General features: G+C 44.3%; 2 protein-coding genes across 2 annotated transcripts in view; one reads left to right on the top strand and one right to left on the bottom strand.

Annotated features, from left to right (window-relative positions):
* The window catches only part of LOC137441474 (TGF-beta receptor type-2-like), a 35669-nt gene extending 25895 nt beyond the window's left edge, over positions 1–9774 (bottom strand). Inside the window, exon 1 of the mRNA XM_068139047.1 lies at positions 9606–9774. Coding sequence (XP_067995148.1) covers positions 9606–9657 — 52 coding nt within the window. The 5' untranslated portion in view covers positions 9658–9774. The remainder of the gene's footprint in view (positions 1–9605) is intronic.
* An 11085-nt stretch (positions 9775–20859) lies between these two features.
* SNX4 (sorting nexin 4) lies at positions 20860–63444 on the top strand. The gene is given in 15 exon segments (XM_068139043.1): positions 20860–21061; positions 21063–21179; positions 22134–22249; positions 35752–35890; positions 35967–36116; positions 37174–37221; positions 41602–41657; positions 46279–46351; positions 48152–48213; positions 49662–49727; positions 55091–55180; positions 57034–57133; positions 58892–59037; positions 60402–60516; positions 61495–63444. Coding segments are annotated over 15 exon segments (1374 nt in total). The 5' UTR covers positions 20860–21013; the 3' UTR covers positions 61543–63444.
* Positions 63445–71459: the final 8015 nt, after the last annotated feature.

Raw genomic sequence — 71459 nt, 5'->3', positions numbered from 1 at the left:
TGGTATCTCCAGAGCTGTTACCATGCCAGGCAAAAACTGCCCTGCCAGACAAAAGCAGTTGTGAGTTTGCCCAGTAATACCTGTACTTATCCCATTAGGTGTTCCGCAGCTGCTGGTTAAGCACTGGGTTATGAAAGTCAAGCAGGTGCAGCTGTGACACAAGCCAGATTTCAGCCATCCTGTGCCTGAAGGTGCAGTAATCCCTTTCATTGCACCTATTGCCCCTATTCCTCTGCCTTTTCTTTTGCTGTCCCTCCCATTCATGCATGACACTGGAGAGAGCAAGCCAAGCCAACAGCACAGCCTGAACATCAAGTGTGGGGGCTGAGAGGGAAAAGACACCCGCAACCAGGGGTCAGCCCAAGTCAAAACCATACATACATCCAGCCCTATCTGCTTATCTCCACCAGCATCACACCACCACAGCAACTCCCACCAGCCCAGGTGATGTATGAGGGGAATGTGGCATTTCTCTTTGTTATGTGGAAAGCAGAGCAATTTATTCAAGGCATAAGGAGAAGGCAAACTGCTGAATACAATGATCATAGGCAATTTTAGCAAAATCTCTGCTTATCTGGGGCTTTGCAGGGTAAGCAATGCATTAGCATATGCCATGGTGTGGTGTGTGTAGGCTGTGGTAGAGTTTGCAGAGGGCTAAGCTAGTGTGTCCTCTATGGAAAGTGCCTTCTGATGATTGAAGATTCACTTGCTGTGTTTCCAGAGGGCTCTGACATTCCAGCCCCTCTAAGAGCATTTTGCAGTAACAGCATTCTGACTAAATCCTGGTCTTACAAATGAGCCCACATCCAACACTGCCTGAAAAGTATAGTGATAGCCTGGCCATCCATGGGTGCTTTGAGCTCATCTTGTCTCAAATTGCTGCAGAAATTGCTAAGGATTTAGCAGCATTTGCAGGTTTGGGAGCTGAACAGCAGAAGGTTAAGAGTCAACCACTCCACAATGCTGTTGACATTGGTTATGATGCTCTTATTTCTTTGGATCTACTAACAGTCTATCCTTTATCCTATTTAAGTGCAGCTTTGGCATCTTATTCTCAGGAAGATGCAGCTGAGGTGAGTTCGCTTCTCTACATCAGCAGCGAACCTAACAGCAAAAGCAAGTGAGCTGCAAGTGAGTTGTTGACATTGGTCTGTCTTAACTACTGCAATTCAAGTAAAACTGCTGCACAGCAGGCCTTCTTTACCATTATCATCATTTTATGCTCTGAAATGCAGGTATGTGTATATTTTTCAGGCTCAACAGGAATCCTGGATCTCCATGAATAGATGGAATTGAAATTTCAAGATATCATTCAAGTAGGTAAACACATCAGAAACATTATCTGGGTCACATTTGGGCAACAGGGCTTGCTCCATTTTAAGTGCAAATGGTTTGCTGATGATTTAGATGAACTTCCTGAGGGGTGTTTGAAATTCCTGGCACACGTTCGATTTACCATCTGCTGGAAGGACTGTGGTGAGCTCACAAAGAGACATCACACTGAAGCTGCTCTTCATATCTAGGGTGGACTTTCCATCATTGTCTACTTTGTAATTTTTTGGGGGTGTTTGTATTATTTTGATTCCTGAGGAGAAGTGGGGCTTGCAAGGGACAGTACAACGAGCTGCCAGGGCAGAGGTTCTGTTAATTCTCTGTCAGTGTGCTGTCATCGAGTTGTTCCGGCACTGTCTGTTCCTTATGTCTGCTGAAGTTATTACATAGAGTCAAGTTTTGCCCTCATTTAGACTGGATTTAATGGTAATTAAATAATCTGCTGTCAGAGGGAACTTGAACTTGAGGCTAGCCTTTCTTGCTTCTCTTCAAGTGTCCCATATTTTGCACATAGATAGATGGTGTGTTCTTCTCTTTTATTTCTTTCTTGATCTCTTCTTTTAAGGAGCTTGTGTTGTGATCTACCAAAAAGTCTCACCTAAGCAGGTAGGATTTGACTTGAATACTTTCCATTTGTCTGAAGCAGAAGGAAGGTATGGAAGGAGGGAGGAGAGATCAGGGTTTTGAAAAGGAATTGTTGCAGGAATGGAACAAGGATTGCTGTTGACAATACCCAAAGTGCTTTCCCTCCATGCCTGAAAGCAACGGGAACTTGTGTGTCTGTGTGTCACCTTTCAAGAGGTCTCTCATTCACAAGAGAGTTCCTTCCGGTCCCAGTCCCAGGCAAAACTGCAGCACAGCTCCAGGGAGCCTCAGCAGCTGGCAGGGACAAAGTGCAGAGGACAAAATTGCTTCTCCATCATGGAGGAACAAAGAGGGGAATGTTCTCTGTTCACCATTTCCCACTCTGAGATCTCATCATTTTGCAGCAGCTGCCTCCTGAGCCACAGCCAGCCATAGAGGTAATAGCCCTGGCAAAGAGTGAAAGAAAAACTTGGCAATTTGTGTCACTATTTTACAGCCAGGTGAGCATAGGGCAAATACACAAAACCAGAGCAAACGTATGTTGAGGAGGTCTCACCCCTAAGCAAAGAGGCTCTGCCTCTGTTGGGAATGTCTGCGACCGTTTCTACCACCGAGTGCCTTTTGACATATTAAAGACATGGCAGGAACTGAGCTCCCAGGGGATCCATTGGTCTTATTTCTGTTGATGCTTGTACCCTGAGTCTATTTGAAGAAGGGTGATTCATTCAGATGCTCATTGCTTGTGGCTCTGAGTGCTGCTTTCCATTGTGAGAAGAAGGGTCTTGTTTGCTATCATGAACTGGTTGGGGCTAATTTTGGGATAGATCTAGCGTGGAAAAAAAGCTGTATGCAGCAAGATAAGACAGCAAGGCTGATTCAGTTTCTTCCATGCTGGATGCTGATGTTCAGAATCTCCCAGGCAGGAAGTTTTATCAAGCAACATCAGACAGATGGTACTCATCGTGCCCCAGCTGTGCTGACTGGGTGACCTGCTCTGTCAAACACTTCTCAGGGGACATGGGCATTCATTCTGCACAGATGGTGTTTTATTACACGATCCACCTGAAAACAGCAATGAATCCTTTTAAAGAAACACCTATACCAGTATTAATTGTAAAGGCCCTTGAAGCGCTTGGAGTCATGGCACACCCAAGAACTGTTCCTTGGAAGGGATCTGAGTTCCTGATTTAGCAGGGAAAAGGAAGAAGAAATTCATCTCTGGATTTTCAGTGCCAGGCACAGTATCAAATCACACTGGCAGTGTTGTCTTTCTGATGGGGTGCACAGTGCCCCAAGGCAATGCAGGACCCAGTCAAGCCTTCTGGTTTGGAATGGCTGAAGTGAGAAGGGACCAATATCAAAAGCTCAGGGTGCTGCATTGTTGATCTAAGGAAAAGGCCTCTCTTAGTGGTGCAGCAACCAGCAGACCTGGAGCTTTAGCAGATGTCTCTAGGCCTCCCAGAAGCAAAGACATAAGAAAAGTGTGTCATTCCCAGAGAGAGCATCTTTAACAGTGGTGTTGGGGAAAATGAGAAGATTCGGAGATGCTCAGATATTGGGGAAAGAAGATGCCTTACTAAGAGCCAGATCACATCAGTTGGTGTCACTTCAGGTGACTGCTTCAGAGCTCAGCACCAGGGCAATAAGCCAGCCCTCTTGCTGACTGCCATGGTTGTGCTGGGTCCAGTTGTTAGCACCAGCTCAACGCTGCTTTGCATGCAGGGCATGCAGTAAGGTGTGATAGTCCTGGAAGCACAGACTCTGCAGCTCCCAGACATGGTTAGAAGATTGCCATCATATGCTAAATGTGAGGACAATAGCTCTTTGCAGGCTGAACAAAGGCAGGCAAGTATTTCCTTCAGACACCATCAGGCTTCATCAGCACTGACTCTGGAGATAGAGTGGAAGCTGCTGGCAATGGCTTTCTTTGAATCTCTGTCTACCCAGAAGAGCTGGAATTTTGGACCTGGAGAAGAACAAATGGAGCTAAGGGAACACCTCCATCCACAGGCTAACAAGGTGAAAGGTCTTGCTGCAGGCGGAGTATATCCAGTACAATGCTGCTTCACCACTTTCTGAATCATGGCCAAGTTGTGGGTCAAACTGGAGTGTGGGACTCTGCACAGCAATCCAGCAGCTGCCACTACCAGAGCTGCTCATCAGCTCCCCATCACAGCTTGCTTCTACTGATAGCTCTAAATCACATATAGGAGATGCTGAATGTATATTTTATTTTCCTTTCCCTCCCTTCTTTTTTCTTTATTTTTAGTTCAATTTTATTTTCATCTTGAATCCAGGTGTAAATAATCCTGTCTAGTCAAGAGTAACACATGGGTTAAAGTATATCCTTGAAGCTTCTAGAATCCATGTAGGTGATAGCCCTCTTGCCAGTGCAGACTGACAGGCCACGGTGTCCAGCTGGAAACATTAATTGCCCCAATGCTGGGATGCATTTGCTGTAGTTTAAATCAGCTGTCATTTGTCAGGCTTATCATTGGGAAGCCAAACATTGCAGTGCAAGAGCTCCATGAGAGGGTAAGGCCTGGAGCAATCAGTGGGAGCATGGGCTGCAGAGGGGATTGCATGATAAGCAGGCTGCCCCTTCTTCTAGAAGCTTGACAGCTACCAGCAGCTGGCAGAAGAGCTTCAGTCCTACACAGGCTCTGAAAAAAATGATGAACTGACAAGCAAGAAATTTGTCTTTGGTGGACATTACAGATCCTTTCTGCAGGCAGGATCACAATGGTTGTCTCTTAATTCAGGGATGTACATGCAAGCAGGGCCAAGAGAGCTTTCAGACACCCCTTCATTTCCCCTTGAAGATCCCCAAGGAAACATTATCCCACAGTTGGGGTCCAGCATGGAGATAATGTAGCTGTAATCCACAGGTTTGATAAGGCAGGCAGCCATCAGTGGTGTTATCTCCCCTCCACATAGAGGCCCCTTCCAGTGCGAGGCTTTCTCTTGGCACACAGAGCTAAACACTGGATGTGAAAAGAGCAAAGTGTGTGGGAGCTGCTGATTTTGTCTCCTTGGTGGGACTGTTTTTTTTTAATAAAAAGATCAGATGTTGTGCTTCCTTCAAAACATGACAATCTATGGGAGAGTTCATTAGTTTATGGCAAGCTGCAGCACGGTGGAGCCCGGCTGAAAGCAAATGTTATTGCAAAGAGTTATCACTGAGGGGAGAGGAAAATAACGTCCTGAGGAAATAAACTCGACGGAGCAAAACATGGAACAACATAAAGCTGTGGAGGGCAGGCAGTGGAGCTGAATACTTTTTCAGAATAAAACACCCCAGTCACCTGTTTTTAATGCCAATGTTTGCTTTCTGCATATTCAGGGAGTATGTGGGATACATCTGTTCAGGACTCCATCTCTAATGGGAGCAACAAAGATCGTGATTGCAGCTGGCTGAAGTTTTTTTACTACTAGTACACAAAAATGTCTTTGTGGCCATCATGAAATAGTGACAACAGCAGTAAAAATCAGTTTGGGTTTTGTTTTGTTGGTGTTTTTTTTTTTGATTGGGGTTTGGTTTTGTGATGTTTTTCAACAGGCTGTATTTTCATTTCAAGTTCCATGCGATTATATTTAAAAAAGGATTTTCCTCCAGAAAGCCCCCCCACTAAAACATGGCTTTAATGATGACCAACTCTCTGAAGTCTGAGCAAAGTTGGAGATGCAAAGGGGAGAGGAAATGCCTGCTTTCAGAAATCTGACACAGCTGTACACTGCCAGCTTTCTTAGCCTTCAATTAGTCTAACTTACACCAAGGGCTGAAATTGTAGTACCAGATTTGGAGGAGAGTGAATTCAAAATAATCCATCACTTTTCCTTCCTGAGGCTCATGCTACTTGCAACACTGTAGAGAACTCCAGTTTTGCATTGTCAGGATTTTTCTCATGTTTCTCCCCTTTATTTCCTAACTGGAGTATTTCCTGCAACTTCATCTCACCTAGCCTTATGGCAGGATGCACGTTTCCCTTTCAGGCAGAGGGATGCTGCGCCTGCTGCCAACCCAGCTACCCACACCCAGTCAGCATGGGGACCTTGCTGCCTTTTGGTTTGTTTGGATGGTGATTATTTCTTCCTTGGTCTTTTGGCTGTTTTAAAACAACACCAAAGCAAAATATGGTGCTACTTGAGAAGGAGTGTCATGAACAACCCTGAAGCCATGTGTCCCGTGGGGAGGGGGTCAGCACCAACCTCCATATGTTGTGTAGGATGGGATAAGAGGTCTGCTTTGCTGCTCCAGCTCAGACTTGGACTTGTAAAACCCCTTTTGCAAATGGATGTATTTGCCTGTGAAACAGAGGGTGATTCTTCATCTTTTCCTTTCCTTGTCCTCTCACCAGTGCCAGTTTCACCTCATGTTCATGAATAGTTCGTGTGTTGGGATTCAGTCCCAACAGCTCCTCTGTTTGAGGAGCAGGCTGGCATTTTGGTGGCAGTATGACTCCTGCTTTTAGCCCTGGTGACCTTAGAAATAAGAATCTGTCTTCCTGAACAAATGGCCTGGGGAGCCTGGGATAGGTCAAAGATTTCTTGAGCAGATCAAAAGCCAGTGATGTTTTTCTGACAACCCCAGAGCTGCCTGTCATGATTTATGAATTATATATGCTCTATATAGTTAGTTGAAGAGGCTCACTGGGGAGTCAGAGGCTGATTTGTGCAAGTAGGGTAGAGCATGTGGCTTCAGAGAGCCACCATCTACCGAGAGATACCACCTTGAACACTCTATCTGTAGAGACTTCACAGTGTCTTGAGGAACTGTCACAAAGGGAGCCCAGGAGACTCACAGCAAAAATTGTCAGGATATTCTATGAATTCTATGAATTTTAGCAGGACAGCATTTTAAAGAAGCAGCAAGTTATGGGGAAGCAGACCCAAATCCCAGGAGCTGGGAGCTTTGGACTCAGAGCAGCAGACCTGCAACTCTCCCTTGCTTCACAAATTCTCTTTCTCTTTCTTTGGAACTTCAGCATATCCCACGAGTTACAGCTCTCACTTGGTTAAGTGCTGCGTGTCCTGGCAGATTTCTCTCTTGGAGAATGGATGCCCAAAGGCACTCTGCTGGGATCCTGGGGATCTTCACACCCTGAGAGCTGTCGTCACACTAGAGACACTTAGCTCATGTTCTTGAGGTTGTCTCAACAGCTCAGGGAGTTGCGTTGCTTCTCTCTTGTCTCCTCTCCATGGGATGAGATTTTGCTCAGCATACTTCATGGCCTGACCTGAGCCCTATTTCTGACAGAGCACAAGGGAGACTTTCCTGATTTTGATGTAAAACAGGGCAGGAAAACTTCTAATTATTAACTTGAAGGCCAGAATGTTTCCATGTGCACAATACAGTAACCCAAATATCAAGCCTGATGCTTCTGGATGGGTTATAGTCTGCCCAGCAGATAGTCCTGCAGTCTTGAAGGCTTTGAGCAACAAAACCCCACCACATCCTGAGTAATTACCTGCTGGAATAACTTCACTGTGTTGTGCTCTATCACAAAAGCACTTGGTTTCAGCTTCCAGTGTGTAAAGTTTGGTTTTCTTCTGTCCTGTAGAAGAGGAAGCCCTCTGCAAGAACGCACCTTTCTGGGACCTAGTTGTAAATGATGACTAGCTCATCTCCCAGCCTTCTCCTGGCCAAACTAAAGACACTGAAAGCTTTCACTCCTCCAGTGAAGACAAATTTTCCAAACCTGAATAATCTTTGTATGGGTTTTTTGGTTGTTTTTTTGTGTGTGTGTCCTGAGCTAGGTGAATCCAGAACTGTTTTGGTGTAAACTCTTAGGGAGGGTAGCAAAGTCTCTAAAGATGCTCAGCTGGAGTTATTCTGGGATAAAAAAAGATGCAATATGGGCCATGCTCTCTATGGCAAGCCTTAAATCTCTGTGCTAAGAGGAGTGACTTTGCTGCTGTCACCAAGCTAGCACTGTCACTCTTTGACAAGAGGCTGGATGAGTAGTGGAAATGTGTATTTTCTGTCATTTTGAGGCACTTCCTGTTCATTTCTCCTTTAATTTCAATGCAAATTGGGCTCCCAGAGTACTTTAACTGTCTCAAAATGACTGTAGGGTCGATCTTAACATGATACACCAGGAAAATTGATGTAGTCCCTGAAAACATAGATCATTGTTGAGCTGAATCAGAGAGAGCAAGCCCTGGCTTATTTTTTCTTTCCCCCCTCATACAGAGGCATATTTTGTCATCCTATCACTCATGTAACCTTTCGGCTGAACTTAGTAATCATGATATGTTTTGGTTTGGCTTCTTTCAGATTAAAACCCTGCCTTTCAGAAAAAGGAAACCATAAGTTAAATAACTCCAAAATTAGGTATTTCTGAAGGATAATTAGCGGTCGTCTTTCTTACCAAAACCAACCCAAGGCTGTGCTTTAAATAATACCTTGTAGTAATTTCTCCAGTTCTGCTCCAAATGTGATTAATTTAGCAGGATGTTATCGATACAGCATCCTCTATTTCAAGCCATACTTTAGAATCTTATCTACAATAACAGACACTATTTGTTCTCACAACTTTTGGAAAAATCATCCAAGCTTTATATCCCCAATCCCCCCATCTGTCTCTCTCTGCTTCAACTGTTGTACCAAGTCTTGTATTTGCCTACACCCAAATCATTGATCACATCCTTTCATTCCCTGTTCCTGTAGATAGAGGGACCCATGTAAAGTGGATGCAGATACAGATCCCTGCCCCCAGTTATTTCATTTGGATGCAAAAACCACTGGAATTACAATCCTCCTACTTCATCTTGCTGAGCAAAGGGCAATTTTAGTCGCATTGAAATGTCTAGAGCGAGGGCAGCAGGTCTACGTTTGTAGACCAGCTCACTGTAAAAAGTGCCACTCTCCATGCAACTAGATAAATATCTACTATATAGGGATAGATGAGAGTATACACATGCACAGGCACTGAATATACAGAAAGACACACACACACATACTTAGGAGATGTGCATATAACGCTCATTTATATACAAATCTCTTCCCTGTTATGAAACAATCATCAAGATATAAACAAGAGAAGTTAAACCACGGATGGGCATATTTTCAAGAGCTGGTGGAGGGTTTTATCTACAGTGCTGAAGAAGTGCTATCAAAACCTAAACAGGGCACTTTACAAAGAAATCTTTACGTAAGTGCTGGAAAGGTTTGCTGAATAACCAGATGTTGTTGCAAAGACACTTCTCCTCCCCCTCTCCCCACTTATTTCCTTCTTTAATAGTTCGATTAATTCTGAGCATTAACCAGGGCTGATAAAAGTTTTGAGCTGCAAACTTCACCACATCTGGACACTGTCGAAGCCAGATCGTTCAGTGCTGCACTTCAGTTGCTTTTAATCTCCCTCAATAAAATAAAAACTTCCAACAAGTAATGCTGACCTATATATATTTTTGCACTGTAAACACTGACATCTGCGAGCTGCTCCATGCAAGCACGCAGCGCTTTCCACCAAGGCAATCTCTCTCCCTTTGCCGTAAGAGAAATACACAGCTGATGCAGTCGCAGCAGCCCATTCTACTAAATTCTCAGCTATTTCCAATCCTCTGGCTAATTGCTGTCAGGGGAGAAATCAAAGATTAGCTGTTTTGCAGGAGGAAGAAAAAATAAACGACCTCTCGGAGTACGTTGCTTAACGTTGCCTAACCAGAGACATTTTTCTACTCACAGAAGGAGAGCAGCAGTAAGGAGAGCAGACCCAGTTTTCTCCAGTAACCCATTTTCTGGATCCCACAAGCGACCAGCTTCACAGCGTTGACCAATTCATCTTCCCTCGGTGCAGGCAGTCTACTGCGTTTCTGCTGTCAACCCAGAGCCCCGAGTTTGCGAGGCTCCCAGCCAGGCTTGCCAGGAAGGCGGATCCAGCCGCTAAAGCCCAGCTGTGTGTGGGGTCCGCCCAGGAACTGCAGTTTATGAACAAACTAAGCCCAACTCTCCTCCAGAAATATATACAAATATGGGAGGGGGGAGCTGAGAGAAGAAGCCTGGCTCTGAGAAAGAGAGTTTGATTTTTTTATTTCCCCCCCCCCACACCAATGACAACACAGAGCTGCTCCCAGCTTCGTTCGGCCCAAGGATCTTTGAAGGGGACCTAATGTCTGCTGCATGCATCTAATGAAAAAGGCATGGGTACTTCTGCATACTGCTTTCATCTGAATAAAACACGGAAGGTAATGCTTCAATATGCTGAGCTGCCATTAATTTGCTACTTCCCTCCCCCCCCCCTTTCAGAATTTATCTTTTAAGTAAGCTTCAATGGGCTGTATTTTCTTAATACAGATAATTGGAAGTTTTAGGGCAGCTTTTTCAGAAAGACCACATCAGTATAAGTTTAGCCTAAAGTAGGTGCTCTCAACCCATTAAAGCAGCAGGATTTAAATATATACTTATATGTTTTCCTGAATCAGGGCCTAGAATAATAACATTGAGCATTTAAATAGCTGCTTTCTCCACAAGATCTCAAACTGCTTTATAAAAACTTGTAAGAAATATTATCCCACTTAGAAAAGGGAAACTGTGAAATGTAGCAGAAATCTAACTTGCCTTGGCTGTTAACAAAATCAATCAGTGGCAAAGGAGGAGCAGAATGCTCAAACTCTTGCCATATGATCTACTCCAATCCTTCAGATTGTGTTAAAATAATGACCAATGTACTACAGTGTGGCAGAGGAAGAGATGTTTTTATTCAGGCTTCTTGTAGCCAAAATGCCTGCCCTAAGGTAAGGCAATATTTGTATAGTTATTGATGAATAACTCTGATTAGTTCTTAATGCAAACTCAGCATTTGAATTTAGTGAGTCTCCAGCTTTTTGTCTACCCATTTTGCAATTCATCTTTCAGTTCATTAATCAGTATGTGGTGGACATGTGGTATGTCTGTATATAGCTGTGTATATATGTGACCATTACTGGGGAGTGCTTTGCTCTGTTGGGCTTGAAGGTCCTTTCTTTGTATGAATCTTCCCCATGAACTACACCTTCTTGTTGTGTGAACTGTTTTTATCAATTATTCTGCTAGGGAGTTTAAGAATGGTATCTCTTTTTCCTTCTTCTGTATTTAAAAAGGAGAAAAATGGAAGGTGTTAGATGAAGTGGATAAAACGGGTCTCCTATGCCATGGCTACACAAGCACGCCTCTACAGAGAGTTGCTTGGTCTGCTCCAGCTTGCGTCATGGTGCCCAGACATAGGCCAGCTTAGCCTGCCCTCCATGGGGAAATGCTGTATCCCATATGTTCCTGGGGTAACAGAGCAGAAAGCTACATGAATGTCCTAAGAGAAGATACTACCTGAGATACACAGAATGTATTTGGAAGAACAAGCCGTGAAAGGCGAGGGGGGCTGACTCTAGCTCACCGCCCTGGAGAACATCGGCTTGAGTCTGACACAAGACGCAACATTGCTCTCCCTCACTTGGCTGTCTTTACATCAAACTGGACATCATTCTGTGTGCTATACAGTATTAATCAAGAAGAGATGTGGCTAGCCTGAGCTAAGGATGAGCAAATGTTCATCATGGTTTGGAAATAGATTATGTTCCAGTGAGTGCATTGAAGCTGCTGTGCGCCCAGGGCTTTCCTTGGGTGAGCTACCAGCTTCACTCTTTCTGATTCAGAGCACTTCCAAATGCCCACAGACGGCTCAGACTGCTGGTTGGATTTTCAGACATGAGCCTTTCTGTGTGTTACAAGATACACACAAACTGGATAAGGCTTTTGTTAGGAATGTCACAGGTTATTCATGATCCATGGGAGCCCTCTTTAAAATCAGGAAGAATCCCCTGCTGCCTATGAAACTTGGAGAGAAATAATGTCCCCAGCAGGAGCCTGGAGGGGCTTTAAACAACGGTGGACATTGACAAAACATGCTGTATGATTTGGAAGTGCAAGGGAAGCAAGGGATATTATTTTTTTAGCAGCAGAACCTAGGAAGGCAGCAGGAAGCCTGCACAATGTCCTTGCAGCCAGGGACCCTGAGCTGCAGGAGCTGAGTTTTCCAAAGACCCAGGCAATCCCAAACAACTTCTGGGCCAAACTGAAGCCTGTAAAATGCTTTGTCCTGTCTGCAGAATAATCTTAGGGAGAGATCTGGAGCTGGAGCTCACTGAAATGAGGAGAAAGGCAGTTGCTGTCCCATGCATGATGTTATTGTGCCATGGGCAAGGATTTGCTTCCACAAACTGGCTGCTGGGCTCTCCAAACGGCTTTCTGCAAAGCGAGAACCTGTCTGCTCAGCCTTGACTGCATGTAAGATTGTACAGAGCTAGATGTACCCTCCTGTAACCTGCATTTTTAGTCCACTGAGCTGAGGCTATTCTAAGCAAATATCATCTGCAAACTAGGAAGAACATGAGGCTTGGCAGCTTGTTTCTTTCCTAATGCTATTGTGTGAATCACCCAAAGGTTGAGCAGGGAGCCACACAGCACGTGCCTCACTAACTTGGGCTTTTCTCAGACCAACAGCTCTGTTCTGGAGCTCCTGCTTCTTTCTTAGACCTTGTCCAAGGGAAAAATGTAAACTAAAAATCTACCAAAGTTACTCAGGGAAAAGTGAGTGAAAACTCTAGGGTTTAGCTGCAAGTGTCTAAACTCACATTATAGAGCTTTGCTTCCACAAGAGGACACAGTGACCTTTCAAGTTAGGCACTGGGGAGGAAGAAGAGATAAATGGTTATTTTTATTGTTGGCTTGTTTATTCCTTTTGGTGTAAATTCCCCTGCTCCTTTATTAGTGGTCTGGACAACCTCATAACTCAAGACACACTGAAGGCTGGATTTAGGCTGAGGAACATAAGGTCTCTGCAGGGTGATTTTTAAGTTGCATTGTGGGAGCAGTTTTCCCAAAGTTCTCATTTAGGAGCTGGAAGATATTTACTAGAGAAATAAAATAAAACTTTGGACACCTGAAACAATATAGCCTACATTTAAAGGAAGGTTTCAAACAGCCTGGATTTTTACACTGTGGGAGGCAAAGCTCTGCAATCAATCAATAGATTTGAAGCTCCCAACACCAGCACTAAACACCCTTGTGCAGAGTAACATCACGATGGGCATGTACCAGACACAGGTGAGTCAAGCCTTTTATTCTCCCCAGGAACAAAGATCACCTTCATGTGACATGGGCTCATGAAGGGAGAGAAGGGGAAGAAGGGAACCACTAGATCATGCCCTTGGCAGTGCTAATGCAAGGGCCAACACTTCTGAGCTCCTCTGGAGCTCCTCCATGTCTGCTAGACCCCAGATGTCACAGCAGGGGCCTTAGGTTTAAAATGACTGACTACCACGAAAGATGTGGGGTTTACTTCTGCAATCAGAAGATGCTCCCTCATGATTGCTTGCATGGTACAGGACTGCTTTGTTCTTTTTTTTTAATGTTGACATCAATAATGATGTTTGGCTTCAGATAAGATCCATAAGTATCTGTTTTGTGAAGATTTGTTTTATACTACTTTGAAGTTTTGAAAGGTAGGTCTTTTACCTGCCAGGATCAGGACTTAGCTTCTATTAATGGGCACATATTCTGCAGTTGTATTGAGCTACCCTCAGGTGGTCCTTGCAGTTAATTAAACACCAAGAATTTCAGTAACATCACCATGTCATTAGCAACAGTTGCCTGAGAAAGATGTGCACCCTGAGCTGCAGATCAAACCCAGCTGCCATCTCCATCCTGCACTCACAAGGACACTGATTTCAGTCTTGGGAGGGCTGAATAAATTCAAACACCATTGCCTGGTCAGTGCTGAAAGTGACCATTGAGTGTTCTCTGGGAAAAGTTCTCAATAACTTTGTTCTGTCACAGTTTCATAGTGTCTTGGTGTTTGGTTGAGTTTGTGTATGTGGAACTATGGTTTGTGGTCCTTGCTGTCATCCAAGGGAAAATACCATGAGTTGACCTTTGCAATTTTCTGTTCTCTTGCTGCAGTTTATTCCAGTGATTGTGTGGGAGCCTTTGATGATCAGGTAGCACAAGAAGTGCAATCAAAGTCACTAGTGCATGTTGAAGGACACAGCTATACCTCCTTTGGGTGTAGCTGTCCTTGTCTGCATTGCCACAACCAAGTCTCCTTAGCTCTGTCAACTTCCCCATGATCCTGCCTCTCGGCTAATGCTCATTTTGGTAGTAATTTTCTAAGTGATATCTGACTTTTATTCCAGTTTTTCTGTAGTTCAGAAACACTGGTCCATCTTCTAACCTCTCTCATATTGTGTGCAACAGGCTCCTTGACCAAAGCAGCATCAAGATTAAGTAAAGGTCTGATTTTCCCATCTCTCCCATTTACAATGTTACTGAGTTGCTTGGGTTTTCTGTTCCTTTCTGCCCCAATCTTCTTGCCATGAAGATTCTCCCTGTGAACCTTTATTTATTCTTCTTCCTATGAATGGCTGAGGTTTTCTCATTACTTGTTTTATGCTGCTTTGAAGCTACTTTCAGTAACTTTTTATTCATGTGATTGATGTGCTTGTACAGACTCTTTCCAAAATATGGATTAGTTTTGTCCTTGTTTGTATTCATGGATGCAGATCTGCCATTGCTGATATGGATGGAAACCGCTACCAATCTCAGACTGAGTGGGACTGAATGATTTCCCCCATTCTAAAAGACACTCACATCTCTTTTTCTACTCTCCATTTAGCTTTTTGTGTGTTTTCCTTTCTCTGAATAATTTACAAAATGTTTACTTTTCTACTGTTCAGTGGTCATTTCACACTAGATCATAGAATAGAATAGAATAGAATAGAATAGAATAGAATAGAATAGAATAGAATAACCAGACCAGACCAGGTTGGAAAAGACCTTAGAGATCATCATGTCCAACCTATCATCCAACACCATCTAATCAACTAAACCATGGCACCAAGCACCCCATCAAGTCTCTTCCTAAACACTTCAAGTGATGGTGACTCCACCACCTCCCTGGGCAGCCCATTCCAATGGCAAATCACTCTTTCTGTGAAGAACTTCTTCCTAACATCCAGCCTAAACCTCCCCTGGCACAGCTTAAGACTGTGTCCTTTTGTTCTTGTGCTGGGTGCCTGGGAGAAGGGACCAGCCCCCACCTGGCTACAACCTCCCTTCAGGTATTTGTAGAGAGCAAGAAGGTCTCCCCTGAGCCTCCTCTTCTCCAGACTAAGCAACCCCAGCTCCCTCAGCCTCTCCTCATAGGGCTTGTCCTCCAAACCCCTCCCCAGCTTTGTTGCCCTTCTCTGGACATGTTCCAGCAAGTCAACATCTTTCTTAAACTGAGAGGCCCAGAACTGGACACAGTACTCAAGGTGTGGCCTGACCAGTGCTGAGTAGAGGGGCAGAATGACCTCCCTGCTCCTGCTGGCCACACTGTTCCTGATACAGGCCAGGATGCCATTGGCCTTCTTGGCCACCTGGGCACACAGATGACATCCCATCCCTCAGATGTGTCAATACTCAGCTGAGTGTCATCTGCAAACTTGCTGAGTGTACACTCAGTCCTACTGTCCATGTCATTGGTGAAGATACTAAACGGCAGTGATCTTTATATCATTGTTACTGTTTGTGCAATTATAGTAGGACCTAGAAGTTTGAACCATGAAGCAGGAATGTGCTTTTGAAGAGAAACTCGTGGCCATCCTGCTTTGGCTTGTGTTACAAAACAGCCTTAGGGCATGCACACACTTGATCTTTTTATTTTTTTTTTCAGTAGCAGTTCAGCTGGAAGGTGTGAACAGTGGCCAGTCCCTGGGAAATGAGCTAGAAGCACCCTAGAAACTATGCCCTAAAACACACGTGGGGGGGATGGTGGGTCCCCTGCTCCAGCTGTATTGTTCCACGAATCTATTCACACTGTAGCTCACTGCTTGTGAGCACAGGCACAGCCAGACACAGCACAGGCACACAGATACATGCCTCTTGCCAGCAGGAACACTAGCTGGTTAAGTCTCTCTTCCTGAGGTTATGGAAAGGCCAGCGGTGTTGTGGGACAGATGCAAAGCATAGCCGCTGCTTTAGGGGTTTTCAACAAAGTTTCATAGTTTCATAGTTTCATTCAGGGTTGGAAGGGACCACAAGGATCATCTAGTTCCAACCCCCCTGCCATGGGCAGGGACACCCCACACTAGAGCAGGCTGGACAGAGCCTCATCCAGCCTGCTCTTAAACACCCCCAGGGACGGGGCCTCGACCACCTCCCTGGACAACCCATTCCAGGGTTTCACCACTCTCATGGTGAAGAACCTCCTCCTCACATCTAGCCTGAATCTCCCCACCTCCAGCTTCATTCCATTCCCCCTAGTCCTATCACTACCTGATATCCTGAGAAGTCCTTCCCCAGCCCTCCTGTAGGCCCCCTTCAAATACTGGAAGGCGACAATTAGGTCTCCTCGGAGCCTTCTCTTCTGCAGACTGAACAGCCCCAACTCCTTCAGTCTGTCCTCATAGGAGAGGTGCTCCAGCCCTCTGATCATCCTCGTGGCCCTTCTCTGGACACCTTCCAGCACCTCCACATCCCTCTTGTAATAGGGGCTCCAGAACTGGACACAGTACTCCAGGTGGGGTCTCACCAGGGCTGAGTAGAGGGGGAGGATCACCTCCCTCGACCTGCTAGCCACACTTCTCCTGATGCAGCCCAGGATCTGATTGGCTTTGCGGGCTGCAAGTGCACACTGAGAGCTCATGTTGAGCTTTTTGTCCACCAGCACCCCCAAGTCTCTCTCCTCAGGGCTACCCTCCAGCCAGTCACTGCCCAGCCTGTACTTGTGCCTGGGATTGCCTCGACCCAGATGCAGGACCCTGCACTTGCTCTTATTGAACTTCATGAGGTTGGCCTGTGCCCACCTCTCCAGCCTGTCAAGGTCCCTCTGGATGGCCTCCCTTCCCTCCAGCGTGTCTGCTGCACCACACAGCTTGGTGTCATCAGCAAACTTGCTGAGGGTGCACTCAATGCCACTGTCCATGTCCCCCACAAAGATGTTGAATAAGACAGGTCCCAGGACTGATCCCTGAGGGACTCCACTTGTCACTGGCCTCCACTGGGACATGGAGCCATTGACAGCCACTCTTTGGGTGCGGCCATCAAGCCAGTTCCTTATCCATCTAGTGGTCCACCAATCAAACCCATGTGTCACCAGTTTGGAGACCAGGATGTGGTGTGGGACAGTGTCGAAGGCTTTGCTCAGGTCCAGGTAAACGACATCAGTTGCTCGCCCCTCGTCTATTAATTTTGTCACCTGCTCATAGAAGGCCACCAGGTTGGTCAGGCAGGATTTGCCCTTGGCAAAGCCATGCTGACTGTTCCCAATCACCTCTTCACTATTCTTTTGAGCGAGTAGTGACTCCAGGAGGATCTGTTCCATGATCTTTCCAGGCACAGAGGTGAGACTGACTGGCCTGTAGTTCCCTGGTTCCTCCTTCTTGCCCTTTTTGAAGATGGGGGCAATGTTTCCCCTTTTCCAGTCCGTGGGGACTTCACCAGACTGCCAGGACTTTTGAAATATAATAGAGAGGGGTTTAGCAACTTCATCTGCCAGTTCTCTCAGTACCCGTGGGTGTATCCCGTCGGGTCCCATGGACTTGAACACTTTCAGGTTCTTCAGATGATCACGAACCTGATCTGCACTTACAAAGTTACAAAGTTCTCAGTAGCAAAGTGATAGCTGTTGGTGCTGGCTGTATTAGCATTTATTTCAAACTACTAAGAAGTTGAAGGGATGAAGAGCTCTAAATGAAGCTACTGAAAATGAGGATTGTGACAAAGGGGAAATTAGGTGAAATATTTCCCAATAATATGGCACGTGGCTTTTGTTTCAGATGTGTTATTTGCTAGAACAAAACAGGCTGTCAAGGGATCCAAGCAGGAAAGGTGACACATATAACCTTACAAAAACCATCAGGGAGCTACTTGCAAGGCAATATATCTTGCTTAGCTTTCTTCAGTCTCAAAGCAGTTTACCCAGAGTACCAGGAGTATTAAAAAGAATGAGCTTACAGGCTAGAAAAGATGGGGTCCCTGTTTGCCAGAAACAGCTGAGAAGACAGCAGTGGGGCAGTCTGCCACTTTTGCACATGGTGTCCTGGCTTAGAGAAAGCTAACTAAAAGTTGCAAAAAAGAGCATCTGTGTTTGGTGAATGTTGTGTACTCCTTCCTTTCCTCTAAGTGTGTAACTTCCTGGTAAAGAAGTCAATAATGCTCTGATGTAAAAAAGTTTGGTTTTGAGAAAATCTACCTCTGCAATGACAGCTTCCTACTTGTAGGTAAGAAGTTGAGCTGCGCTTGCCTTATTGTTGAAGAGCGGATATGTTGCCTAGTGAAGATGCTGAAGAGTGTCCCAGTTTGTGGAACCTGCAGGAAATCAGACTCACCTCCTGAGAAGAGAGGGCTCAAAGACGGCCTGACTTCACAAAATGGTTGTGCCTAGTAGGGTGGAAGCACTAAAGCTTGCTTTGACCAAAGTCACGCAAGCCGTGGAAATACTCCTGAAAGCAGTACTGTGCTGGGACAGTTTCCTGGTGAGAAAATACTGTTAGCTTACTTTGCAGGCTGAGGTGGGGAAACTGTGATTCTGTGAAACATGGCTCAGGAAAAGCACTTGGTTGGAGATTTTGGTGTTTACTGAAGGCCTTTTCATTGCACACTAGATCATCAGGACATCTCACACTCCTCTAAAGCCTTCCCAGGCTGTAAAGTACGTGAGGGCTAAGGAGGCTGTTAGTCATTTTGATTTTAGCACTTCTATATCATTATCCTCCTCCTACACATGTAGTGTTTTAACTCATCTCCACAGCTTTTAGCACTATTAAGAAAGTTCAGATCTGAAAATGGTTTTTGAAATACCTGTTAGCCATGCAAGACATTACTGTACTTTATTGATAACGTTGTTTCCATAATAAAAGTATTTAATACAAAGTACGATATCCTGCATGAGCCTCACATAAATATTTCCATTAGATCACTGATAAAGATCAGGAAAAAAAAAATCAGCATGCACATCCTGCAAATGCAAGTGTAATTGATACAAGGTATGTATCTTAATGTACATCTTGAGTAAACATAGGAAAACCATGCCCTAATGGAAAACAGACTTCGTCTTACAATGTGCAATCATGCTTTTACATCTAAACTAGACTTTGGGTTTAGGAAACAAATCTTAAATCAGTTCTATTCAGAGGACAAATTACAGTTCACATACTTGTAGAGGACTTTTGTTCTAGGCCAGCCTTTTGTGGCAAAGCTTGGGAAACTCCATCCAGCTACAGTGGTGGAGGGGTGGGAAAGGAGGGATTGAGGTATCACTTCAAACAATCCGAGGGAAAAGTTGAATAAACACTGAAGACAACAGAATAGAAACCAGATGCCAAATATTAATTCGTGGGTTCTTCAAAGGGGATTTTGAGATTTATTTTAATTGTTGTTGAAAGAAAAAGATTAAATTTGGGATGAAAAATGTATGCAAATTCAGCTCTGGTCAACACTAAAAAAAAAATAATGTTTCCTACTCAAAGCAAAAAAAAAAGGCAAAGCAAAGAAACCTGTAATATCACCTCTTTAATCCACTGAGGTGGCCTTTAACCTGGGCTTGAAAAGGGCAGGAAAATAACAAAAACTACATGAGAGTAATCAAAAATGTAGTGCCTGAATCAAAGGCTATGAATCTGGTGGAAAAATGGCAAATCTCAAGGGAGTGATTTGATATGTAAAGCAGAGGGCGATGGAGCTACTCCTAAGTGTCTACAACAATGTTTGGAATGTGAGGAATAAATAGGAAGAACCTCTCCATTGAGTTTTCTTGCCCCACAAGGGCTGTGTGAGCACCACTGGGTCGTGAGGTAATAAATCCAAAGGCTGCAACAACAAAGGTGTGTATATATCACACATATATAGTATGTGATGTATTAACTGAAGTTCACTAGGAGGTGCAGCGCAGACTTGCTCAAGGTTTCTCCAAAAAGAAGAGGAATCACGGAGGAAACACAATAGCACTTGATGGTGCTCAATGAGAAGAGATGAGGCAGCAGGGGTGTTTATTAAATAAGTGACAGAGGCTTCCCCAGAGCTGACCTCGAGGCAGGTACCTCTTGGGGAAGTGTGACAGGACAGCTGGAGGTGGGGAGATTCAGGCTGGACGTGAGGAGGAAGTTCTTCCCCATGAGAGTGGTGAAGCACTGGAATGGGTTGTCCAGGGAGGTGGTTGAGGCCCCGTCCCTGGAGGTGTTTAAGCCCAGGCTGGATGAGGCTCTGTCCAGCCTGCTCTAGTGTGGGGTGTCCCTGCCCATGGCAGGGGGGTTGGAACTAGATGATCCTTGTGGTCCCTTCCAACCCTGACTGATACTATGATAGGACACACTTTGGTGTTAGCCAGCAGAGGTGGTGGGCAGGAGAGCGTTGTTCCACTGCTGGGAGGGAGCCAAGGCAGAAGGCAGGGCAGCCAGAAGGCTAAGTGAAAGCAAACAGCACGACTGAGTCCTTCGCTGTTTGTAAAGGGGTGAGAACGGGGAATTAACAGGCTGGTGGGCTTAAAAAAAAAAAAATAACCTGAACTGGCTAATGTTAACAAACATCCTGTGGGAAAGCTAATAGCCGCTGAAAGAGACTCCATAAAGAAAAATTACAAGTTGTCCTGCTACAGATGAAAGATAAGACATGAGTCAGGAACTCTATGGTGACCTGAGAACTGAGAAAGAAACAACAGCATAAGTAAATCTTAAACGTTTACAATTTTCTGTGTGAGGATGAGAGGCCAGGGGACGGCATGAGGTCTGTCCCTCTCCCGTTGGGAGGCTGACGCTGCCTGGCTTGGGGCAAGCGGAGCAGCGTGACAACGAGGGGACCCCGGCACCCACCCGAGTTCATGAAAAGAGCCCCACCGCCAGCTAACTAGCGGTGCCATTTTTGGCTCAAAGATGGGCAGGACGCCTAGAAAGGGCTTAGATCAAGTCGGTCGATGGGCATCGGCCCAGGCAGGCGGCAGTGGAGGGTCAGGGAAGGCCGAGGGCCGGCGGGGTGCACCGCCCTCAGCCCGCATCGCCTCAGCCCCTAGGCAGCGGCCGTGGGCAGCGCCGGCCCCCGGGCGGGCACACACCCCCGCCCCGGCCGCTCTCTCTAGGACCTGCGATGAGTTTGCCCGCCGGAGCCGGCCTCAGCGCCTGCGCGAAGGGAGGCGGCCGAGCCTCTTATCCCCATGGAGAGCGCCGAGACCGAACCGAGCGATAACCGCCCGGAGGAGGACGGCGCGGCGCCCAGCAGCGGCCTCCCGCCTCCGGAGCAGCCCATAGCCACGGTGAGGGTGTGGGGGGTGGCGGCGGCGGGGCGGCGACCCCCACAGGCTGGCCTCCGGCCTCGGTACGGCCTACTCTGCTGGGGCCGAGCACCGGGCTTTCCTAAGCGTGCTGCCCGTCCGCCGCGCCGCTGGCCCGGGGCGGGCAGGGAGGAGTGCGGGGAGGCCGGGATCGAGCGGTAGCCCAGCACTGCACGCCGCGGCGGGAGAGGGCTACAGGTGGGACGGACGTGCCTGTGGCCGAGCCCCTGCCCGGCGGAGTCCGAGCGGTGCAGCCCAATCCTCTGAGCTGTGGGGTTCTCCCAGCCCCATTCTGGACGGCGCCAGAGGGCTTTGTGCACCGTCTACCCTCATCACTAGTGCCAGATTGATTAGTTTAATATTTTTATTCTTAATTTGTTCCCCCTCCCTCCTAAATGTCACAAATCCCTCTCCCTGCTCAGTTCAGCTCTCCTTTTCTAGAGGGTGGGTCCTGACTGAGTTCTGGCCGTCAACGTGCAACAGATAACGCTTCTCCTCTGAGAGACTGAAAGAAAAACATCTCTCCGGATGTGTTGTGTTTCCTGTGAAAGGGGGAGAGCTGGTTACCTGTGTCCCAGGTGTCCTAAGTAGGAATTCGTCGGTAGTTGGGAAGCGTTTGAGTTCCGGGGTGGGTTGGTTGGTTTACAAACATTACTTTTCCCTGTTGGGAGAAATGCTTCTGCTTTCTGTATCTCTCAGCACATAATGGCTTTTGGTCTCTGAAATTGCCAATTTGCTGACTGCATTTACCCCCCTACAAAAGCAGGCTTTTCTGTTTTGATTTGCAAATGCGATACAGAACGTGGGTGTAAGATGAAGCCCTGCCAAAGCCTGTACCCTATAGAGACATGTCTTAGTGTGACATGGAAAGGCAGGGTTAGTAGTTTTTGGCTTGTGTGGCTAATGTTACATGAGTCTTTATTTTCCTCTAAAAAGATGGAAGACTGTTTGGCAAAAAAAATGGAGATCACTGTTTCAGAAGCTGAAAAACGGACTGGGAGGAATGCCATGAACATGCAAGAAACATACACAGCTTACCTCATTGAGACAAGGTGGGTGATGAGAGCTCACTCTTGAGTGTATGTGGATGTACCATTCTAAACAGATTATTCCTTCCACCCTTAAAAATATTCAGGTACAGTTGATGAGAGGATTTAGCTGGAGTATGATTTGTTACGAGATTATCAATCCACTCTGGAGGATCTTTTCCTGTGAAAGCTTGGCATCTGATCTCCCATTCAGTACAAATGTTGGTGTCCTGTAGCTGTGTACTGTGATTCTTCATTTGGAGCTTGATGGGAAAATGTATGCTTGAAAGGTGTTGCTCTAATACAGTGTCAGCACTTGCTTTGATTATTTCTTAGCCAAGGGTTGGATAAGTTTATGTATCTATATATGAGGTTTTATGTGCAGCTTGTATGGGAGAGAAGTTGTGCATTGCAGTCTGAAGCAACAGTTAGGCTGATTTAAAAGAAAATTAAGAAGTCTCATGACTTATGCCATGTGGTCAAAATGTACTGCTCCACTAATACTTGAAGTGCTGTGCTTGATCTGATCACCACTTCTTGTAGCTGCTTAAAGGGTTGGGGTTAATAAACTACATCCTTCCTTCACACTAGATTGAACTTTTACTGGAAAACTTACTGCTTTCAATTGCCTTGTGTTAACAAGCTCAATAATACAAGTATGGCAAACACAATTTGTACCAGAAGGACACCTTGCAATTTTAAGTACCAAGTAGTGAACAAAGCTTTAAAATCTCATCTGACTTACCATTACTTCCCAGACAGTCACAGATGACCTCTGTTAATGCTGGATCATGTTACTCAGCTGGAGCAAGAATTTCAAAATTAAACTTTATTAGGAGTTTTGTCTTTCTCTTCTTTATAGGAACAGTTTTAACCTTTGGGCTTTGCCTCTGGAATGATCTACTGTCCAGATAAAATCTTCCTGAAACAAAGCCGTTGCATTTTTGCCAAGGCTCTGAAGAGTTCAAACTGTAATATTTTCACACTAGTTAAAAGGCTTCTTAGCTTAACTGATGAAGGGATACACCAGTCACACTGACTGCAGGCCTACTGGGATACATTTACTATATTTTTGCTAAGCTTTAAGAATAAAATCCAAAATAGACATACATTTCATTTTTCAAGTACTGTAGCTCTCTGGCAGTTGCTCAGATGTTTAAAGGAATGCCTTTGCAGTGTGTTGGTTTTAAAGATCACATTTTCTCACATAAATAAAGTTACTTCTCTTTCAATAACATTTCTCAAGGAAAAGAAGAAAATTGGCATCATTGGTGTCTAATTGTGATGAGAAATGCACTCTGGGGGCATCTTTATGCAGCCCCAGAACATGCTAACTGCACCTCCTTTCCCAGCATCCTTATATTGCTTTAGCCTCGCTCCTGTTGGTCTTTCCCAGTGGTTCTTTCGTAGTGGCAGAGCTGTGTTTTGCTACCCAGATTGCTTTCCTTTATTAAGATTTATTTCATTCTGTGGTCAGCAAATACCAAGACCAATTATGTGTTTGTCACAGAACTATTGGAAATGTGGGTTTGTTACATCCCTAATAAAATAGGCTCTCTATTCCTTTTGCTGAGAAGGCAAAATTTTCTTGCATAAATGTAATTGGTGGCTATTAAATGTGCTTCCTGCTGAGCCTGTAGCTGTAGGTGGGCTTCACAGCAATTTGTCTGTAGGTAATAGGATATTTTGTAGCTGAAGAATAAAACTCAGTTTATAGTAATATAAAAGGAAGACCACTTAATTATAGTTGCATTATGTTTATGTGAACTGGGATTCTGTCGTTACTCCTATCTGGGATTTAATTTCCATTTGAATTGATGAATTGTATTTGGGAGAAAAAGAGACACAAGACAGATGCAGTTTCATTGTATATTTGTATCAGAACAGGAGGTGAGTACCTGAGCTTTTATCATAGTATCAGTCAGTGTTGGAAGGGACCACAAGGATCATCTAGTTCCAACCCCCCTGCCATGGACAAGGTCACCCCACACTAGATCAGGCTGGCCAGAGCCTCATCCAGCCTGGTCTTAAACACCTCCAGGGATGGGGCCTCAACCACGTCCCTGGACAACCCATTCCAGTGCTTCACCACTCTCATGGGGAAGAACTTCCTCCTCACATCCAGTCTGAATCTCCCCCCCCTCCAGCTTCATTCCATTTTAACATGTTAGTTCCACCAGTCCTGATGTTTTAAGAATGCAAGTGATGGTATTGTTTAATTATTTTTCTCTTTGAAAGGCTTTGTTCTTTTCACGTTACCTTTTCTGTGTGATTATTTTGTTGGGTCAGTGTGGGGTTTTTGGTGGTGGTGTTAAGGTGTTTTAAAATTTATGCATTTTTTTGTTTTATTCTACCTTGGTGTAGATCTGTTTCTTTGAGACAAAACAAACTCCATTGCTGTAGACTGAAAACCCTTAGCAGAGTCCCAGGGTCATGCTTCCTGAAAGCATCCCCTTTATTCTTGGTTTACACCTTTCTGCATTAGTTAGTTAAATTTTTGCGGGGAGCTGTTTCCGTTCAATTAGTCTTGAAGTCAGTTTGTTTGACAGCTTCCATTAGCCATACAGTTACTTAAAAATAACTCCATTTTTATATTTCTCCCTGTGTGAGCAGAAGAGCACTTCCACCTCTGGGGGGGAATGGCATTAAGGCAAGTACAAATTCTGGTAGTTGAGATGTATAGCTTAATATTCCTTCTTGAGGTGCAGATGCTCAGCAGATCGCTTACTTTCTGTAAGGGAAACTGCAACTATCCAGGACCTTACTTGTGTTCAGACTTGCTTCCTATTGAGAAATTTAAGCAGCTGTGGTCTGCATGAAAGCAAAAAAAGAGCTGAGGTAGTATAAACCCCAGAATTTTAACTCCTGGTCTCGTACCCTTTGTTTTTTTGTGACTGAACTGAAAGTTAATCAGAATGCAAAGCACCTCATAAGTGTTCTGTGTTGATGGGCTTTTAATTATACTACATACAGGGATGATATCTTTTTCAGCTTCTCCTTTAAACAATTTCTTCTGTAGTGTTAGAATACTTGCATTTAGTTAACTTTGCATCCATTCCCACTGCCTTTCACATCTCTAGTGTGGTGGTTCTGGACAATGTGATGACTGGAGTGGGTTTGTCTTTTTAGGAAAATAAACCCAACTTTGTGTAGCCTGGTATCTGACTGCTTAATAGCAGGATTCCTGATTTTCAGTCCTACTAGTCTTTACTTCCCGAAGTACTTCCTCTTTAACATCTTCATTGATGATCTGGATGAGGGGGTCGAGTTTGCAGATGACACAAAGTTAGGGGCAGATGTTAGTCAGTTAGAGGGTCGAAAGGCTCTGCAGAGGGACCTCGACTGACTGGACAGATGGGCAGAGTCCAATGGGATGGCATTCAACAAGTCCAAGTGCCGAGTGCTGCACTTTGGCCACGGCAACCCCATGCAGAGCTACAGGCTGGGGTCAGAGTGGCTGGAGAGCTCCCAAACAGAGAGAGGCCTGGGGGTGCTGATCGACAGCTGGCTGAACATGAGCCAGCAGTGTGTCCAGGCAGCCAAGAAGGCCAATGGCATCCTGGCCTGCATTAGGAATAGTGTGGCCAGCAGGAGCAGGGAAGTCATTGTACCCCTGTACTCTGCATCAGTTAGGCCACACCTGGAATACTGTGTCCAGTTCTGGGCCCTTCAGTTTAAGAAGGACATTGAGATGCTTGAACGTGTCCAGAGAAGGGCAACGAGGCTGGGGAGAGGCCTTGAGCACAAGCCCTATGAGGAGAGGCTGAGGGAGCTGGGATTGTTTAGCCTGGAGAAGAGGAAGCTCAGGGGTGACCTCATTGCCCTCGACAACTACCTGAAAGGTGGTTGTAGCCAGGAAGGGGTTGGTCTCTTCTCCCAGGCAACCAGCACCAGAACAAGAGGACACAGTCTCAAGCTGTACCAGGGGAGGTTTAGACTCGAGGTGAGGAGAAATTTCTTCACTGAGAGAGTCATTCGTCATTGGAATGTGGTGGAGTCACCGTCCCTGGAGGTGTTCAAGAGGAGGTTGGACGTGGCACTTGGTGCCATGGTCTGGTCATGAGGTCTGTGGTGACAGGTTGGACTCGATAATCCTCGAGGTCTCTTCCAACCTTAGTTATACTGTAATACTTTGGCAGGGTAATTCAGTATATTTTCACGTTACTCTCCCAGTATATCTGGGGAAGTTACTAAGATTTTTCTGCTTTCAGTGTTTGGAAAGCTTTGTTAGTTAAATTGGCAGGAGTGGTACCTGCTTCTTCCTTAAGACCTTGGATTGCCTATACAAAGTGTAAGGACTCCTAAAGAAAATGACTGTGAAGGAAATGAACTTGGAAATCAGTAGCCAGACAGGTCACAGTTCAGTGGTAGCAACACTGTACCATGGGACTTCAGGAGTTTTTTCTTTGTTCTGTTTGAGGTCCTTTTCCAAAGTCTGGTGCATGTTGGGTTAAATGAAGAGCCCAAGCACACATTTTGTGGGGAGTTTTGTTGTCTTCTGTTCCTCACACCACCCCACCAGTGAGTAGGCTGGAGGTGCACAAGCAGGGGACACAGCTGGGATAACTGACTGAAACAGACCAAAGGGGTACTCCATAGTGTATGACATCATGCTCAGCACTGAAAGCTGGCAGAAGAGGAAGGGAAGGGACATTTCAAGTGATGGGATTTGTCTTCCCAAGTAACTGTTAGTTGAGATGGAGCCCTGATTTCCAGGAGGTGGCTGAATGCCTGCCTGCCAATGGGAGGTAGTGAAGGAATTCCTTGGTTTGCTTTACTTGGCCTATTAAACTATCTTGATCTCAACCCATGAGTTTTCTCACTTTTGCCCTCATAGCCCATTGGTGGGGAGTGGGTGTGTGGTACTTAGTTGCCAGCTGAGTTTGATGCACAAGGCTGAGTGACAATAATAAAAAGGAAAAAGAATCACTTAGCTGTGAAAAAATTCTCTGGCAGGAGAACTGCTTCTTTGTCGTAGAATTCACCAGGTAAGTTTTGGTGTCTTATAAAGCACATGGTTTGTCTATAGTGATTGCTCTTCTGTCTGTTGAGAGGCCTAAATACAAAGATGATTTATAAATAGCTAAAAGGAAGAAACTGCCCATCCCTCTAAAATGGTGTTCCTCTACATTGAGAGAGAGCTTTGTGCTGTAAAGGAGTGGAAGCGTCACTTCTTATTCCTCTACATAGAGAGTGAACCTTGTCTGCTGTAGAGGAGTGGAAGTGTCATTTCTTGTGCACTGTAGGGTCAAAGGCCAAAAGCAAAGGTACTGCTTCTGCAACTGGAGAGATGATTGCATTTACAAGGCAATAAACTGATGTATTTCTTTCTTGTCTGATTTAATATTGTGCAGCCATTCCTCTTTTTATTGCATTCAGAGTCGTTTAATGGCTCATTTAAGATAATTAGTTTTAAATGGGAAATGGGAAGAGGTTAATTAAATGGACTAAAGTTTTCACATTGGCACTTTGAATTAAGGCAAATGAACATGACTTTTGGAGTAATGTGATCTTCTAATCACTTATAACATCAGTTATGAATGTGCAAACTGAGGGGTTTAATTCTGTCTCTTTTTTTTTCAGGCAGGTTGGTTCATTCAATGAATAACTTACATTGTTAAAACTGTACTTGGAGGGGGGAACATGTGGTTTTCCTGCCTGAAGACTGTACAAGTAGTATATTGTGTTTTTAAAACCAAAACAAATAGAGAAGTTTGACTGAATGTCAACAAGTGATTATAATCTTAATTGAAACTGGTCTGCAGTACTTGCAGTTAACGGTGGAGTTCATAAAGTGGTCTAAAAAATTAGATGGTAATGAAGGTATTAGGTGTAATGAGTACCTTTGTGGATTTCTGCTTCCTTTCTGGAATGGGGTTCCTGGGGAGAAATGCTCTTGTAATTGGTGATATTTTATGGTCTTGTGTGTAACCAGGTGGAGACATTTTTGGTGTGATTAGAAAAAAAATGATTTCTCTCGTCTTGCTTGCCTGCCCCAAATCCATCCATGCAGTTTCAAATGCTTGTTACCTTGTTTAATAGGCCGTAGTGTGGATGCAGACTCATAATTGAGGCTGTGCAGTACTTTCCCACCACAGCTTCGCAAGGAACTTTGCTGCTCCCATCCTTTTCACAACTCCACAGTGCTGTGCATTCTAGAGGGTAAAATCTGGCTGTTTTGACTTCATCAAAGCCTGAGTGTAAGGCAGATTCTTAACCTAGGATTAATCTCAGAATGTGTCTTACATTTATTTGAGAAAGCATAGCTTCTCTGGGCTATGCAGCTGCGCACCTGAAATGTCTTCCCCCTCTGATCACTAAAAGACACTAAACACAAGTAGATTGCTAGAGTGGGTGCTGCTAGTGGCAGTGGCAGCAGGGATGTCCCTCCTGCAGAGAAGGGCGCAGTGTGGTGACAGGCTTCTGCTGAAGTGTAACTGTTAGTGCAGCAGTGAGATGTTGGGCAAAGAACATCTCTCTGGATAAGTGTCTGTCTACCTGTTGTCACATTTATTTCCTTTACCTGTTGTCTCCTTACTGCTTTTCACCCAAATCAGGAACTGTTATATAAAGCTATAAGCAACAGCTACAACCCAAAAAGGCAGTCTTTGCGCTTCCAAGATGGTGAGAATAAATGCATGCTAGAATGAAGGAAGTTAAGTGTGGTCTGAGAAGTAATGTCAGGCTGCTCAGCACAGATTATGTTGAGGCTGTATCATGTGCCATCTATTTAAAAAAGAGCAAACTACTTGGGCAGGGTTGAACATCAAGGTTTTCTAGTAGTAATTGAATCTTTTTTTCTTTAGGATATAATGCAAATTGTGTGTCCCTCCTAAGGGTTATAAAGCCTGATTAACTTAGACTTAAGGAAGCCTGTTCTGTTGTCCACAGATCTGCTTTGTTGGAATAAACTGATGATAGGCTTTAGATCTAGTAAACTTCCTTAGTTTCTTCAGTGTGGACAATGGAAGATGTGGTAAGTGGCATGGTCTATTTGCCTTCAATATTTGTAGGGTAGGAACATGAAATGTGAGCATATTTGCTTCTAGCCCCTAACCCATACCATGGAAGTAGAGTTATCTTTAGTTTCCCAGACAAAATCACTGTGGAGCAACTTTTAAACTTACAAAGGCATCCTTCTTGATTTCATGTCTTCTTTTCCTCTTGACTTGTAGCAGAGCACTATTCTTTAGTTCTTTCCTCACACTTGTTATGTTAAAAGTATTGAAACTTATTAAACGATGACATGATTCTCTTGATGGCAGGAATTATGAGTTCCAAGAAAAACCCAGATCAACTTTTACATGGTAAAACTGACTTGGCAAAAATGAGTGTGTGGAGCAATGGCAAGCCAGGGCAGGATCAGTGAGGGCAGCTCAATTATGGAAGACAAGCTACTTAAGTTTATACTACTAATACATATTACCAGGGTGCTGTACTGAGGCCACAGATGCAAAGTTGCAAATGCATGCTGCCAAACTCTGGGAGAGTTCTTTTCTAACATCCTGTGAAGTTTTGTTTCTGCAGAAGTGCACTTGACAATGGAGTTGGAATGTCTGCACTGGAAACTAACTTGAAAGATAAACTTCTTTTCATTCTTAGAATCATAGAATCAATGAGGTTGGAAAAGACCTCAGAGATCATCAAGTCCAACCTATCATCCTACACCGCCTGACTAGCTAAACCGTGGCTCCAAGTGCTGCATTCAATCCTTTGTTGAACACCTCCAGTGATGGTGACTCCACCACCTCTCTGGGCAGCACATTCTAATGGCAAATTACTCTTCCATGGCAGTAGAATAGAATAGAATTAACCAGGTTGGAAAAGACCTTTAAGATTGAGTCCAACCTATCACCCAACACCATCTGAGCAGCTAAACCATGGCACCAAGTGCCTCATCCAGGCTCTTCCTAAACACCTCCAGTGATGGTGACTCCACCACCTCCCTGGGCAGCACGTTCCAATGGCCAATATCTCTTTCTGTGAAGAACTTCTTCCTAACATCCAGCCTAAACCTCCCCTGGCACAGCTTGAGACTGTGTCCTCTTGTTCTGGTGCTGGTTGCCTGGGAGAAGAGACCAACCCCCACCTGGCTAGAACCTCCCTTCAGGTCTCCCCTGAGCCGCCTCTTCTCCAGGCTAAGGAGCCCCAGCTCCCTCATATGTGTTCCACACCCCTCCCCAGCTTTGTTGCCCTTCTCTGGACACCTTCCAGCATCTCAACATCTTTCCTAAACTGAGGAGCCCAGAACTGGACACAGGACTCAAGGTGTGCTGACTTCATTGATGCTATAGATTATTCAGAAAGTGATAAATATGAGATCAGACTTGCCCTGCATTGGGAACTGATTGCATCAGAGGCAGAAGCCAAAACTTAAGCACACTGTGTTGAAATGAAAGAGCCAAATGAACTTCAAGTACTTTGTATTTCAATTTTATAATTGAAGTTGTCAGTGGCAGTGCAAGTTCACAGAGAGAGTGGAGATGAAACATAATTGCAGCTAGCAGTGCTTTTCCATAGGGGCTTATATTGACAGGGAAAAGAAGAATGAGATTAAAAAATAAAGTGAACTGTTCTTTGTGCAGTTTACCCTTTGGTGGTAACTTCTTCAGCCTCCATAACTCTGCTGTACATATGCAATGTGTTAGGCTGTCATAAACTGTCAGTAGTGTGTACACACCTAGCCTGCCTCTAGTTATGAGGTGATGGGGTCAGTCTTAAACCTCAGTGAAATTAAAATGAATAATGAAACTCTTCTGTTACAGAAACATCAAAATTGGAAAGCAAGAGCAAGCTAACTCCTGTGCCAGTCCTAGTGTTGCATTTGCTGTGGGCAGGGAATGGTTATGCATAAGAGGGACAGACATTCAATAGCAATTAACCAAGGGCATCCTGCAGGTGTGTTTTTTCTTCTCTGATAGAACATCCATTACAGACAACTCCTTGTTCCAGCTCAGAGGTGAGATCTGGATCTATAATTTTCCTGCCTTTAGAGTAAAGGTGGTTGCAGTCTGCCTAGCTCTAGGTGACTCCTGTGCCTTTCAGCTGGTGTAGCAGCATCTAGCAGCACAGATGGGTCCATCTGGGATGTGTCTGTGTTCTCGGGGCAGTCCTAGCCTGTAGTTTTTTCTTGTTCATGTTTGCTTGTGTGGTATGTTCCCAGAGAGAGTACTTAAAATCTTGTGATGTATTGATGGTGCCAGTCTTGCTTAAGGGTTGATAATAGCCCATGCAGAAGTAGTGCTCTTGAAACCCATGCTGTAAGTCAGTGCAAATGGCTGATAGCTACTGAAGCTAGAGATTAAAAGGATCCCTATAATTCCTTTATATGAGTGTCCAAACCCCCCTGGGAGTTTCTCCTCTAGGAAAGTGAGATTTATGCCTTCAGCTATCAACTAAACAACTCATCTTTTGAAGCATAGTAGCTTAATTCTCTATCTATTTAAATTTGCCTCCAACTCAGCAGTAGTACAGCCACTAGGTACCTGCCTTTAGCTGAAGTGTTCTTCAGATGTTTAAATTGTGCAGTGTTCACCTAGGGAAAAATGCTGCACAGCCTGTCAGTCCAATGCTGAGCTAAGCTTGACCTCTTCAAACCTCTGCAGTTGCAGTTGTTGCTGTTGAATCAAAATACTCTGACAGGGAAGAATTCTGTGGGATGTTGGCTGTGCAATTCAGTGGCTCTCAGCAGCGTGCTCACCTTTAATCTGCAGCAGCTTGCATTGAATGCTTATGAATGTCCTTTTTTTCTTCCTCCTTGTGATTTAATTCTTTTTTAATACATATTTAGCCACCTGGAATAAATGTCATTTTCCACAAAGCAGGGATAGATATAAAGAAAATGTTCTGGTTTAGTCATTTAAAAAACCAATCTTTTTATATCATGAAATTACTTCAGCCTCAAGATGTAACAAGAGGATATAGCAATGTTGTTCTCTCTAATGAGACTTCAGAAATGGATGACAAAGATTTCTTGTATTTCAGGTGTATTGAATTATTTGGGTCACTCTGGAGCAGGATTGTTTGCTGTTCAGTAAGGTCATTAGAAGTTCAACTTTGGAGGTTAAGAATAGCTTAAAAAAAAATCAGTAACTTGTGTGCTATTTGTTTTTTTTAAACTTGACTAGTTCCTATGAATTCAAGAACTATATACCCTGAATTCTGCTGGAAGAAATGGCCTGGAGAGGAGGAGGCTCAGGGGTGACCTCATTGCTCTCTACAACTACCTGAAGGGTGGTTGTAGCCAGGAAGGGGTTGGTCTCTTCTCTCTAGCAACCAGCACCAGAACAAGGGGGGACAGTCTCAAGCTGTGCCAGGGAAAGTTTAGGCTCGAGGTGAGGAGAAAGTTCTTCACTGAGAGAGTCATTCATCATTGGAATGTGCTGCCCAGGGAGGTGGTGGAGTCACCATCCTTGGAGGGGATTGGACGTGGCACTTGGTGCCATGGTCTAGTCATGAGGTCTGTGGTGACAGGTTGGACTTGATGATCTTTGAGGTCTCTTCCAACCTTGGTGATACTGTGGTACCCTATTCTACTGTGTACTGTATGAACAAGTAGAATCATAGATTTGTTTCAGTTGGGAAAAAGCCTCTAAGATCACTGAGTTCAACCTTTGACCTGCCCAACACCATGGCCAATAAGCTGTGTCCTGGAGTGCCATGTCTACACTTTTTTTTTTGAACATGACCAGGGCTGGTGTCTCCCCCTCCCTGGACAGCCTGTTCCAATGCCTGGCCACTCTTTCAGTAAAGAAATTTTTCTTAATATTCAGTTTAAACCTCCCTTGGTGCAACTTGCGGCCATTTCCTCTCATTCTGTCACTGGATACTAGGGAGACTAGTCCAACACTTGCCTCGCTACAGCATCCTTTCAGGTAGTTGTAGGGAGCAATGAGTTCCCTCCTCCAGACTAAACCATCCCAGTTCCTTCAGCCACTCTTCACAAGACCTCATCAGCTTCATTGCCCTTCTCTGGACCCCAAAACTGAGCCCTGGGGAACACCATTTTTAACTGGACTTTGTAGTTCATTACTTTGCCTAATTCTGAGCTACCCAGTGCAAGAAGGTTGTGACTATGCTGAAGTAAGTTCAGGAAAGGGCCACAAAGATTATGATCTAGTTGGTGTGTCTGATGTGCAGGGGGAGGCTGAGAGAGATGGGGTTGTCCAGGCTTTGAAAGCGACAGTTGAGGGGGACTTAGCAGTGTGTATCAATACCTGATGGGGGGAAATAAAGAAGATGAAGTCAGTTTATCTGATACACAGATAAAGGACAAGAGGCAGCAGCCACAATATCAAATATAGGAAATTCTATTTAAATATAAGAAAATTTCTTCAACAGTGAGTGTGATCAAACATGGGAATGAGTTAAGCATAGGAATAAGTTGCCTGGTGTGGTGGGTAGAGTGAGTATCCTTGGAGATACCCAAATGAATGTGGTTCTGAATAACCTGCTGTAAGTGAGGGGGCTAGATTATAATAGATCTGCAGAGGTCCCCTCCAACCTCAACTAATCTATAATAATCTCATAACATAGTTTATACTGTATCATAGAATTGTTAGGATTGGAAGGGACCTCAAGGATCATTTAGTTCCAACCCCCCTGCCATAGACAGGGGCACCCCACACTAGATCAGGTTGCTCAGAGACACGTCAGCCTGGCCTTAAAAAGCCTCCAGGGTTGGGGCTTCTACCATGTCCCTGGGCAACCTGTTCCAGTGTCTCACCACCCTCATGGGGAAGAACTTCATCCTAACATCCAATCTGAATCTACCCATTTCTATTTTTGTTCCATTCCCCCTAGTCCTATCCCTACCTGACACCCTAAAAAGTCCCTCCCCAGCTTTCTTGTAGGCCCCCTGCAGGTACTGGAAGGCCACAATAAGGTCTCCTCAGAGCCTTCTCTTCTCCAGACTGAACAGCCTCAACTGCCTCAGTCTGTCCTCATAGGGGAGGTGCTCCAGCCCTCTGATCATCCTTGTGGTGCTTCTCTGATCCTTCCTGTAATAGAGGCTCCAGAACTGGATACAGTACTCCAGGTGGGGTCTTGTCCCAATGCTTTGTGCTCTTAGTTACTTAATGTAAAAACTAAGGTATGCATAGACATCACTGACTCTGTGAAGTGCCTTGTCTGAATTCTCTCTCTGTTTGTTCTGGCATATGCTAACTGCCAAGAAGTGTTACTGACCTGATGCTTACTTCTGATATTGCAAAGCATTTCTCTTGCTGTAAATGTCTTGTATGAGAAATGACTTTTGCTTTCCAAGTTTATACATTGCTTTTCAATCCTGTAATATTTCATGATTTCCCCTCTTACTGTAAGATAAAATCCTTTAATACCTTGCTAGGTGATGTTGGCCTTAATTTTCAGCAAATTTTTCAGATGCATCATTTTTGTGCCTGCTTACTCTGTCTTTAGCTAGGTTGTTTGACTACATGTCCTTAGTCCTTATAGATATAAAGTATCACTTTGGACAAGACAAAAAAGTCTTTGGCAATATGCTAGGATTTTCCAAAAATATTCCTAAAAATAGGACTTTAAAAATGCTTTAAAACTTTAAACTATTCTAGCTGTTGCAGGCAAGACAATTTTACCCTCTAAAGTGGAAGACTTTCCCTCTTTGAATAGTAAATTCCTTCTTGTAATGCTCTGTATCCTTCAGCTGCTCATGAAATTGTGCTGGTTTGGAACATAACACTCTTCCAACAGAAATATCTCTAGTTCTGTGATGTGAATTGAGTCACTTCTGTGACTCTACTTCACTGTCACCTCTACAGTTACCTGAAAGGAGGCTGTAGACAGGCAGGGGCTGGTCTCTTCCCCCAGGCAACCAGCACCAGAACAAGAGGACACAGTCTCAAGCTGCACCAGGGGAGGTTTAGACTGGATGTTAGGAAGAAGTTCTACACAGAGGGAGTGATTGCCCATTGGAATGGGCTGCCTGGGGGGATGGTGGAGTCACCACCGCTGGAGGTGTTTAGGAGGAGACTTGATGGGGTGCTTGGTGCCATGGTTTAGTTGATTAGATGGTGTTGGATGATGGGTTGGACACGATCTCGAAGGTAAGGCCTATTCTATTCCTATTCTATTCCTATTCTATTCCTATTCTATTCCTATTCTATTCCTATTCTATTCCTATTCTATTCCTATTCTATTCCTATTCTATTCCTATTCTATTCCTATTCTATTCCTATTCTATTCCTATTCTATTCCTATTCTATTCCTATTCTATTCCTATTCTATTCCTATTCTATTCCTATTCTATTCCTCTGTGGTGTGTTGAGCATGTGTTGACTTCTCCTGTGTTCCTAAAAGAAGTATTGAGTCCCATCAGGCAGAAATTATGAATGTTTCTAAAATTAAGTATCTAGACATTAAATTAGTAAAGGTTACTTTAGAGTATGGGCAAGTTACGCAGTAATGATGATTGGGTAACTGTTTTTAGGGTCTTTGCTGTAATTGTACTGATGGCTTGAGGGAGAAGGTGGTAGCTTACTAACGCTCAGATGTGGTGTTCTGTCTTTCAGAGCTGTTGAGACCCAGAGTGAAGGGCAGTGTGCCCCAGTGGACTCGCTGTGGCGGCGCTACAGTGAATTTGAGTTGTTGAGGAATTACTTGTCGGTTACCTACCCACACATTGTCGTGCCACCGTTGCCAGAAAAAAGGGTGAGGAAACTGAGGCTGCAGCTTGCTTTGTCTTGTTTGTTATTTATTTACTGTTAACACTCTTCTGTTTAAATAGGCTGACTTTGTTTGGCATAAGCTATCAGCGGATAACATGGATCCGGACTTTGTGGAAAGAAGAAGAATTGGTTTGGAAAACTTCTTGTTACGTGTGGCTTCACATCCTGTTCTTTGCCAAGACAAAATCTTTTACTCCTTTTTAACACAGGTAAACTGAAGTGCTCTCTAAATACTTTCTTTAGAGATTATTTATTTAAGATCATGCCCTTTTGCTCTTCTTCCCTCCCACTGACCTATAGCTTGTTCTGTGTCTAGAAGGATAGAAAATGTGAATAGATTTGGGGTGGAAAAGCCTTGCCCACCTTAATAGCCCACTGCAGTCGTACAGTTGGCCTTCTTAGGTACATTCTGACTTGTTTCCAGTGCTATTTTTCAGGCTCCTAGGACAGAATTTCCACCTCTTGGGAACAGCATATTGGGAGCTTGACATGTGTTGGTTGGGAAAGCTTCCCTAGGACTAAAGCTGAAGTAGTTAGTGTGCTACACTGCTGGCTGCAGAGGTAGTGCTGCCTTCCAATTCACTTCTTGGGTATTCGTGCTTTCTTTAGCTTGAGTCGTGATCCATTCCTATGTGTCATGTTATCACAAAAGTTGTGATTCAGCTGTCAGCCAAAGCATTGCATTGTGCAGTTTGAAGGTTTAGGAGATGTCAGATGTTTTGTTTTTCTGTGCTTTGATGAGAGATTCCCAAACATCAGACTGAGCAGCTATGCTACTGCAGCACAGTATAGCATGTGCATCAACCAGTGTACAGGAACTGAGAACAGTGGACAGCCAACCACTACACATGAAAAGGTGCACTGTAAACAATTATCACCTCTATATTTTCTGTATGCTTTTTACCTCAAGCTGCAAAAATCCTTGGGGCTGCTAATAATCCAATAGACAATAGATAACTACCCTTCTTCTTGAAGAGCTGAGCTGCTACTTCAGATACAGTTGTGTGGCTCCCACCCCCAGTTGATAGAATGAAGTAATTGAATAGTTTCTTTGGTGGTTTCTTTGGGGGAGTTTGGTATGTAAGGACAGCATAATGACAAGTTATTCTTAACCCAGATTCTTGAGAAGACATAGGAGGATATCTGAGGCACAACCCAGGTTTCCTGGAGAAGCTCTTCTCATAGAGGTGCTGCCATAGGGACTTGACATAGCTGTAGCATTATTAAATCAATCTAAATGTTCTTTCCCTTCTTTTTTGTTTTTAGGAGGCTGGATGGAAAGAAATGGTGAATGAGACTGGATTTCAATTAAAGGTAGTTATTGTAAATGTTTGTCTTGAGACTGCTGTCACACAAATACTACAGCAAACACATTTTAGGCTTTTTATAAAAGGCTGTTTGCTGTTAGAATGAGTTAAGGGCATTGTTTTATCTGTACTTGTAACCACGAAAGCAAGTGGTGTTCCTAGTGTGTAATAGATAATACTTCAGTTTTCAAGCTCTCTCAACCTTGTAATTCTGCTAGTAATGTAGAATTGTGATCACTGAGCTTCAAAACCAGTGAACTTGAGTCCATAGCAGTGCTTTTGTATGTTGTCAGTTTAACATCATTTTAAAGATGGGTGTCACCTTTAGCCTGGTAAGAGGTACAAGGTGTCAGTAAAACTCCAAAGGTAAGGAAAGGGGTCTGAATTGTGGGATTCTGTACAAGTTGCTGAAAGGGACTTTGACAGATGAATTTGGTCACCCTTAACAAAGTGTGTCTTGAAGTAGTAGTAGTGTCCCCATTGACATCAGTGAATTTGTGGTAGAAATCTTGCAGGAATAAATCATCAAAGGTTGTGTGCAGGGCAGGAACCTGTGAGAAGCTGACAGATTGCTGGGCTGTGCCTGGAAAAAGTACTGTATGGAGACATACTGAGCTTTTGTTTCATTGTAGTGTGATCAACTCATAAAATCACAACTGAAAACTAGATGGATTATAAAGAATTATTCTGAACAGTGAGAGCTAAAGAAAATCACTGGTACTCTTATCCTCAGTGTCCAAGGGGCTTTGATACCAGCACTTAATGTGGATAACTTAGGCTGACAATAATTCTCTTTCATCACAGTGGGAATTGCATACTGCTAGTATTTATAAAGCAAAAAATGCACAGCTCTCAAGCAGTGTTTTCCTAGACAGCACATCTTTATTCCAGCTTACACTCAGAGGAGTTCACAAAGTTGGTGCTGGCAGGTTGCATTCAGGAGTGTACACAGTGGTGTGTGTATGACAGCACGTAGCAGAACGCTGAGAATATTTGCCTAGCTGAAACTGTACTGTAGATTAAATAAGAGATGAGCAAATCCTCTTTTCCTTCTAGGTTTGGTTGTGTTCATAGTTTCTCTTGTATAGTTCCTCTTAGGGGAAAAGAAAGTTTTTGCAAAAGCCTGGGAAAAAGGCATCTTTCCCTTTTATTCAACTTCTGAAGCAATAAAACCTTCAAGATTGGAGGTTATTTAGCACTACACTGGAGGACAAACCTCTGTTCATTACCTGTCATAGACTAGAATCAGACTATGCTGCCACTGTGTCTGCTGCTGAGGCATTAAAGCAGGATGTGCCTTTTGTCCCAAAGGGTTTGAACCAAGCTATCTGAACTTTAAATGAGGCATTAACGCAGTGTAGCATGCTATACATGAATGTTGATGTTGGAGACTGTGTTTACTCTGCCAACTGTATCATTAAATCATGCCTTTCTTCCCTCCCACCCCCAGCACTTAATTTTATTCTTTATGGGATTTGTCACTTGGGATTTTAACCCTTCCTTTAGGAAGGAGAAGATTCCCCCTCTCTCTCCAGTTTACTTAAATGATTATAGGATCACAGTAGGAATTAACTGTCTGAAAACTCCTTAGCTCTGCCTCATTTGAGGGAGAGATCATCTCTAAAGCGATTGTGCTTGTTAGTTTTAAATCAAATTTAAGACTGGACAGACAGTTTTCCAACAGCATAATCCTGCGTGGCACAAATGCTGGAGAGTGGAATGTGGGAGTTGCTGGGCTGTTAACATCAAGGAGGAAATAACCCTGCTTGGATGGTTGAGCATTGGCAGGATCTTGGTTCCTGCCGGACAGTGCTTGCATACTTACTGAGCTCTGCCTTCAGAGCACTCCGTCTGTCGGTAACAAAAGGTGAAAACTTGCTCTGGAGTTGTAATGCAGGAAGTGATCCTTTTCAGGTGTAAACCCACTGACCTTCCATGCTGTCCTAACAAACTGAATTGGCTTTGGTGCCTACTGTTTGAACAGAAACAACAGTCTTTTGGAGAACAGCTGCCTAGAAGGACTCTGTCCTACTGTTGCTGTGTCTCAGTGGTGTTTGCACTGTTAAAGAATGTGTGGGCAGCACATGTAGGTGCATCTGAACAACCTGCAATGCAATTGTGTTGTCTAATGATCTGTGGGGATCATAGAATCAATAGAGGTTGGAAGAGACCTCAGAGATCATCAAGTCCAACCTGTCACCCAAGACCTCATGACTACTAAACCATGGTACCAAGTGCCACATCCAGTCCTCTCTTGAACACCTCCAGGGATGGTGACTTCACCATCCCCCTGGGCAGCACATTCCAATGGCTAACAACTCTCTTTGTGAAGAACTTTTTCCTCACCTCGAGCCTAAACTTCCCCTGCTGCAGTTTGAGACTGTGTCCTCTTGTTCTGTTGATGGTTGCCAACCACCCTTCAGGTAGTTGTAGACAGCAATAAGGTCTCCTCTGAGCCTTCTCTTCTCCAGGCTAAACAATCCCAGCTCCCTCAGCCACTCCTTGTAAGGCTTGTGCTTGAGGCCTCTCACCAGCCTCATTGGAGGTCCAAGGTCATAGAGGTTTGTGGAACCTGGGATTTGGAATTATTGCAGCATTTTGTGTTCCCTGTGCTATCTTGGTCATGCTTTCCCATGCTGCCTTCACAAGATATTCTTAGAGGGATGCTGCACATAGTGACAGCAATGAACCTGTTTTCTTCTAATACCAGACACTTGCAAGTATCATTCACTTGCCTTTTGGTTTGTGGATTATGCTTTATGATGCTGGTTTGGTGATTGGAAGAAGTACAGCTAAAGTCAGTAAGATTTTCATCAGTACATCTTACCTTACCTTCTTGCAAGACAGAGATTACTTTGCTCTCAACCTGGATAATGTCCTCAGTGTCCTCCAGTTATGGAAGTGGCTCCAAGTGAAAGACACTTGAGGTGATACTTGGTATCTTCTGCTCAGCCCCAATGCAGTTAGAGGCAGAACAGTCTCAAGCTGTGTTTCATCTGGAGAATTAGGCCCTAAAAGGAGGACTATTCCTGTTTTGGGAAACCAGTGTTCTCTTCACTATCAAATTCATAATAGCTCTTCAAGCTCCAAGTTGGCTGTAACAGTGTACAAAATATTCTTGTGTCACACACCAGCGCTAACAAATACTGCTGGAGTAACATCCTCCTGGCAGTTGAGGCAGTCCCTTAGCTGTAAGAGTGCACTGTAGGAAATCTATAGACATCAGGAGATGTTTGCTTTTCTTTCTCTGAGAAGAGAGATGTCTTGATCAAAAGTGAGCTCCAGCCATTCTCCCTGAGTTAGAGTTTTCAGTACAGATGCAGTACAGTTTCAGTACTGTTTGCAGTACAGATGAGCCCTGAGTGAGCTGCATGCGAAGTGCCACACAGAAATGAAAACTTGTGGTGGTGTGGGACTTCTGTGGATAAGGCTTGAATCTCTCATCTGTGTTGGCATCTTGTTAAGAGCAAATGACTGTTACACAGTGAAATGTTCACTTAAACAAAAAAACCCACCAACCCACAACACTAAACCCCCTAACTCCTCAGAGATTCTGTACTGCCATTGCAGTCATTGGTAAGCCAGCATCTCAAAAAGTTAAGTAGCCAGTTACCTTTTTAATTGGGTATTGACCTTTCTTCTGTAGAGAGTTGTACATACAATGTTCTTTTTTTTTACATCACAGCATTTAAACTAGCTCTATGCTGATATACAAATTACATATTTTCTGTAAAGCAAGTCATAAAGTAAGAGAACACCATATATAAGATTTTGATTTCACTGGGGAGCTGTTCCTAGTAATAAAGAGCCATATAGAGGTCACTCTACCACTGGTTTTATTTGGTTTGAAAAATATAAAATAGCTTGTCCATATGGCCTTGTGTTACTCAAGTGCTTCATCTGAAAAGAATGTAGGGCTGTGTATCTTAACTCCCATGACTTGTGTAGCATTTTGGAAGGGGCTGTTTTTGTGGGGTTTGGATTATGCCAGCTTAATTTTAGTGGATGCTGCTTACATTCTAGCTCATGAAAATAGCTGATTTCTTTATATTTTTGTTTACTTTTTCATTAAAAAGTCTGACATACAGGACACCTAGTGTCAACTTGTTCAGTGTTTGGAGATTTAAATATGTGAGGAAGGCAAGATTTTAATTTTTGTTTACTTTTTCATTAAAAAGTCTGACATACAGGACACCTAGTGTCAACTTGTTCAGTGTTTGGAGATTTAAATATGTGAGGAAGGCAAGATTTTAATGTTTTTTCTAAGAGTGCTGCCAGAAGGCTGAGAGATATATATATATATTTTTAATCTATTTTTCTTTGGTCACTGGAATTTAATTGCATTGAATTAACAAAGCTTTTCTTTTTTTTTTTCCCCCCTTTTCAGGCAGATTCCAGATTAAAAGCTCTTAATGCAACATTCAGAGTGAAAAACCCAGACAAGTAAGATTCCACGTCCTTCTTCCCTCTCTTTGCCTTTTTCAGTTACAGCTGTTACTTCAGATGACAGAATACTCTCTCTCCTTTAGAATAATTCAGAAGAGGCAAAAATTATCTTTCTGCACTTAAATTTTAACTGAATCCCAGTAAGGAGGTAGTGTGAAAAGGTTTGATAAATCCTGTTTCTAGGAGCAGGATGCATTCATAAAAATGCATCACTTCCTGCAAAATGAGTCCTTAATCGTAGCTACTTTAAAAGGAAAGGACAAAAACCCCAACCCCAGAGGAAAAAACCTCTTAATATTTGCTTGCAAAGAAGTCTTTCCAAGCATGAACAGAATACAGATTGATAGTAGGTCTTTCCAAAAATCTGCTGTTGTACAATTCTGGATGCAAGCACCCCAGTGTTGAAGTTCATAGTTCCCTTCAAGCTGCCAATTTTCCCAGATGCAGTTTGGAGGTCACTTTAGCTCTGAGACAGGCCATAGAGCAATCTTCTGGATCAGCAAAAATGGTGAGAAGTGTTATGAGAGGTTCATCATACCCTAGGTGGTGAGGAGGCTAAAGTAAGAGTTTGTATTTCTGCAATAGTTAGAAACATTGACATGCAGCAGTAGGGTCAAGAGATGTTACTGTTTGCCATCAAACTGTGGAGATTCATATGAAGTATCCTTGTGGGTTCATCTGCTGTCTTATAATGGCAATAGGAGATGCTGTTTAGGGAGAATCCATGTGCCTGGCTGTGCTCTCTTTCCTTTGTGCTTGCCTAGCATCTATGGGTATTGTGTTAAAGACTTTAGAGGGCATATACCTTCCTAGTGGTCTTTAGAGGCATGTCTGTGAGCTGATACGGTCCCTTCTGTTTTTAGTGTGTTTGCTTTTAGTATCATAGTATCAGTCAGGGTTGGAAGGGACTACAAGGATCATCTAGTTCCAACCCCCCTGCCATGGGCAGGGACACCCCACACTAGATCAGGCTGGACAGAGCCTCATCCAGCCTGGTCTTAAACACCTCCAGGGATGGGGCCTCAACCCCTGTCACCTCTGTGACAGAAAGGAAGCTTTTAGCTAGGATTTAATGTAAAAGATAACAGTCATGAATGAGACTGAATGATAGGAATTCCCTCAAAATCTACTGGTGAAATTGGGCCATTGTTTGAATGCTTTATTCTCTATCATCTTCATCTGTGCTAGTTAGAGTTGACTTTTCCTACTTTCACAGCAGGGAAGCTTTGCCTGTAGTCCGCCTAAAGGGGTTGGGTGGGCAAGAATGGTTAAGGCTGAGGTGAGGAATAGACTGTTGTTATCCTTTGAAGTAACTGAGTGTTTTGTAAAGTAAAGCTGTTGTGAGAAGTGTCTCTTGGTAAAAAGCAGGAAAGAGTTAATATGAGGAAGAGCTCATATCAAAACCAGTCCCTGAGTATTTCTCTCAGCAAAGACTTCACGGTACTTCACAAATGTTTTCTGTTGTATTCTGTCAGCTGCACAGCTTCCAAATTGAACTTTTGGATGAAAGTTGAATAAATAACTGATGAGCATAACTTTGGGGGAGTTTTGTTTTGGTTTTGTTTGTTTCAAATCAAGGGCAGCCTTTTAGCATAGCATGTGTGGCCTTAACAGGAGGACTAGTGCCTTGCTCTGCCTAGCACGCTTAGCTTGAGCTACCTGGAATCTGATGCCTTGCCTTTGGTCCTTGTGTGAGTGAGTGGTAAAGTGGGGTCAGCAAGCTCATCTTGCCAAAACAAAAGATCTGCTGTGTGCAGTGTAGGCTTTCAGGATCAGTAAGGGTTCAGGTGAAGGAGGATTACTTTGTGGTCCTGTGGAGCTGCACCTTTCAGCTTAGGGCAACATGAGGAGCTTTACACGGCTTGAAATGATGTTGCTCTATGAGCTCAGGTGTAGATGTGAAACTAAATCTCCTCCGGTGGGAAGCATTTAATAACTTCAGTGATTGAATAATGTGGTGATACAAATGTGGCATTCTGGTATTCAGCAGTAATTTGTATCTACTGCAGACCTCTAATTTGGCTTCATGGCACCCATCCTCATGTTCCCTTCCTGTGCTTTAATTAAAGCAGTAGCTTGCTTCTTGGTGAAGAAGTTGATTTCTTCTTGGTTTCCTCAGAAAACAGTGGATCCTTTTGTAAGGCAGAAATAGGGGGGAGGGAAAACCCCCAAACATAACGTTTATGTTTTGTCTGTTTAGTTGGAAAAGTGGCTTGTTCTTTACTGGGCAGAACTGTAGCATCTTGCTTCACAAAATGGGAAAATGCTGCTGCCCTCTGTGATGTTGGAGGGAGTACTGCAGAGTCAGATGCACAAAGTAGTGCTGTCTACTGTGAATTCTCTTCTTTGCTCTTGTCTTTGAAAGATATTTTTGAGGAGAAACCTGGTGGTGGTGCTACAGAAATATGACCTGATCTGTTCTTCATTTGTGTCTGAAGTTATCCGTGATACTCAAATATCTATAGGCTGTTGATAGTGCTGCAGAGCCAGTAAAACCCAGTGAAAAGCACTAGTTAAAAAAGCCTCAGTTGCTGAGTGCCAAACCTGTCTTGTATCATGCACTATTATGATGCACTGGAAAGTAAACACCCCTTTGTGTGCCTCACCAGGCTCAGTTTGGAAACTGCTTTATAAACTCTCCATTTTTTATTTAGTTTTCTTTTTTTGTGTGAGCAAGAAGTGAAGGCTGAAGCAAACACTGAGAAATAAACCTTTGATCTGCAGCGAGCCCCGGTCTCTTTAATTTTGCAGGACAACATGTTTTTAGATTTGTAAAAATTTCCACCTTCACAGAATATTGGATGGAAAAAAACCAACACCACTCTGGTTTATGGTTTTCTGAGACAATAAAAAGAATCTCAGTGCTGAAGTAGTAACTCTTTGTGTTATTTTATTTTGGTGCTGATGGAGGAGTTGACACGGGGAGAAGAGGTATTGCTGCTGGAATCCAGGATACTGAAAGACCTCTTAGGTTCCCGACTCTTCCCTTCAGGGAGTGTGGCATTCCTGAAAGCATTCTTGCCACAAAACAGGATAAATAAAACTTTTCATTATCAACCTTTCTGAGGTGGAAAGGAGAGTCTTCCTGAGTTGAAAGCATGCTTTCTAATCTTTTGTTTTGAGTGCAATTATTTCAGGTATCTTCACTGTACGTGTCTGCAGCTGTCTGACAGGCAGCCCTGGTGCATATTTTATAAAGTGTAAACTGAAAAAGATTGCTCTCTAAACCCCACTGTGCAGATCAATGGCTGTATTTATTTGTCTCATACAGTTTCTCTGCTGACTTTTACATCTCTTTATGTTCTTTAACCCTGTGCGCGTCATAAACTCATAAAAGATGCTCCTTGGAGATAAGAAACTACTAGAAATGGTAATAAAGCTTCTACTTCCTGAATGTAAGGAGAGGGATATTTTAGGGGGAAGACTTCCTGGTGAGGGAAGAAGAGGTGTTAAAAGAAAAAACACTGGAATTTCATACTTGGTCACCCAACACAAGTGACTTGACTTATTTTAGTAAGACCCCTTGGGTATAAACTGTGCTGAATACGAAGTCTGACTGTATGCCTGTGGTGGGAGGAGGGAGGAAGAGGTATTTTTATGCTTGAACATCAGCCTCAGAGGAGATAATCTTAGTCTCCCATTCCTGGATTCTAATTGCATTTTTCAACGTTATTTATTCATTTTCAGATCATTATTTAGTGATTTAGGTGAAGCACTTTCTGGCTTCCCATCCGGATGAAATATGTTCCTGTGTATCAAAGCATCTCAAGAGTTAGACTTGTGTGTAGTAGCAAGGGTTTGTGCATACAGAAGTGGCTGTTGCTCTGGCTTGATTGGTTACCTGTCACTAGCAAAGCTGTGGCAGCTGCCTCTGCTCTGTGATGAGGATGAGCCAAGTTTATGAACTGAAACCACCACCAAGGCTTAACTGAGGTGGCAGATAATGTTTCTTGCCATCTGTTCATGGCAGGCCAGCAGTGTGCACATGGTCACTTATGATGGGTTACCCAACTGTTGTCTTCCCCAGTTGAAATGACTTGATAGCTTGACTCCTGTGCAGGTACAAGTCTCAGTAAGGTTTCATATGTAATAAGTAACAGATCTCTTATGGCTTAGCTGTGGAGTAATTGTTGCAGTTATCAATAGCTCCTTGCACTTCTGAAAAGCTGTGCTTAAAACTGGCTAGGTGGCAGCTTTAGAGTGAAATACTTTAGTCAGGTTGGAAATGTGAATTTATTTTTACAAAGAAATACATACACTTCAGCAGATTTTGGCTTTGTACTTACTTGAAGCTTTCCTGTTCGCTCAGGCTGGCTTTTATAAATCCCTCTTCCCATTTTTTGGTGGGTTTTCTTTGGTGTTGTTTTGGTTTGGGTGTTTTTAGCACCAACACAATGCAGTAATTTACATTTGAAAAGTAGCAGTTTTGCAAGTGTTGGGTTGTTTGCTTTAGGGAGATTAAACTCTGCAGTCACTTCTTTAAGAATCTTCAGCTAATTCCATTTCAACATAATCCAGGCTGGGTCTTGCTGGCTGTAGTGTTGTGGCTGTGTCTTGCATTCTGTGAAAGCTTGCTTTCATGATGGCTAATGATGTACTATCTGTTTCCTGCTCCCAGGAGATTTACGGAGCTAAAACACTATAGCGATGAACTGCAGTCTGTCATATCACACCTCCTGCGAGTCAGAGCTGTAAGTATTTCCCATGTGTGTTGTGACAAATAGTATAATTTATTTCTAAGGTAGTATTTCTTGTGTAGTCCAGAGAACTGGTATATGTGCTCTAGAGTAAGGGCGGTTTGGTTGGAGAGAGTCTGACTCTGGAGTGTGGGGCAGGAGATGGCAAGGGGGAAGGGCACTGACTCAGTACAGGTTTGGTGGGGAAAGAGTTCTAAACGTGGTGGTTGAGCTTGACAGTCATTGGAGGAGCAAATGCATCCATCTTGCTAATCTGCCTTCTCCACTGATGGTTACATATCAGAGGGAGGTGTTTACAGTATCACAGTATAACTTAGGTTGGAAAGGACCTCGAGGATCATCGAGTCCAACCTATCAACACAGACCCCATGACTAGACCATGGCACCAAGTGCCACGTCCAATCTCCCTTTGAACACCTCCAGGGATGGTGACTCAACCACCTCCCTGGGCAGCCCGTTCCAATGATGAATGACTCGCTCGGTGAAGAACTTCCTCCTCACCTCGAGTCTAAACCTCCCCTGGCGCAGCTTGAGACTGTGTCCCCTTGTTCTGGTGCTGGTTGCCTGGGAGAAGAGACCAACCCCTTCCAGGCCACAACCACTCCTCAGGTAGTTGTAGGAGGCTTATAGTTTAAGGAGGCTTGAGATATCTGCTTCTCTCTACTCATCAGACAAGTTGCTTTTGCTGGATGTCTGGGGTGGGAAGGGCCCTAAACCACAGTTTCCTGCTAATACTTTGTTGTCCAGGGTTTTTGGTTCGATTTGTATATGCTTCCCAGCAGCCTTTTTCTATTTTTGGCATGTTCTTCAATCTGTAATGAATGATGTTCTTTCTGATGATGAAACAATTATGTCATGCATCAAGATACTCTGTGGGTTGAGAAGGGAAGATTTATTTTTTGAGTCACAAAAAGGAAACAGAAAATTACAGTTCCAACAATGAGTGTGACACTGCTTTTTAGTGTGTTCAACACAGATTTGATTTTTAACCAAAGCTGTGTCCTGTTGTGCTGAGGAACTTGAGGACTAATCAGTGGCATTCTGCTGACGCCGGCTTTTTGTTGGGCGATTTGCTTATATTTCCTTTTTACTGCTCTGACAGACCAATAATGGTAACACTTGCCAAACTTCAGTTTCATTCATTGCTACATCACCATTACAAGGGCATTGATTAGGTTACACCTCTCACTTCAGAGTGTAAACATGGTCTTTACTTCTGAGGTTTTTTTGCCGGTGTCAGTAGTGCCGGCTGGGGCAGGAACTGGCTCTCCGAACAGCTGAAATGAAGTACCTAGCTTGAGCAGTAAGACCTGCAATGGATAGCTCATTTCCTTTCCTTCTTTTTCACTGTCACTTGTTAGAATTTGAGTGAGGCTTTTCTTACAGCCTTGATGACAGGATGGACTTCTGTCTTGCCATCTTTCTGTTTAAATAGGTAAGTGTATATATAAGGCTGGCATTATTTGGGTAAAGGAGGCTATGCCTTACATCTGCTTGTGAAAATCTGAAGATTACTTGATTATTTGTGGTCTCCATAGGTATGTCCTATAGAAGAATGCATCCAAACAAATACTCAAAATATTACTTTCCAATATAGCCTTGATTGTGACTTCAGTCTTCAAAGACTTAATGCTGTTGATTTTTCTTTCAGTAGTGGCCTCAATGAGATTTAGGCCTAATCTTTGCATACCTTTGTAAAAACGTTCAGGCTTTAGCTTGAAGTTTGTGTTTGGATTTTCACAAAGCAATTGCATTTGATGTTGATGACCAAAATCTGACTCTAAAATGTTTCAGAGGGTAGCAGACCGGCTATATGGTGTCTATAAAGTCCATGGCAACTATGGAAGAGTATTCAGGTAAGATTTCATACTGTTCTTAAATGTATTCATAGGCAGACTGTTGTGGGGAGGGAGGATTTGTTGTTTGTGTTTCTGCTTTTGAAAGCTATATCTGAAATACTTCAATGTCTGCCATGACAAACTTCATATTGCAGTGCTAATGAGATTTCTGTGTTGGATACAGCAATCTTTGGATCTGCTGAGCTTTGTCTCTGGTGGAAGACTTCAGCTTTCTGCTTCTTATTATAGACATTTTGAGCTTTTGTTATGCAGGCATTCTGTTTCTTCAGGAATTAACTTGCTACATACTTTCATGCAATTGACTCTGAAAAGCTCCTAGGTCCTTTTGAGGGTTAAAAATCAACAACTATGTCCAATTTTAGTACCTTTATAAAGTGAATTTGCCATTTATTTTTTGATTTATATGAGTGAATTGCATGCTCAAGTTTTCCATCTCACTGGAGAATTGAAGAATCTAAACTTCTGGTTAAGGGAAACCTCCTGCTTCTACACACTGTTCAAGTGCTAAATTTAATTCTCTGGGTTAATGGATTGCAGATGTCTTTCTCATTGGGGATTTTAAAGTGAAATTAGGTGTAGTTCTGTAATAACACAAAGACAAACAAATGTCAACATCATCAGAGTGGAATGTTTATGAAAACAATGAAGGACAGAATAGATGCATTAGATTGAAATACAAGGGGGACTTCCTCCTTCTTTCTGGTAGAAAGAGTTGTGGATGTTATTCATGCAACTACGAAGTTTCATAAGGTTTCACAAAGCTGAGGGCACAATTAAAAGTGCAGGGTATGTACTTAGATGTCCAGAGCAAGTCTCTGGCTATATTTATTGTAGCTGTGTTTCCTTCTTTTATCTAAATAATCTCCCTAATATGAATAGCTTGTTGCAAGATGGTGTGTTTGTTTTTTAGTGAATAGAACTAAACAAAAGATAACATACAGAGAATGCTTTCAGAAGTAAAGTTTTTGCAAATGTCCAATCTCACTTTCTGGTTTGTGGTTTGTTGGGGTTTTGTTTTGCATGAGAGGCTTTTATCTGATAATGTTCTGAGTTTCTTCTTGATGAGCATGTTAGACCAAATTCCCACTGCCCCTCACCCCCTTGGTTTATTTTAAGTGCTAGGGGTTTTTTGTTTTGATGTTTATTTGTGTTTGTGGGGGTTTTTTTAGCTATTTAAACAAGACTTTTTCTGCTCAAAACCAATCCTAAACTAAGTATCTAAGATGAATTTAGGTGTCTGGGACAATTGTTTAATGGAGTGCTGTAGATAGCCTTGCCACGTTGTCAGTGTCGCTCCTTAGATGCGGTCAAACTGTTTTCTTCTCTTAACTTCGAGGCAGTTTCCATTCAGGTGTCACCTGGGAAGAAACTATATACAGGATGCAGCTTATTAACTTCCCTTACCCTTCATGTGTGATGTTGTTTCTCGTTTGTTTTTCCTACAGTGAGTGGAGTGCAATAGAAAAGGAGATGGGGGATGGGTTGCAGAGTGCTGGCCACCACATGGATGTGTAAGTACTGACTGAGTATCTGATAGTTTGATGTAAGCCAGATGTAGAACTCTCCCTCTTTCCTCTCTTTTTCGCTCAACCCCAAAGTACATACAAGGAGGGCACTGAGAAAGCTGGGGGTGCATTGTTTTTAGGTATTCAGTATTTCTGTGACTTGGATGCAGGCATAATTTTAGCATCCATGTACTGTATTAAGTAGCTCAAAAGGTCTCAGGAGAACTGGAGGGGTTTCTTTTCTATTATTATTTTGAAATTGTAGAACTGTTTGGAATTTTTCCAGGTTTTCTTTTAAGCTACTATGCCAGAAACTGGTGGAATACAATTTTAATGTACTGCAGACCTGAGGAGATCCATTTGGGTTTGATAGCAGCGTTTTCTACCATGCAGTAGATGGTACACACATTTGGGCTTAATTACAGAGTTAAGGAATTTAATTAATCAGCACCAAAAGGCCAATGGATTCTTGAAGCAAATACTAACTGGATGTAATAAAGTAGAGAATCCTCCCTCTTTGCATCTTTTGGAGTCAGATGGCAGAGTATGAAAAGCATAGTCTTCAAAATAAGAGTCTAGCAATTGAAACTGCTCTCAGAATTGCTATTCTTGGCTCCTGCTTTTCAGGTAGTCATAACAAGTGAAACAGTATTTCTTATCACTCTGATTCCTCTTCTTTTATCACACAGTACAGATAAGTAACAGCTCAGGCAGGAAATGGAAGCAGTTTGACTCTTCTTCATACAGTCCTTTTACTCACGAAGTATAACTTGTTCAGTTCAAGCTTAACTGCAGGTTTATGTATGTACTACTGCATGGTTGTTACTGGTGTTGTGCCTTGTCAAGTGGAAGGATTTGAAGGCCCACACCAAATTCTGCCCTCAGCTTTCTCACAGTAAGTCTTAGCAGATTTTAAGAAATCTGAACCCTTCTGAATAATTTATTCACACTTCCACATTTTGGCTAATATGGTGGTCTGCACCCAAAAAAAAGCTACCAATTTTTTGAGTCAGAGGGCTCTGACAAGAATAAAGAAATGGAGAATGCATTCTGCGTTCAGAAGAAGATAACTGAAATAGAGGTGGAATACAATATGCAGAAGTTGAAATGGCTACAAAAACAGGAGAGAAGAAGCCATAAGCAGGCTTTCAGATACACCCCACTAAGATATCAAACACCTACAAATGCATAACCAACTAAAAGAAGTGGGTTTCAGTCCTTGGTCGGGAGGCTGAACCCTCTTCATGCATTGGAGATGTTTAATATTTCTGTCTGCAACACAGTTAGGGTTTCTGGGTAATTTTAACCACTGTATAAAGTTTGAGGTAGCTTTCATTGTCTGTCATCTCTTCTGCTCTGGCACTCTTGTGCAACAAGGATCTCTTAGTGACAATCAAGCAAGAAGCAGCAGATGTGAGATTTGAGAACTCATTCAGTGACCCATGGGGTCTCCCACCAGTAAGGTTCGTATCTGCGGTCACTTGGAAGCATAACTTACCAGCTCAGTTACCATTCCCATAACGTTAGACAGGAGTTCATCTCATCAAAAAGCTACTTCAAGAGGGTTACCTAATATGATGTTAAACTTCAAGACTAATTTAATTATTCTCCATCTCAGCCATATGCTGTAGTCTTTACCAGATGTTTAAATAAATATTTGAGTTGTTATTGTTGAGTATGAGCTAAAACTGCTTAATATTTGGAGAAGAAGCCCAAAGCTTCCCTGGGTGTGTGCTGTGTAACAGGATGAGGCTTGCTGAAGTGATGCAAAACAGCAGAGTATGCTGAGAGAGCTTCAGTGAATGGCTGTAGCCCTGGTATTTAAAAGATGAAAGAAGAAAATGCTGGCTTTGGCTTGTGTCCTTTATGATACTAATGAGTGACCCTTTATCCCTATATCAACTAGACTGTCATTACAGGTGGAGCCAGTCTAAAGTGAAACAGAGCTTTGGATGACAATTCCCACAAAGGCTGGGAACGTATTAGTATCATAGTATCATTCAGGGTTGGAAGGGACCACAAGGATCATCGAGTTCCAACCCCCCTGCCATGGGCAGGGAGAGCCCACACTAGATCAGGCTGGCCAGAGCCTCATCCAGCCTGCTCTTAAACACCCCCAGGGACGGGGTCTCGACCACCTCCCTGGACAACCCATTCCAGTGCTTCAGCACTCTCATGGTGAAGAACCTCCTCCTCACCTCCAGCCTGAATCTCCCCACCTCCAGCTTCATTGCATTCCCCCTAGTCTTATCACTACCTGATATCCTGAGAAGTCCCTCCCCAGCCTTCTTGTAGGCCCCCTTCAGATACTGGAAGGCCACAATTAGGTCACCTCGGAGCCTTAGAACTTACTGCAGTGATTCCCCTCAAGATTTCCCCTGGTTTATCTGTCTGCTTAGGACAAACCTCTATTTTAAACTTCAGCTTAGGCAGTCAGAAATACAGATCATCTTATTACTTTGTTTTTTCAAATAAGACTTCAGTGTCATGAAAAATATGTCTAGGTCAGGTGGGGCTTCGTTGGGTGGGGGTTTTGGGTTTGATTTTTTTGTTGTTGTTTGATTTGAGGGCTTGTTTGGTTTGGGGTTTTTTTTTTGTGGCTTTTCATTTTCTTTTGGTTTTGTTAGGGTTTTTTTTTTTTTGCTTTTGGCTTTGTGGGGTGTTTGACAGACATGTCTGCTACAGAGGAGCTCTAGCATTGTTCTAAACTTAGGACCTACTTGAAACTGAAATGTGGCCCATCTGCTGTCCTGAGAACTCCAACCACTGTACTAAAATTACTGCATTTTAGAACTTAAAAATAGAGAGGGCAAGTCACTTATGACCTGTGTGGCTGCAGGGTATTTTCAGAACAAGTACATCTTTTGACAGTTTGAACTACTTTACTTTGATTCACAATGTGAATTCTCATTCTGCCTTTTCTTTTATCCCTTCTACTTAATCAGCTGTTGCTGGTCACTTTGTATGTTAGGCTTATTTATCACTGGCAGCCTTAGTAGGGCTTTTCCTAGATGTGCCATATCTCTTAGTTTGGATGCTCTGCAAAATTAATCTTGCCTGCCAGCTTATAACATTCATGAACAGATGGGCATGTTTACAGCTCCGTCTCATTTTTCCCTTTCTTCCAGTTTCTCTGCAAGTAGCTGCTTCCAGAGAAGGGCAACAAAGCTGGTGAGGGGTTTGGAGCACAAGCCCTATGAGGAGAGGCTGAGGGCTGGTCTCTTCTCCCAGGCAACCAACACCAGAACAAGAGGACACAGTCTCAAGCTGCATCAGTGGGGGTTTAGGCTGGATGTTCGGAAGAAGTTCTATACAGAGAGAGTGATTGCCCATTGGAATGAGCTGCCCAGGGAGGCAGTGGAGTCACCATCACTGGAGGTGTTTAGGAAGAGAGTGGATGGGGTGCTTGGTGCCATGGTTTAGTTGATTAGATAGTGTTGGATGATAGAATAGAATGAACCAGGTTGGAGGAGACCTTCAAGATCATTGTGTCCAACCCATCATCCAGCTCCATCTAATCAACTAAACCATGCAACCAAGCACCCCATCAGGTCTTCTCCTGAACACCTCCAGTGATGATGACTCCACCACCTCCCCGGGCAGCCCATTCCAATGGGCAATCACTCTCTCTGTGAAGAGCTTCTTCCTAACATACAGAGAGAGTGATTGTCCATTAGAATGATAGGTTGGACTCGGTGATCTCAAAGGTCTCTTCCAGTCTAGTCTGTTCCAAGAGTCTTAGTTTTTGTGCCCTACTGAGCAGGCCTAAGGATGATAACTTTCAGCAGGACTGGCTCCCTCAGTTTCCCAGGTGCTAAGTAACCTTGGTGTTTTTTTTAGAACTTGCAAGGAGGGATTTTTTGTTCTCTCCTGAGTCATGTTACCAGTTTCCTTTCATCTTGAAACTGTGTCACTTTTTCCATAGAACCAGTTGCTGGAGAGGCATGGGAATAAAGGGAGAAGTTCAAAGACCTTGCAAACACTTTAAAGCCAAGAGGTGCTGTAATTAACATTTGGGTTGCACTATGCTGGTCACTGGACAGCCACGGACATATGCTTTGCTTCAGGGAACCTGCAGCTATGCAAGGGATTGGCACATACTTGAGAATCCAGAGTGAGTTGGCAGAATAGGGGAAGGCATTTGCAGTGGGGTCTCATTCTGTTCATCTCCAGTGACACAGGCCCAGTAATGCGGGCTAAAGTGGCATCCTGTTTCCATTGCTGTGCCAAGTGAGACGTGCAGCTACCTCTCAGCTGTAGGCCTGTGACCACATGCAGTCATCTTGGTTAGGGAGAACCTATTAAATACTGTCCCATGAGCAAGATAAGCCAGAAGTGCTTTTTGCCATTTTTAGGGAAAGTCAGCATAAATGACAAAACTCTCAGTCCAAGAGCTGTGTAGTTGTACTTCAGACTTCTCCCTACAAGGAAGGTTTGAAGTTCTTGTTGCTCTGAATTGATATGCCTGACTTAGACAGCAGACAAAACAACAGACCTTCAAGGAACTGAGGGACTGCCTAAAGGCTGGTTGTAGCCAGGTGGGGGTTGGTCTCTTCTCCCAGGCAACCAGCACCAGAACAAGAGGACACAGTCTCAAGCTGCACCAGGGGAAGTTTAGGCTGGAGGGGAGGAGAAAATTCTTCACAGAGAGAGTTGTTAGCCATTGGAATGGGCTGCCCAGGGAGGTGGTGGAGTCACTATTGTTGGAGGTGTTCAAGAGGGGATTGGACGTGGAACTGGGTGCCATGGTCTAGTAGGTGTGAGGTCTTGGGTGATGATCTTTGAGGTCTTTTCCAACCTTGTTGATTCTATGACTTAAAGTTGCGGTGTTCAGAGCACCACTGTGAGTCCTCTCTTACTCAGGCTGACTAATGATGATCTCAGAGGTCTTTTCCAACCTGGTTAATTCTATTCTAATGAACAATGAAAGCAGCCTCTTTGCTTTTCAGAAGGTATGATGTTCATGTTCCTACGCCTTAGGTCTTTAAGCCTTGCAGGATTTCCTCTGCACCCTGTCTTTTTTTGCCTTGGTGCTAGCTGTTGACAGTCCACTGAAGAAAAGGAATACATTGTTTTTCTTTCCTGTAAGAAAAACTGCCCCATCTTCAGCAGGAAACTTACAATAGATCTCATGCTTGTCAAATGATTCACCGTAGTAACAACCAAAGAAAGGGGCCTGCAGGGATGTTTATATTAACTGATTCAGAGTTTAATTAAGACAAAGGGGAAACCCTTTTTGAAGTGCCTTCCACTGTTTTGCTTTGTGACTCATGTTTTTGTCAAACAGGTGTCCTCCCTTGTTACTGTATGTGTAGTCTTTCAAGGTTGAGTTATGGGACCTCGTATTTAACCATGGCTGTTTTCACCAGATATGCAGCTTCTATTGATGACATCCTGGAAGAAGAGGAACATTATGCAGATCAGTTGAAAGAATATCTCTTCTATGCAGAAGCACTACGGTATGTACAGAAACGTATAGCTCAGATGAAAGCTGTAGTCCTTTCCTCTGGCGTTGTGGTGATGGCAAATTTCGTTTGCTATCCTCTTCTGCTCTCAGAGAAACAGAAATTTCAGTGTTGTGGAATCTCCATATTCTTGCTTTGTGTTGTGTTTACTCCTTTGATTGCCACGTGGGTGGCAATACAATTTAAACCTGAGCTGATCAATAGTGAAATGTCAGAAATATTGAAATCTGTGTGCCGTGGGAGGAAGTGCTGCTGTTTATTCGTCCGGTTGCGCTGTTCCACAATGTGCTGAAAGCTTCAGCTTTCAAGTGAGATAGGCTAAACAGAGCTGCTAGAGCTATTATGAATTCCAGCAAGTTTTATCTGCTGTACAGCATTGTGCAGCTAAATAACTGAATTCTGGTTGGTTGGTTTTATTTTTGTGTGTGTCTGTTTTTTAACGTTAGCCTTTACTCCCTTACAAGCATGGATACAAAGGCAAATTGCTGAGTGCTGTAAGATTGGGCCTGAAACTGTTGTGCTCTCCAGGGCTGGCTCTCAACCTCTTGGAAAGGGCAGTGGGGAATTGGGTTGGCAAGTGTGATGGCTGCTGTGTGGGAACCCAGAGCACCAGTAGCCTCTCCTGGGAGGTTCACGTGCATCCAGCAGCGGAGTGCGGATGTAGCATTGTCAGCCCACACAGGGCTGGGGCTTGCTGCAGGTGGTCAGAGGAAACTCTCCTCTGTTCCAGATGAAAGGCACTGTATGAATCTAGAAGCACAGTTGCTTGTTTTCATTTTTCAAACAAGTATTTCATGACTGACTGATAATGTTGCTGCTGTGACAGGTGCCATCTCCAGATACTTTTTGCCATAGTTGTGATTTTATTTTTGATTCTGTAATGTATTTTGAATAAAACTATTTTACAGTGGTGCCCTTAAGTAGGGCTTGGATTGCTGAGAGTGTCTTGGAATGAGTCATAGTATCATAGTATCAGTCAGGGTTGGAAGGGACCACAAGGATCAGCTAGTTCCAACCCCCCTACCATGGGCAGGGACACCTCACACTAGATCAGCCTGGCCAGAGCCTCGTCCAGCCTGCTCTTAAACACCTCCAGGGACGGTGCCCAACCACCTCCCTGGACAACCCATTCCAGGGCTTCACCACTCTCATGGGGAAGAACCTCCTCCTCACATCCAGCCTGAATCTCCCCACCTCCAGCTTTATTCCATTCCCCCTAGTCCTATCACTACCTGAGATCCTGAGAAGTCCCTCCCCAGCCTTCTTGTAGGCCCCCTTCAGATGCTGGAAGGCCACAATGAGGTCACCTGGGAGCCTTCTTTTTTCCAGACTGAACAGCTCCAACTCCCTCAGTCTGTCCTCACAGGAGAGGTGCTCCAGCCCTCTGATCATCCTCGTGGCCCTTCTCTGGACACCTTCCAGCACGTCCATATCCTTCTTGTAATAGGGGCTCCAGAACTGGACACAGTACTCCAGGTGGGGTCTCACCAGAGCTGAGTAGAGGGGGAGAATCACCTCCCTTGACCTGCTGGCCACACTTCTCTTGATGCAGCCCAGGATTTGATTGGCTTTCAGTCTAAAGAGAGGAAGAGAATGAACTAAGAACTTTACACTTACAATTCAAGCTTGCTTAGCCACAGCATTTGCTGTGTTACGCATTCAGTGATAAGACTGTTGAATTCAAGCTAGGTGAATAACTGAATGTGCTGCCTGCCAAAAACCTCAACCAAAACAAAACCAACCAACCAAACCTAACACAGCCCATGATGCTGTTTGTGAAGTGTAAATGAAGGGAGACAGCCAAACAAAGTAATATGTGACAGGTCTTTTCATTGCTTGCCTTTCAGGGCGGTTTGCAGGAAACATGAACTAATGCAATATGACTTGGAAATGGCTGCACAGGACCTAACAACTAAGAAACAGCAGTGTGAGGAGCTGGCAACAGGAGTGAGTCTTTTTTCCGCTTTCTTCTCCAAAATGCCTTTTATTTCTTCATTTATTTTTTTTGTTTGAGCCAAGTCACTCAGAATGACATTTAAATGGCACTAACATTGCTGGCTGCTGCTCCTGAGAAGCAGTATCGTGTGAGCTGTAGGAATCTGAGGTTTGAAGTGACTTGGTTCTTGGTGATGTAAGCTGTTTGTATCAGGCATCTTTTATTCAATACTGAGTAAGTAAAAGGTCGCAGGAAATATGACTTCAGCAGAATAACACCAACAACTCTCTATCCTGAAGATCAAAACTCTGGAAATTCTGGAAGGCTTCCTTTTCCTTTTGAAAGGTGAATGTTACTGATATGTGATGTTAGCCCCTTTTATGGGGAAGTTAATATTACTTTAACATTTTTCAGATAATGTTTTAATTATTTAACATTCCTAAGATTGCTATGGTACCTACTGGTATTCCATAGTCACTAGTGGTGTCCCCCAGGGATCAGTGCTGGGCCCCATGCACTTTAATATCTGTGATGATCTGGATGAGGGCATTGAGTCCATCATCAGTAAGTTTGCAGATATCACCAAGCTGCGGGCAGGTGTTGATCTGTTAGAGGGTAGGGGAACTCTGCAGAGGGACCTTGACAGGCTGGACAGATGGGCAGAGTCCAACGGCATGAGATTTAACACATCCAAGTGCCGGGTTCTGCACATTGGCCACAGCAACCCCATGCAGTGCTACAGGCTGGGGTCAGAGTGGCTGGAGAGTGGCCAGGTGGAAAGGCACCTGGGGGTATGGGTTGATAGTAGGCTGAACGTGAGCCAGCGGTATGCCCAAGTGGCATCCTGGCCTGTATCAGGAACAGTGTGGCCAGCAGGAGCAGGGAGGTCATTCTGCCCCTGTACTCAGCACTGGTTAGGCCACACCTTGAGTACTGTGTCTAGTTCTGGGCCCCTCAGTTTAGTAAAGATGTTGACTTGCTGGAACATGTCCAGAGGAGGGCAATGAAGCTGGGAAGGGGCTTGGAGCACAAGCCCTATGAGGAGAAGCGGAGGGAGATGAGGTTGCTTAGCCTGGAGAAGAGGAGGCTCAGGGGAGACCTTCTTGCTCTCTACAACTACCTGAAGGGAGGTTGTAGCCAGGTGGGGGTTGGTCTCTTTTCCCAGGCAACCAGCACCAGAACAAGAGGACCAAGTCTCAAGCTGTGCTCGGGGAGGTTTAGGCTGGAGGTTAGGAAGAAGTTCTTCACAGAAAGATTGATTGGCCATTGGAATGTGCTGCCCAGGGAGGTGGTGGAGTCACCATCACTGGAGGTGTTTAGGAAGAGCCTGAATGGGGTGCTTGGTGCTATGGTTTCGTTGTTTAGATGGTGTTGGATGATAGGTTGGACTTGATGATCTCAAAGGTCTTTTCCAACCTGGTTTATTCTATTCTATATGGAACTACCTCATGGCTTTTCCTTCTCATACAGAATGCAAGACTTAATTTCTTTACTACTTGAGTAGGAAAACTGCTCTGAAAGGTTACCTAAATCAGTGGAATGACTCACTTATGGTTCAATCCACAAACCAGCATTTTCTTCCTTCCCATGCCACCATACCTCCTGTAGCTACCTATCAAGTCATAAAAATTTCATTGGTGAAATAGAGGTTAAAGCTAAAAATCAGCAGAAAACCATGAATAAGCCCAAATGCTGGGTAAAACCCACATAATGTCTTCTGGCTGCGCTCAGGAATGCCAAACCTAGAGTGTTTTTTGTGTTTTTTGTAGACTGTGAGAACATTCTCTCTGAAAGGCATGACCAGCAAGCTCTTTGGGCAGGAAACCCCTGAGCAGAGGGAAGCCAAGATAAAGGTTCTAGAAGAGCAGATACAGGAAGGAGAAGAACAGCTGAAGTCCAAAAATCTGGAGGGCAGGTAAATGAGCTTGGCTCTTTCACAAAAGCCACAAGGCTTGCCTTAAGAAAAGTTCTTGACTGGATGCTCTTGAAGGTGTTTGCATTTTATAAGTGTTTTTAATATATTCTTGGTGTTTATGAGCTGTCTATAAAAGCTGCTGTCAGCTGCAAGTTGTGAAATAAGGTACAGTACATGCAGCTAGCTTCTGGTGCGATCGCATGGCTTATGTAAAACCTGATGACTTTCCCAGTTACTGAGCCCACTCTAATGGCTGACATGCATGTTTTTATATTCAGCTAGTAATATGTTTAGCAGGTGGACTTGTAGGCCTGCAGCTGAATAGCCTGACTCAAAAGCTGATTTGCTCCAAACCCAGTATTTAGTTTGGTTTATGTGTATGGGTCCCGTGCTTATGCTCTGCAACTTGTCATATAGGGGACAACTGTCTCCTGTTTAAAAGAGGTTAGAGATTCTGGCAGGTTGTTTGAGTAGCTGCTGCTTGGTGCTCTAGTGAAATCTGCAAGAATGCAACCATAAAAATAGGAACTAGTATTCCTAAAGCAATGTGGTTGTGTCAGAACATGCTCATTGTGTAACACGAGGAGTAACTGTGGTACCTCCTCCTATGTTAGGATTAGAGCTGGAAACATAAAGACTAGTTCATGAACAGTTCCAAACAACAAGGTGCTCAGTAAGTGTGATTTCTTTATCATTTTGACAGAGGTATTAGAGATGTGCTTTTGTAGCTCTGGAAGCAATTTTCAAGTGAACACTTGCCTAGTAAGTGTAGCCCACCTGAAACTAAAGCTATGAATTACAGAAATCTACCTCGCTTTCAGTTAAGGGCACATCACCACACCACAGAATTAATTATTGAAGTGAATTGTTCAAGTCAAATTTGCATTGTAAATGGTGGGTGCATTTGCATGTCTCAAATCCTGATAAGTGAGTTTTCATGTTGGAAAGACGAGGATTCTGACTAGACAATTGAAAAAGACACATGCAGTGTTGTGTGCTGAGTATTAGAGTAGTTTTTCCTCAGATTCTGTTGGGGTAAGTGTATTCTGAGTTATGTCAACTGTATATGGCAGTGATGTTTCTTGGGGTGGGAAAAACAACAACAAACTAACCAAACAACCCAACTCTTCCTGTGAAACTGACTCTAGTTTAAAAGGCTTCAGAAGAGGATGGAGAATTGGGTAGCAGTGCCAAGTGTAAAATGAGGACACTGTGGGATGCATATAACAGGGCTTGGTTTACTGACTGGAAGGTGAAGCACTTTGTCATCCATAGCTTCTCTGCTGAGGGTCCAGAGGAAGGAAGATGAGCTGAGGGTGGAACACATGAAACAGTTAGTAAGAGAAATGTTGCTTTAATTGCAGAGACTTTGTGAAAAGTGCCTGGGCTGACATCGAGCGGTTTAAAGAGCAGAAGAACCACGATCTGAAGGAGGCGCTCATAAGCTACGCAGTTATGCAGATCAGCATGTGCAAAAAGGTAACCTCTGCCACCTGGAAGGCCAGGCCAGTCTGGCTGTCATATCAGCAGGGGAGCCAGGCAAACTTTCAATAACTAGGAGCACTGCAGTCACAGAAGGCTGGAAGTCACTAGCGTAAAACCTCCCACATATTCCATCCCACTTCATCTCAGTGATGTGTTAATGGTGAGAGATCATAGGCAGTGTGGTCCCACTCCTGCCTTGTTCTTTATTACCTTTGGTGAGACTTAGAATCATAGAATTGTTAAGGTTGGAAGGGACCTCAAGGATCATCTAGTTTCAAACCCCTGCCATGGGCAGGGACACCTCACACTACATCAGGTTGCTCAGAGCCACATCCAGCCTGGCCTTAAAATCCTGCAGGGGTGGAGCTTCCACCACATCCCTGGGCAACCTGTTCCAGTGTCTCACCACCCTCATGGGGAAGAACTGCTTCCTAACATCCAATCTGAATTTATCCATGTCTATTTTTGTTCTATTCCCCCTAGTCCTATCATTACCTAACACCCTAAAAAGTCCCTCCCCAGCTTTCTTGTAGGCCCCCTTCAGATATTGGAAGGCCACAATTAGGTCTCCTGAGAGCCTTCTCTTCTCCAGACTGAACAGCCCCAACTCCCTCAGTCTGTCCTCATAGGAGAGGTGCTCCAGCCCTCTGATCATTCTTGTGGCCCTTCTCTAGACGCATTCCAGCACATCCAGATCCTTCCTGTAATAGGGGCTCCAGAACTGGATACAGTACTCCAGGTGGAGTCTCTCCAGAGTGGAGTAGAGGGGGAGAAACACCTCCCTCTACCTGCTGGCTATGCTTCTCCTGATGCAGCCCAGGATGTGATTGGCTTTCTGGGCTGCAAGTGCACACTGGTGGCTCATGGTGAACTTCTTTGGTAGAGTCTTCTGTGGAAGAAAGTCTGTTGATGAGTTTTGTAAACAAAGCATATTGCCATCTATTGATTTTTAACTTTTTATTGTTTTTAAAGGGAATTCAAGTTTGGACAAATGCCAAGGAATGCTTCAGCAAGATGTGATTATCTGGAAATGAATTCTTCCTCCAAGTGCCAGAAGACAGAAGCACAACTGTATAACACCACTGTTAAGTTGCTACATGACTTACCTACGAAACATGTAATAAATGACTCCAGTGACTAGTTTTCCTTTCTGCTGATTGTAATTGTTAATAAAGGACGAAGAGGACGTGTTTTTAAATGTTAAGCCCTGACTGCCACTTTTGTGGTGCGTTTTATATGTGGTAGCAAATAATTCAGGGGTAAAAGACTTTATTGAAAACTTCAGCTCTGCACTGGGGCAAAGCTATAGGGAAAGCTATCCCCCCCAAAAAAATATGAACTGAACTGTTCTGAGACTTGTGAAACACCATGCCCTGTAACGTGTAGATCACTTCCAGATGCCCTTCTTCTCAGCCCTTGCTATTTAGAGTTTTTAATGCTCAAGGGTGCTTTGGCTTTATAATGAGGGACAGAGTTGTGTTCTTGAGGTCTACACGGTAAGGGGACACAAATGAAATACTGTTACAGCAAGGGTTCATATTTAAATGCCTTGGCATGTCCATGGAGAAATGAGCTTTTCTGGAGTTCAGGTGAAGCAGTCTCAAGTACCTGAGATGTTTGAAACTCTACAGTAGAGGTGTCATACAATGGTTTGATACGATATTCTGCGTTGTGTGGTTCTCGTTTCAATTTTGATACAGGCATTGACTTCTTACCAAACTTTTTCCTGGAAGCAAAGGAGGCTGGTGATCCAGCTGAGCAGCAAACCAAAGTCAAAGCTGGTAAGAGGCAGGTGCACCTTCTTTGGTTGTTGGAACCTGCTTATGCCAGATGTCAGTCTGGCCTGCGGTACCTCTTCTTGAACTGAAGTGGTTTGGTTCTTGAAAGAGTAGTTCTTTATGAAGACGCTGAAATAAACCTGGTGCAACTTCTGTAGTGCTTAAGAGCAGTGATGTGCAGAATCCACAATGAACCGAGTTGTCTGTTTGGCTCTTGTTACGCTGTTTCTGTGTGTGTATATATATGCATATACACCAGTGCAACATGATTTGCAGTTGCAGGTACTGGCATTAAATGTTTCCAATCGTGAAAAGCACTCACCACTGTCTACTCTTGGGCTTTTTCTACATGTGTCCCTGACGTCTTGTGGAGTTTGTCAGACTTGATTGCTAGTCCTGAAGGAAGCTTTGTAGTGTTCTGTTGAAGTATGTAATTATTCTGGATTATAACACTACTCAGATTTTGAAGGGGGGTTTTGTTTGCTTTTTATCAGAAATACCCCAGGAAGTCCTTAAATGTCCTTTTGATAAACAGTTGCTGATCTGTCCCATGTTACTTTTGTCTCTGCAGCGTTTCTTTTCTATAAACCCACGGTAAAGAATGAGTAGGCCTGGTGTATACTACAGCATAAAACTCTGACGTAGAATTCTGGTCGCTGTAACTTGTGCTGGCTTCTTTTTTTTTTTTGTAAGGCATGTGACAGTGACACTTCTAGCTGTGAGATGGCTTTGGGCAGAAAGAGGTCCCTCTGTTTAACACCAAGAAAGAGAGGCATTGTTCCATTGAGAGGCTGCAGTATGCAGTTCTGAGACAGGCTGAAGGACTCTTACATTCCGAACCAAGAAGTTGCACACCTGATGTATTCAGTAAACCTTCTAAAGGAGTGGTGCCTTAATACAATACTGTGAGGCGCTCAGAGTAGGGATTTTTTTTCATGCACTTTGATTTTTTTTTTTGGGTAGATCTTTTCTGGTGCCTCTTTCCACATTTCACTTGCTGTACAGCTGATTAAATGTATTAGTCTGCCTTTTTTTATTTTTAATTTCTTTTTTTTCCTTGCTAGTTGTACTAAATTGAAGAAGGGAACAAAACAGTTCTTGTAAGTTTTGTGCCAAATAAGCTAAATAAAATTGCTCTTTGATATTTTTGTGATGCTGTGCTTTGTTAAACTGCTCTCTTCCCAGTTCTGACTGGGCTGCTGTTCGGTTTCTTGAAATGGGTTCTTGTCCCTCTTCATTGAATGATTTAGGTTGGAAAGGACCTTGAAGACCATCTAGTTCCAACCCCCCTGCCATGGGCAGCGACACCTTCCACTAAACCTATGAGGAGAGGCTGAAGGAGCTGGGGCTGCTTAGCCTGGAGAAGAGGAGACTCAGGGGTGACCTTATTGCTGTCTACAACTACCTGAAGGGAGGTTGTAGACAGGCAGAGGTTGGTCTCTTCTCCCAGGCAACCAGCACCAGAACAAGAGGACACAGTTTCAGGCTGCGCCAGGGGAGGTTCAGGCTGGAGGTCAGGAGGAAGTTTTACACAGAGAGAGTGATTGCCCATTGGAATGGGCTGCCTGGGGAGGTGGTGGAGTCACCATCACTGGAGGTGTTCAGGAAGAGCCTGGCTGAGGCACTTGGTGCCATGGTTTAGCTGATCAGATGGTGTTGGGTGATAGCTTGGACAGGATGATCTTGAAGGTCTAAGCTTCCAACCTGGTTTATTCTATTCTAAACCAAGTTGCTCAAGGCCTCATCTAACCTGGTTTTGAACTCCTTCAGGGAGGGGACATCCATGACCTTCCTGGGCAACCTGTTCCAGTGTATCACCACCTTCACTGAAAAGAATTTCTTTGTAATCTCCAGTCTCAATCTATCCTCCTCAAGCTTAAATCCATTCCCTCTTGTCCCATCACCACAAGCCCTTGTAAAAAGTTCCTTTCCAGCTTTCTTGTAGGCCCCTTCAGGTACAGGAAGGCTGCTCTGAGGTCTTACTGGAGCCTTCTCCAGGCTGAACAGCCCAAATTGTCCCAGGCAACCTCTGCTACATTCCTGATGCAAGCAGCACACCTCTCTAGCTTCCAGGTCAGGACAGCAAATGGGTGCCTCTGCCTCTCAGCAGAGCTGCCCACTGCTGTTGCCTGTGGCCTCTTTGTGGCTGAAGCAGTTGCACAGCGGGGAGCTGATCTGGCTGTCTTGCTCGGGTCTTAGCTCAGATGGCCTCTGAACTTGGGTGTCAAATTTTAGTAAAGTATGTACAACTACCTGATCTGCCTTCAGGTGACAATCATGGTGCTAGGGTCAAAACTAGATGCTTGTTACAATCCAGCTTTGTACCCTGCTTTATTTTTGCCCAGACAGCAGTAGCTGTCGGAGTCATGTGTCTTCATCTAGGTAAGAGAAGATGCACTTGGAAAGGGTTTGTGTTGTTTGACAGAAATTGGGTGGAAAGCAAGTCCAGGCTAATTTGCAGTAACTATTTCTTATGCTGTTTCCAGAAGAGCATTGCATGAGGTCTGTGTACTTGTGAATCTTGGCTGCAGGACTGGTTTCCCCCTCTGCTTTAGTTTTTGCACTTTTTAAGGGGAAATCATCTAGCTAATGGCTGTTTCCATGTGGTTAATAGAGGCCACATGACAAAGGCACACTTCTGCCATGTGCATTTTTCCAGTTACAGCGCAGATTTAACCTCTGTAACTTGATCCTGTTTGCCTCAACAAGCTTTGTTCAGTTACCTAGTAAACATCAAAAACCGGAGGAAGGCCTTGAGAATAACAGCAGGTAGGTAGATCATTTTAACTTGCTCTTGACAAAATGCTTGTATATGGAAGAGGTTACCTCTGTGGATGATCTTGATTTGCTGATGGAGCTGTCACTTCTGTCTCGGGAAGTGTTGCTGGGTGGATTATCACTGTTGTGTCACCCTTGACCTTTCCCATTACTAGCCAGATCTTGACCTGTCAGCATATTTTAGTTGCTAGTGTTGTCTGCTGCTCAAATGCAGCTAGGGCAAGGAAGCCAGCTGAAATGGAAAGATATTTTTATGAATTCTCTCTTTTTAAATGCATTATTTTGGGATCTGGCATGTCTGCCAGAGCAGAGTTAACCTAGCAGCTGCCTTCAGGGACTACCTTGGCAAGCGCAGAGCGAATCTCAGAGCTCAAGTCCACACCAATGAGTTAGGCTCATGCAGGTCAGCCAGAGCAAAGTGGCAGCTGTGGCCAAACACAAGGCACAGCCCAAGGCTGAGGGCCCAGAGCTGCTGTCTGGACTGTGAGCACTGCCTTCTAGGAGAGACCATGTTTCCCTGTGTGACGCTCCTGCCATCAGAATTCTTTTGTGCACTGCAGCTCAACAAGAAACACTTTCTAATGTCCCCTAAAGGATGACAGCGAAGGAGGTTGTCTTGATTCCCCACCCCTACCGTGCAATGGCAAGACAGGGCTCTCATTTGTGCTTCCTTGTTCCCCACCGTGTTGCACATCTCTGGTGCCTCGGTCTTGTCTTTGCTCCTGCTGTGTGGGGAGGTGTGATCTGTATAATGAAGGTACAGGGATGCCGTAGGAGTGATACAAACAAAGGATAGCAGGCAGAATGTGAGCTGGTAAAATGGGAGCAGAGGCTTCAGTGCCAAATCCAAGTACAGAACCCTGGTATATGCCTAGCAGAAGGAGTCGCTTTGCTGCTACCAAGAAGTTAATGTCTGCTCCAAGCTCTGCAGTTTCAGTGCCTGGGGGGGCTCCCTCCCCTGTCCCCATCGAAGCCGGGCTCTCTCAGGGCAGGAGTATCACGCAGGGGATGCACACTCTTGATCTTGTTCCTGCAGAAACCTTGGCGCTGCCGGAGAGTAACTTGCGTGAGCTGCTTCCCTCTAGTGGGTGGCCGCCGGGGAGGGCAGGATGCTCGCTGCAGCGGTGGTAGCTGCTCTCTTTAAATAACAGAAGCTTCTTTGTCTTTTCTTTTAACCTGTGTGCCCTCTTTGTAGGACCTGCGTAAGTATCTCCTTCTTCCTGAGCGTTGTGAAGACCCTCAAGTTCTGTGTAAGCACAGGGTCCTGTCTCTTTGGCTGCCCTTTTCTGGCGCTTTCTGGTATGACACAGTGCTACCAAAAGGGTTTTGCAGCTGTGGCTTCTGTAGGTTATTTTTGTGTTGTTTGGGCTGCCTTTCAGTTAGATATTTTACTTAGATATTTAACTCAGATATTTTAGTTAGTTAATTATTTTAGTTATTTCAGACTGACATTCCCAATGTGTTTTCTTGCCCCCCAAAAATCTTGTTTGCTTTGGTTGTTGAATGTATCTAAAGTACAAAACAAAGGCAAATTGGAAAGGATCCTGGGTAGATTTGCAGGGAAACAACTCCAGGCACTGGCAGTGTGGAGTATTTGGAGGTAAGGGGAGATGGCACCATGCTGTAAGAGGCAAGCAGGAGTTAAGCTGCATGTGAGGAAAGGTGGGGAGCTCAGGGTATATGCACAAGAAGGTCAGGAGGTAAGCGGGAGAGAAGAGAAGGTGAACAGGAACAAGGAAGAGCAGGGATGGGATGGGTGGAGGAACTGGAGAGGATAACAGATGGAAAGGCTCTGTGCCTGTGGGCTGTGCTGTACAGAAGGGGAAGGCAGCACTGTGAGGCCCTTGTTTTGAAGTGGTAGAATAAGTGAAGGTGGTAGAAACAGGAGGTAAAGCAATGTCAAGTGCTGCCAAAGACACCACTGTATGATACGAACGACAATTTACTGATAGCAGCTAGGTCTGAGTGAAACTTGTGGTGGTAACCATAGTCTTAAAACTGAGCTCAGCACTGATAATGGTGTATCATTTCCCTTGCTCTCAGATGGAGAGGTTTAATTGTGTCTAATACTTTGTATCTTTTAAAAATACGTTTCCTGGAGTCAAAATTTACTTCTATTAATGTATTCTAAAATGAATGCATTTACTTTGAATTTTTTCTGAAGAATAATAATAATAAAACAGGACAAGAAGCTTAAATCTCTAAAACTCAGCATCAGCTTTATGGACACGCTGATCTTACAAGCACCAGCATGAACAGGCATGTCCTCCAGGGGCCTGCTGGTTGATACAGGGCTAGAACAGGCTGCCCCACAAACGAAGACCTTGCTGGGGACTATGATCAGTAACTAGCTCCTTCATCTGCTCCAGGCGTCTTCTGTTTCCTCTCTGTGTTGTGGCATATGGCAACGCCAATTACGTTCTCCTCGGAAGGGAGCTGTAAGTGGCCGCTGAAGATCAAGGGCGACTTTGTGGTGAGCTTCCCCAGGATGCTAAGGTGGAAAATGACGCAGTCGAAAGGAAAACGCAACCCCGACCGCCCTCTTGTGGGTCTGCAGCTCGGGCTGGCTGGGGCCGGAATAAAACTGCGGCGGGAAGGAGACAAATACTACCTACTCCGCTCCTGCAGCTCAGAAGCCCGAGGGCCAGCGTGGTGGCGGTAGTGTGGTAGATGCCTAAAGGCCAGGAGCTGACTGCGCTGGAACAGAGTTCCATGCAGCATTTCGGGACGCATCCATGCGCTGCTGTAGGTTGCTAATAATAGTCCCATGTCTTACACTCCGATTTGCAGCTTCTGTGCAAGTTCCTCCGGCACTTTTCACACCAGGCAAATGCTGCTGTGCTGTGGATTTAAAGCACAGCATTGCTTATTCATTTAGCTTTTAATAACTGCTTGGAATTGGTGCTGGCTGCATGGTCAGAAGGAGTGACCTGTGGCCGTTTGTGTCAGCTGCACTCCTACAGAAGAGATGACAAACTCACCCTTGCTCAGTGCTGCTTTGAAGTAGCCTTTTCTGAAGCATGTGCTCTCTGATCCTGCCTTTGAACCTTTGTGGTGACAGAGTGGCCAGATCTCATGATGACTGTTCCAGGGGCTGAAAGCATAGTCTTTATTTACAGGATTGTTTGGTTTGTCTTCCAAGTGAATTGTTGGTAGCCTCCTGCCTGCTCTCCTCTGATGGCCCTGCAGACATGGGATGTTCAGGGAGCAGCAGGGAAGAGCCACAGGCTCCTTGTGCTGCAGGGAGACCCCACCTGGGCAATGGGTCAGAACCATGCATCCCTCTCCATCCTGCCCTTGCCAAACTAGAGCGGGCATTGCAATAGCCACTGCAGTGTTCCATTACTCCTGCTCCTGCCATGGATCATGTCAGCACCTGAGGTTATTACTGCCTGCCTACTGCTCCTGCTGTCTCTGTCAGAGTGGCTCTTTCCCCAGCCTTGAGCTGTGCTGGGTCTGGCACTGAGATGCTGCTTGTTTGATTCCATCCAGTGACTCTTGTCAATGCTTCTTAGCTTTACAGCCTCCTCTTCTAGTGACTCTCTAATCCTTTCATCACCATCACCCATGGTCTCAGTAATGCTCTTACTGCTCAGGCTTTTAGTAAGCAGTAAACTGGGCTCATACTACCCAGCCTTTGCTCTAATCATCACAGAACCAATCTGAGATCCCTGTGGAACCCTGCTACCCTAAAGAGTTCCCATTCCCAGGCACATACTGAAGCCTTAGACCAGGTTTTAATTAGTTTAGAGGCACACTAGGCTGGTACTCTGCTTTCTCATTCAGATCAGGACTGGCCCAACCTGACTGAGCGTGGACTGCTGCTTTGATACTATTGCTCCTTCAAGAAAACTGTGGCCTGTTAAAACAAGAGTCAGTTTCACAAGATCTGTTTTCCATGACCATATTGATTTGCATTAATCTCTTTTTATCAGCTATTATTTTTATCAACTATCATTTTCCCACAGATTAGTTTCAGACTGACAGCCCTATAATAATCCAGTCTCTCTAACTATGTCTTTTTATAAACAGGCAAAATATCAGCCTCCTTCCAGCCTGGGGGAATTTCTCCTGACATCCAAAACTTGTTGAAAATCAGCAAGCATTGTTCAGAGATCTTTTATGTTGGAATTTCTATAAGCTTGAAGGGAAGCTACATGGATCTGCAGCTACAGACATTAATTAAGCTGATGTCTGGCACTGCACCCTGGGTGTGACTTGGGAGAAATTATCTCCTCGTGATGGAGCTAACACACAGCTATGGTTGATGAAGAGTGCACAGAATATGCTTCAGTTTTAGCATTGTCCTTAACAAAATGAAGAGCATATCCTTATCTATTTTAACATTATTTTTTTTAACAAGATAACTCTCTGCTGTTGCTGAAGTTTGAACTCTCTGACATCTCAGAACTGAATTAACCTTTGAACTGCATCTTGTGTCAGGCATATTCACTGGTGTAGGGGATTCCTTTGTAGACCAGGAGACACCGTTTGGTCCGGGAAGCCAAACTAATAGAGGAGATGAGCAATCCTCCCTTCAAAATCTATAATTCTTCTCTGTTAGCACAGAGAAATGCTAAGTCTCCCAAAAGGACTCTTGGCTTCGTTGCAGATATTTGATCTTCCCTGACTTCTGACTTCTCTTTATGTTTGGCTTTACCATCGCTCCCTTCTCCATAAGCTGTGTGGTGCAGCAGACACGCTGGAGGGAAGGGAGGCCATCCAGAGGGACCTTGACAGGCTGGAGAGGTGGGCACAAGCCAACCTCATGAGGTTCAACAAGACCAAGTGCAGGGTCCTGCATCTGGGTCGAGGAAATCCCAGGCACAAATACAGGCTGGGCAGTGACTGGCTGGAAAGCAGCCCTGAGGAGAGAGACTTGGGGGTGCTGGTGGACAAAAAGCTCAACAGGAGCTCTCAATGTGCACTTGCAGCCCGCAAAGCCAATCAGATCCTGGGCTGCATCAGGAGAAGTGTGGCCAGCAGGGCAAGGGAGGTGATTCTCCCCCTCTACTCAGCTCTGGTGAGACCCCACCTGGAGTACTGTGTCCAGTTCTGGAGCCCCTATTACAAGAGGGATGTGGAGGTGCTGGAACGTGTCCAGAGAAGGGCCACGAGGATGATCAGAGGGCTGGAGCACCTCTCCTATGAGGACAGACTGAAGGAGTTGTTGCTGTTCAGTCTGCAGAAGAGAAGGCTCCGAGGTGACCTAATTGTGGCCTTCCAGTATCTGAAGGGGGCTTACAGCAGGGCTGGGGAGGGACTGCTCAGGATCTCAGGTAGTGATAGGACTAGAGGGAATGGAATGAAGCTGGAGGTGGGGAGATTCAGGCTGGATGTGAGGAGGAAGTTCTTCCCCATGAGAGTGGTGAAGCCCTGGAATGGGTTGTCCAGGGAGGTGGTTGAGGCCCCGTCCCTGGAGGTGTTTAAGCCCAGGCTGGATGAGGCTCTGGCCAGCCTGCTCTAGTGTGGGGTGTCCCTGCCCATGGCAGGGGGGTTGGAACTAGCTGATCCTTGTGGTCCCTTCCAACCCTGACTGATACTATGATAATACCTCCCCTATTTCTGTTTCTCCTCCTTGCCAGGACAGGGTTTGAACCTGTGCTGGCTTGTCCAATTTCAGGGCACTTAAAATATTTGGAAATAATTGCTGGTGATCATTCCCTTTCCCTTCTCCCTGCTGATGTAGCCACTGCTATTTTTAACTTTAAAATGCTCAGTACATAGTGCTTAGCTGGGTCTTTTTCTGTTTCCTTCCAGCAAATATAATGATTGCGATTACAAGGCAATTTAGTGGTTGCTTGGTTTCATGTTACTTTTAAATTTGAAAACATTTCCTTTTTCTCCCTCATGTTGATGGCCACTATGCAGCTTCCTGAGCTGGAGGAGATGTTAAGCCAGGGAGCAGGGCTGTACTGCCAGCCAAGTGGCTGGACAGATACCTCAGTGGTGGTCCTCTGCAGATGGTCCTGGAGAATTTTTTTACTCAGATTTGGTGAAGTTTCTCCTCCCTCTCCCCACCCTGTCACCATACTGAGGTGGCTTTTGCACTGAAATACTGGAAATCTTCAGCAAAGGCACAGAGATCAGGGAGCTGGGTCTAACAGAGATGCTCCCAGTGGGTCATAGGGCAGCAGATTCCTGATTTGGGGGTATTGGCAGGATTCATCTGGTCTCGTGCAAGCAGAGGGTGATGAGCTGCCATAGGAGCCTGCCTTCAGGAGCTGATAACCTCTGCATTGCAAAATCCCACTATGAGTAGGCAGATAAGGATATAGAGGGAAAATTAGCTGTTAATAGGAGCAGGGCTGGAGATAAGCATGAAGAAAGAAACCACAGAGCTCTGCAAACCCAGCTGGAGGTTTGGGGAAGGGCTGAGCA

Source organism: Melanerpes formicivorus, unplaced genomic scaffold (assembly GCF_026170545.1).
Source record: "Melanerpes formicivorus ecotype bairdi unplaced genomic scaffold, bMelFor1.0.p_v2 SCAF_5, whole genome shotgun sequence".
NCBI classification, from domain to species: domain Eukaryota; kingdom Metazoa; phylum Chordata; class Aves; order Piciformes; family Picidae; genus Melanerpes; species Melanerpes formicivorus.
Note: the sequence above shows the minus strand (reverse complement) of the source record. Positions and strands in the feature narration are given on the sequence as shown.